This window comes from Leucoraja erinacea, unplaced genomic scaffold (assembly GCF_028641065.1).
Source record: "Leucoraja erinacea ecotype New England unplaced genomic scaffold, Leri_hhj_1 Leri_754S, whole genome shotgun sequence".
Taxonomy (NCBI): domain Eukaryota; kingdom Metazoa; phylum Chordata; class Chondrichthyes; order Rajiformes; family Rajidae; genus Leucoraja; species Leucoraja erinaceus.
This window is the reverse complement of record NW_026576679.1, coordinates 3,655-75,554: the sequence shown is the minus strand read 5'-3', so window position 1 is coordinate 75,554 and position 71,900 is coordinate 3,655. Positions and strand designations below refer to the sequence as shown.

At 50.3% G+C, this 71,900-nt stretch overlaps 1 protein-coding gene across 3 annotated transcripts; it reads right to left on the bottom strand.

The window, feature by feature from the left end:
- Positions 1 to 13,237: 13,237 nt before the first annotated feature.
- On the bottom strand, positions 13,238 to 59,148 carry LOC129694684 (retinoic acid receptor RXR-alpha-B-like). Of its 3 annotated transcripts, none has more exons than XM_055631417.1 (11): positions 58,495 to 59,148; positions 45,621 to 45,847; positions 41,333 to 41,489; positions 35,467 to 35,646; positions 33,429 to 33,589; positions 26,575 to 26,652; positions 24,050 to 24,179; positions 21,067 to 21,199; positions 18,824 to 18,915; positions 15,733 to 15,838; positions 13,238 to 15,276 (listed from the first exon to the last, which is right to left on the bottom strand). In XM_055631417.1, the coding sequence occupies exons 1-11, from the start codon at positions 58,511 to 58,513 to the stop codon at positions 15,129 to 15,131; spliced, it is 1,431 nt and encodes a 476-aa protein (XP_055487392.1). In that variant the 5' UTR covers positions 58,514 to 59,148; the 3' UTR covers positions 13,238 to 15,128. The 3 variants fall into 3 exon arrangements, with proteins under 3 accessions (XP_055487392.1, XP_055487391.1, XP_055487393.1); XM_055631416.1 differs by having other exon boundaries at positions 33,429 to 33,592; positions 58,495 to 59,147; XM_055631418.1 differs by lacking the exon at positions 26,575 to 26,652 and having other exon boundaries at positions 33,429 to 33,592; positions 58,495 to 59,147.
- Between the last annotated feature and the right edge of the window lie 12,752 nt (positions 59,149 to 71,900).

The window sequence follows — 71,900 nt, the reverse complement described above, 5'->3', positions numbered from 1 at the left end:
GCGGGGGTGAGGGAGCGCCGCGCTGTGGGAGGGGCGGGGGTGAGGGAGCGCCGCACTGTGGGAGGGGCGGCAGTGAGGGAGCGCCGCACTGTGGGAGGGGCGGCAGTGAGGGAGCCGCACACACAGACAACTCTGTCGGGGAGAGTATGTAACTGGTCTTTGTGAATTGTACTAACGTTACTGTGGCCCCAGATGAACAGAGATACTTCACTCCTGTTTGGCAAAACCCCAACACGCACCGTGACTTCATGTCTAATAAACCAGCTTCAGTCAACTGCACCGAACGGCGTTTTTTAAAAAACTCTTTGGGGAATTAAATTGATAAAACAGTTGTTGCTGTTACGTTCCAGCGAAGTTGCTCAGAACTGGCTGCCATTAATCATTCGCTGGTACAGTCCCTGTAGCCGGGAGCTGCTCTGCGCTGGCTCTCTATCATTCACACTGGCTGCCTGCATAGGAACATAGAAATTAGGTGCAGGAGTAGGCCATTCGGCCCTTCGAGCCTGCACCGCCATTCAATATGATCATGGTGATCATCCAACTCAGTATCCCGTACCTGCCTTCTCTCCATACCCCCTGATCCCCTTAGCCACAAGGGCCACATCTAACTCCCTCTTAAATATAGCCAATGAACTGTGGCCTCGAACTACCCTCTGCGGCAGAGAGTTCCAGAGATTCACCACTCTCTGTGTGAAAAAAAGTTTTTCTCATCTCGGTTTTAAAGGATTTCCCCATTATCCTTAAGCTGTGACCCCTTGTCCTGGACTTCCCCAACATCGGGAGCAATCTTCTTGCATGTGCCACATTCCCCATTACTTCTCCACAGACGCTGCCCGACCCGCTCAGTTCCTCCGGCGCTTTGTACTTTGTTTGACATTTCAGCACCTGCAGTTCCTTGTGTGTGTGTGTGAGGGAGCGCCGCACTTTACAAGATACAAGATTCAAGATACAATTTAATTGTCATTTGGACCCCTTGAGGTCCAAACGAAATGACGTGTCTGCAGCCATACATTACAAAAAAATAGACCCAAGACACAACATAATTTACATAAACATCCATCACGTCGCTGTGATGGAAGGCCAAAAAAAATTATCTCTCCACTGCACTCTCCCCCCCCGATGACAGAGTCAAAGTCAAAGCCCCCGGCTGGCGATGGCGATTGTCCCGCGGCCATTAAAGCCACGCTGGGTGATGCAAGGTCGCACACCGGGTCTTGGTGTTAGAGCCCCCGGCGTGCGCTCGCAGAGTCCCGCGGCCATTCCAAGCCGCGCGGGGCGGTGATGTCAGGCCCCGCTCCAGGAGCTCTTCGACCCCGCAACTCGGGCGGGAGAAGTCGCCGTTGCGGGAGCCCTGAAAAGCGGTCTCCCTCCAGGGACCCGCGGGCTCCCGGTGCCGCCGTCCGCCAGACCCGCAGTTGCAGCCTCCGAATCTCCGGAGGTCGGGCCACAGCAGCAGCAGCAGCGCTCCACCACCGCTCCACCCGCTCCGGACTCGGCCAGCTCCGCGACGGTGAGGTGAGTCGTCGGCACCAGAGCCCCCGGTCTTCTCCTGTTGGAGGCCGCTCCTCGTTGCAGCCCCAACGACAACGGAGACCCGACAAAGAAAAGGTCGGGTCTCCCGTGCAGCGAGAGATTTAAAAGTTACCCCCTCCCTCCCTCCCCCCACCCCCCCCCCCCCCCCCCCCCCCACCCCACACACCCAACAAAAAATAACAAAAACTACATAGAAACATAGACAAAAAATAATAAAAACGCAGACGGGCTGCAGAGGCCGCTGCTGACGAGAGTCGCGCCGCCCACCGACTTTGGGCCTGTTCCTGTGGTCCAATGTTCCATGTGCAGGAAGGAACTGCAGATGCTGGTTTACACCGAAGATAGACACAAAATGTTGGAGTAACTCAGCGGCTCAGACAGGCAGCATTTCTGGAGACTGAAGAAGGGTCTCAACCCGACAAGTCACCCATTCCTTCTCTCCAGAGATGCTGCCTGTCTGAGCCGCTGAGCCACTCCAGAATTTTGTGTCTCTCTTTGGTTTAAACCAGCATCTGCAGTTGCTTCCTACACACCAGTCTGTCCAGTCGCTCCTAATAACCCGAGCCACCCAGCCCTGGCAACAACCTGGCGAGTCATCTCTGCACCCTGTCCACTTCAAAGACGTTATTTCTAAGACTGTTCTGGTTGCGATTTTGCTCATTTGTAACTTATTACAAAAACATGCTCAGTTTGGATTTGAACTGGATGTTAAGTGCACGGCCTCGGGGAACAACTCCAGTAGCGACAGGCGATGGAGATACTACCGTTTGTGTGTAAACCTCCTTTCCCACCCTGAGCTCATAGAAACATAGAAACATAGAAATTAGGTGCAGGAGTAGGCCATTCAGCCCTTCGAGCCTGCACCATTCGCCATTTAATATGATCATGGCTGATCATCCAACTCAGTATCCCATCCCTGCCTTCTCTCCATACCCCCTGATCCCCTTAGCCACAAGGCCCACATCTAACTCCCTCTTAAATATAGCCAATGAACTGTGGCCTCAACTACCCTCTGCGGCAGAGAGTTCCAGAGATTCACCACTCTCTGTGTGAAAAAAGTTCTTCTCATCTCGGTTTTAAAGGATTTCCCCCTTATCCTTAAGCTGTGACCCCTTGTCCTGGACTTCCCCAACATTGGGAACAATCTTCCTGCATCTCTAGCCTGTCCAACCCCTTAAGAATTTTGTATGTTTCTATAAGATCCCCTCTCAATCTCCTAAATTCTAGAGAGTATAAACCAAGTCTATCCAGTCTTTCTTCATAAGACAGTCCTGACATCCCAGGAATCAGTCTAGTGAACCTTCTCTGCACTCCCACTATGGCAATAATGTCCTTACTCAGATTTGTAGACCAAAACTGTACGCAATACTCCAGGTGTGGTCTCACCAAGACCCTGTACAACTGCAGTAGAACCTCGCTGCTCCTATACTCAAATCCTTTTGCAATGAAAGCTAACATACCATTCGCTTTCTTTACTGCCTGCTGCACCTGCATGCCTACCTTCAATGACTGGTGTACCATGACACCCAGGTCTCGCTGCATCTCCCCCTTTCCCAATCGGCCACCATTTAGATAATAGTCTGCTTTCCCGTTTTTGCCACCAAAATGGATAACCTCACATTTATCCACATTATACTGCATCTGCCAAACATTTGCCCACTCACCCAGCCTATCCAAGTCACCTTGCAGCCTCCTAGCATCCCCCTCACAGCTAACACTGCCCCCCAGCTTAGTGTCATCCGCAAACTTGGAGATATTGCCTTCAATTCCCTCATCCAGATCAGTGAAAGCACTTCAGGGAATAAAGTCGTAGAGAGTCGTAGAGTGATACAGTGTGGAAACTGGCCCTTCAGCCCAACTTGCCCATGCTGGCCAACATGTCCCATCCACACTAGTCCCACCTGCCTACGCTTGGCCACAGTGAGATTCCTGACGGGCACCTGAAAAAGGGACCACATCACCCCGATCCTGGCCTCTCTCCACTGGCTCCCTGTGCGGTTCCGTATAAACTTCAAGATTCTCCTCCGTCTACAAAGCCCTCAACGGGCTTGCCCCCACCTACATAAAAAGTCTTCTCACCGACCACTCCACTCCCAGGCCCCTCAGATCGGCCGACTTGGGGTTGCTGAATATCCCGCGGTCTAGGCATAAGCTCAGGGGCAACCGTGCCTTTACGGCTGCAGCTCTAAGTCTGTGGAACAGCATCCCCCTTCCCATCAGAACGAACTGCCCCCTCCATCGACTCCTTTAAGTCAAGACTAAAGACTTATCTATATTCCCAAGCCTTTCCTGACGTCCACTGAGCGAGGGATATATGTATATATAACCAGATAACAATTACAGCACGGAAACAGGCCATCTCGACCCTTCTAGTCCGTGCCGAACACATAATCTCCCCTAGTCCCATCTACCTGCGCTCAGACCATAACCCTCCATTCCCTTCCCGTCCATATAACTATCCAAATGTATTTTTAAATAATAAAAACGAACCTGCCTCCACCACATTCACTGGAAGCTCGTTCCACACAGCCACCACTCTCTGAGTAAAGAGGTCCCCCCTCGTGTTACCCCTAAACTTCAATCCTTTAATTCTCAAGTCATGTCCCTTGTTTGAATCTTCCCTACTCTCAGTGGGAAAAGCTTTTCCACGTCAACTTTGTCTATCCCTCTCATCATTTTAAAAACCCTCTATCAAGTCCCCCCTTAACCTTCTGCGCTCTAAAGAATAAAGCCCTAACTTGTTCAACCTTTCCCTGTAACTTAGTTGCTGAAACCCAGGCAACATTCTAGTAAATCTCCTCTGTACTCTCTCTCTATGTATGTAGTTTGTTTTGTTGTACTATTCATATAACAAATGTAAAGCACTTTGGCCAACGAGAGTTGTTTTTTAAATGTGCTATATAATAAATGTGACTTGACTTGTTCCATATCCCTCCAAACTTGTCTATCTATGTACCTGTCTAACTGTTTCATAAACTGGTGGATAGTCCCAGCCTCAACTACCTACTCCGACAGCTTGTTCCATACACCCACCACCCTTTGTGTGAAAATGTTACTCCTCAGATTCCTATTCAATCTCTCCCCCTTCACTTTAACCCAATGTGTGTGCAGGAAGGAACTGTACACGCTGGTTTACACCAAGACAGACACAAGATTCCTGGGATGTCAGGACTGTCTTATGAAGAAAGACTGGATAGACTTGGTTTATACTCTCTAGAATTTAGGAGATTGAGAGGGGATCTTATAGAAACTTACAAAATTCTTAAGGAGTTGGACAGGCTTGATGCAGGAAGATTGTTCCCGATGTTGGGGAAGTCCAGTACAAGGGGTCACAGCTTAAGGATAAGGGGGAAATCCTTTAAAACCGAGATGAGAAGAACGTTTTTCACACAGAGAGTGGTGAATCTCTGGAACTCTCTGCCACAGAGGGTAGTCGAGGCCACAGTTCATTGGCTATATTTAAGAGGGAGTTAGATGTGGCCCTTGTGGCTAAGGGGATCAGGGGGTATGGAGAGAAGGCAGGTACGGGATACTGAGTTGGATGATCAGCCATGATCATATTGAATGGCGGTGCAGGCTCGAAGGGCCGAATGGCCTCTACTCCTGCACCTAATTTCTATGTTTCTATGTTTCAGATTCAGATTCAATTTTAATTGTCATTGTCAGTGTACAGTACAGAGACAACAAAATGCATTTAGCATCTCCCTGGAATAGCGACATAGCAAATGATTTCTAAGATGCTGGAGTAACTCAGCGGGACAGGCAGCATCTCAGGAGCAAAGGAATGGGTGACGGGTATAAGGTGAACGCAGAGGCAGTGGGCTGCAGCAGATACCTCGCTCCCCCTACCTTCCCCGGCACGCTGTCCGCTCACCCACCCTTGTTGGGGTGAGAGACGAGGATGAGGCCAGTGAAGTCGGCTCCGCTCGCTGCTCAGCTCAGCTCAGCTCAGCTCAGCTCCATTCCTGGGCGTCTGCTGCCCTCTTCTGTCCAGGTGTACACCTGCGGGCTGCTTTCCACCGGGCCGATGACCCTGGGGTCCAGGCGGACTGGTACCCGCAGCTGGAAGGGGAGGAGAGTGGACGGAGTTTGCATGTTCTCCCCGTGACCAGCGTGGGTTTGCTCCGGGATCTCCGGTTTCCTCCCACACTCCAAAGACGTGCTGGTTTGTAGGTTAACCCAAACCCTAAATGTAAAATGTCCCTAGTGTGTGTAGGAGTTACATAGAAACATAGAAAATAGGTGCAGGAGTAGGCCATTCGGCCCTTTCCACCCAGCACCGCCATTCAATGTGATCATAGCTGATCGTTCCCAATTAATAACCCGTGCCTGCCTTCTCCCCATATCTCTTGACTCCACTAGCCCCTAGATCTCTATCTAACTCTCTTAAATCCATCCAGTGACTTAGAAACATAGAAATTAGGTGCAGGAGTAGGCCATTCGGCCCTTCGAGCCTGCACTGCCATTCAATATGATCATGGCTGATCATCCAACTCAGTATCCCATACCTGCCTTCTCTCCATACCCCCTGATCCCCTTAGCCACAAGGGCCACATCTAACTCCCTCTTAAATATAGCCAATGAACTGGCCTCAACTACCCTCTGTGGCAGAGTTCCAGAGATTCACCACTCTGTGTGAAAAAAGTTCTTCTCATCTCGGTTTTAAAGGATTTCCCCCTTACCTTTCTTCATAAGACAGTCCTGACTTGGCCTCCACTGCCCTCTGTGGCAGGGAATTCCACAAATTCACAACTATCTTTACTCAGAGAGTGGTAGCGGTGTGGAATGAGCTTCCAGTGGAAGTGGTGTCGGCAGGTTCATTGGTATCATTTAAAAATAAATTGGATAGGCATATGGATGAGAAGGGAATGAAGGGTTATGTTATGAGTGCAGGCAGGTGGGACTAAGGGAAAAAAGTTGTTCAGCACGGACTTGTAGGGCCGAGATGGCCTGTTTCCGTGCTGTAATTGTTATATGGTTATATGGAAAAAGTGTTTTCTCACCTGTCTTAACCACCCGGACCAGGATGACTCATCCCCATCAGTGATATGTACCACAGCAGTGGTGTCGTCAGCGAACTTGATGATGGAGTTCGCACTGTGACTGGCTACGCAGTCATGAGTATAGAGTGAGTACAGCAGGGGGCTGAGCACTCATGAGTATAGAGTGAGTACAGCAGGGGGCTGAGCACTCATGAGTATAGAGTGAGTACAGCAGGGGGCTGAGCACTCATGAGTATAGAGTGAGTACAGCAGGGGGCTGAGCACGCAGCCTTGAGGTGCTCCCGTGCTGATTGTTATCGAGGCTGACACATTTCCACTAATACGAACAGACTGTGGTCTGTGAATGAGGAAGTCGAGGATCCAATTGCAGAGGGATGCGCAGAGACCCAGTTCTGCTAGTTTGGTAACCAGCTTGGAGGGGATGATTGTGCTAAATGCCGAGCTGTAATCGATGAATAACAGCCTGACATATGAGTTTTTGTTGTCCAAGTGATCCAGAGCGGAGTGGAGGGCCAGCGAGATCGCATCCACCGTTGATCGGTTGTGGCGGTAAGCGAACTGCAGTGGGTCCAGGTTTTTGTTGAGGTAGGAGTTGATTTGCTCCATGATCAACCTCTCAAAGCACTTCATCACCACCGGCGTTAGTGCCACTGGTTGATAGTCATTGAGGCACGTCACCTTATTATTCTTGGGGCATTAGAACAGCATCATTAACAAAACTGATTAATTAATTAATTGATTCATTGTTTTTTGGTTGTAATTTTACTATCCTAATTGCCTCAACTACTTACTCTAGTAGCTGTCTGTGAACGAACAAATGATGGATGACTTTGCACAGATACACGGATGGGAGTGGTTTAAAATAAGTCTGTGTGTGTCTAATACTGTCAACATGCATCTTAAACATGTATTCTGCAGGAATGAATGGCAGATGTGCAGGAATGAATGGCAGATGTGCAGGAATGAATGGCAGATGTGCAGCAATGAATGGCAGATGTGTAGCAAGGAACTGCAGATGTGCAGGAATGAATGGCAGATGTGTAGCAAGGAAGTGCAGATGTGCATGGAAGGAATTACAGATGTATATGAAGGAACTGCAGATGCTGGTTTAAACGGAAGATAGTAACAAAAATGGCCTTACAGGGATGGAATGGCTAAACAGCAGCTTACAGCCCAGTGGTATGTAAGCTCTTGAGGTCTTTAAAATGATGAGGGGGATAGACAGAGTTGATGTGGACCAGCTTTTCCCTTTGAGAATAGGGAAGATTCAAACAAGAGTACATGACTTCAGAATTAAGGGACAGAAGTTTAGGGTTAACATATAACCATATAACAATTACAGCACGGAAACAGGCCATCTCGGCCCTACAAGTCCGTGCCAAACAACTTTTTTTCCCTTAGTCCCACCTGCCTGCACTCATACCATAACCCTCCATTCCCTTCTCATCCATATGCCTATCCAATTTATTTTTAAATGATACCAACGAACCTGCCTCCACCACTTCCACTGGAAGCTCATTCCACACCGCTACCACTCTCTGAGTAAAGAAGTTCCCCGTCATATTACCCCTAAACTCTGTCCCTTAATTCTGAAGTCATGTCCTCTGGTTTGAATCTTCCCTATTCTCAAAGGGAAAAGCTTGTCCACATCAACTCTGTCTATCCCTCTCATCATTTTTAAAGACCTCTATCAAGTCCCCCCTTAACCTTCTGCGCTCCAGAGAATAAAGACCTAACTTATTCAACCTATCTCTGTAACTTAGTTGCTGAAACCCAGGCAACATTCTAGTAAATCTCCTCTGTACTCTCTCTATTTTGTTGACATCCTTCCTATAATTGGGCAACCAAAATTGTACACCATACTCCAGATTTGGTCTCACCAATGCCTTGTACAATTTTAACATTACATCCCAGATTCTATACTCAATGCTCTGATTTATAAAGGCTAGCATACCAAAAGCTTTCTTTACCACCCTATCTATATGAGATTCCACCTTCAAGGAACTATGCACGGTTATTCCCAGATCCCTCTGTTCAACTGTATTCTTCAATTCCCTACCATTTACCATGTACGTCCTATTTTGATTTGTCCTGCCAAGGTGTAGCACCTCACATTTATCAGCATTAAACTCCATCTGCTATCTTTCAGCCCATTTTTCCAAAAGGCCTAAATCACTCTGTAGATTTATAAGTTAATTGGCTTAGTGTAAATGTGAAATTGTCCCTAGTGTGTCGATTAATGTGCGGGGATCGCTGGTCGATGCGGGCTCGGACAGCTGAAGGGCCTGTTTCCGTGCTGTATGTCTAAACTAAATTATAACTGGGAAAGGAGTGCCCCGATTATCACTACTCCACCCATCTTACAGAAAGCCTATCAAAGCCTCTACTTCCTTAGACGATTCAGTATGTCGACAAAAACTCTTTGGAACCTCTACAGGTAGAGCACATATTCACAGGTCACATCACGGCCTGGTTTGACAACAAAGATTAGACAGTGGTGAACACTGCCCAATCCATCCCCACCATCAAAGGGATCTACAGAAGTAGCTCCCTAAAAAAGGCAGCCAGCAACACTGGAGACCCACACCACCATGGCCACACGGGCATTTCACTCCAACCTTCGGGAAGAAGTATGGCCACAAGGTTCAAGAACAGCTTCTTCCAAACAACTGGGTGGCTTAGTAGCACAGCGCCAGAGATGCGGGTTCAATCCAGACCACGGGTGCTGCCTGTACAGTTTGCACATGCTTCCTGTAAGTGAGTGTGTGAGATTTCTCCGGTTTCCACCCACTTTCCAAAGACGTGTGGGTTTTAATTGGCTTTGGTAAAATTGTCAAATGAGTGTGTAGGATAGTACAAGTGTACAGGGTGATCACTGGTTGGCACAGACCCGGTGGGCTGAAGGGCCTGTTTCCACACTGTACATCTAAAGTCTAAAAACCATCAGGCTCTTGAACACGCCACACTTACCTCAAATATGAACAATGGACTGCTGCAGGTTGCACAAATAACTTCAGAGGGTATTGTGATATTAATTCATTGAATCATTGTTTATTATATATTATGAGTACTGTGTTTACAGGCCTGCTTTGCTGCTGCAAGTAAAAATGGCATTGTTCTGTTGTCAGTATGTATAACATTTAATCATTCCGTTGAACATCAGTCTAACGCTGCCTTGGAGGGTGAGAGAGAGAATACTCCAGCCATGGGCACAGATGGTCAACCCTTGCATACACGCACTGCATACACTGTGCTGCAAACGAGTTTTATAACAAACCTGTAGCCCAGTGCTGGCCAGATGACAGCCGATATGTAACAAACGGTGACACACCACAAACCACACCGGCAGCTCTGGGTGTGGACAAGACAATGAGATGTCACCTGTTGCCTCTCAGCACCATTGGAGAAGTCACACTGCAGAAAAAATTTACAAGGACATCGCCAGGACTTGAGCTATAGGGAGAGGTTGAGCAGGCTGGGATTTTTAACGAGGATGGTGTGAGGACTCGAGGGTCTGAGCTATAGAGAGAGATTTGCGGGCTTGAACTCTATTCCTTGGAGCGCAGCAGGATGAGGGATGATCTCATTGTGGTGTACAAAATCATGAGAGAAATACATTGGGTAGACGCTGTTTCTTGCCCAGAGTAGGGGAATAAAGCTTTAAGGTGAGAGAGGGAGGGGTGGGAGATTGCAACCTTCACGTGGTCCACCCTGTTTCGACGAATGCAATCAACATGCTGTGCACAATCAAGTAAGATCAAATAGAACAAGTTGTCCTACAACTTTAGGCTGTGCACGCCATATGCAATAAGAAGTGAGGGGGAAAGATTTTATAGGAATCTGAGGGGTCATATTTCACGCAAAGGGTGGTGGGTGTATGGACCGAGCTGCCACAGGAGAAAGTTAGACAGATACATGGAGAGATATGGGCCAAATGCAGGCAGGTGGGATGAGTGTGGGTGGGGCAGGTTGGGCCGAAGGGGCTGTTTCCACATTGTATCACTCTATGACCCGATGCCTCTTAGCACCTTGAGAGCATTGGAGAAATCACCTGTTGTAAACAAACCTTGTTCCATGTACCCATGTTGGAACAGTTGGCCCTCGAATCCCCTTTAAATCTCTTCCCTCCACTTCTAGTCTCTCCTATCGGAGAATTAAGGGACAGAAGTCTAGGGGTAATATGAGGGGGAACTTCTTTACTCAGTGGTAGCGGTGTGGAATGAGCTTCCAGTGGAAGTGGTGGAGGCAGGTTCATTGGTATCATTTAAAAATAAATTGGATAGACATATGGATGAGAAGGGATTGGAGGGTTATGGTATGAGTGCAGGCAGGTGGGACTAAGGGAAAAAAAGTTGTTCGGCACGGACTTGTAGGGCCGAGATGGCCTGTTTCCGTGCTGTAATTGTTATATGGTTATCGAGAGAAAATGTCACCCAATGATTTTACACACCTCTATAAGATCACCTGTGACTCAGGGTTCAGTGCTGGGCCTGTTACTGTTTGTCATCTACATCAATGATTTGGATGCGAACATACAGGATTAGCAAGTTTGCTGATTATACAAAAGTGGGGGAGTTTTGCAGATAGTTGTGAATAATTACAACAGGATCTTGATTGGTTTGGTCATGTGAGCTGACGGTATTTAATACATAGAAATGTGAGGGGTTTTGCATTTGGAGAAGTCTAACATGGGCTGGACCTACACAGCCTGAAGGGTCTCAACCTGAAACATCACCCATTCCTCTCTCCAGAGATGCTGCCTGTGTTACTCCAGCTGTGTGTGTTTAACTACAAAGTGCATGGTAGGGCCCTGGGGAGTGTTGTTGAGCAAGTCCTGGTGACATAGTCGTATATCCTAACTGATCTCCCTGCAGTTTAATGACGTCCTTCCTACAACAAGGCCAGCAGAAATGCACACTGTACTCCAGGTGTGGTCACATCTACAGGAGGCACACCATTACCTCCACATTCAGGGACAGTTTCTTCCCAGCTGTTATCAGGCAACTGAACCATCCCACCACAACCAGAGAGCAGTGGCTGAACCCACCACTTTGGTTACCCTCAGACTATCCTTGATCGGACTTTGCTGGCTTTACCTTGCACTAAACAATACACTATATACCTCGATTGTAATCATGCATTGATTTTTCATGCATTGATTTTCCAGACTGGTTAGCACGTAACAAAAGCTTTTCACCGTACCTCGGTACACGTGACAATAAACTAAACTGATTCAGTCTCAGGGTCATTCACCTCCATGACACAGAAGTGTGACTGGCCTCTCACCCCTGACCCTGGACCTTGTAGCACCATGGATGTACCTGCAGCACAACACACACCACCACCACCACCAGACCCTGACCCCCATCATTCTTTTTGCTTTAAGACAGCCTTGTGTTGAAGCCACAACCATCTACTGTCTGGGAAGTTTAAAGAGATTGACAGGTCACCAAAGACTGATTGGTAGCGGACCTTGGTGGCACGATGGTGCAGCGGTAGTTTGCTGCCTCACAGCGCCAGAGACCCGGGTTCGATCCTGACTTCGGGTGCTGTCTGCACGGAGTTTGTACATTCTCCCTGTGACCTGCGTGGATTTTCTACAGGAGACCCGGTTTCCTCCCACACCCCAAGGACGTACAGGTTTGTAGGCTAATTGGCTTGGGTATAATTGTAAATTGTCCCGAGCGTGTGTAGGATAGTGTTAGTGCGTGGGGATCGCTGGTCGGTGCAGACACGGTGGGCCTTAGGGCTTTTTTCTGCACTGTATCTCTAAACTATTCTTGGTGCAGTACAGGTCAGGTACGGCGATTCCAATGCACAGGAACACAGGAGGCTGCAGGGAGTGGTGGACTCAGCCCGGTCTATCATGGGCACAGCCCTCCCCACCATCGAGAGCATCTCCACCAGTCGCTGCCTCATCTATCATCAAGGATCCTCACCATCCCAGCCGTGCCCTCTTCCCACTGCTACCGTCGAGCAGGAGGTACAGAATCCTGAAGTCCCACACCACCACCTTCAGGAACAGCTTCTTTCCAGCAACCAACAGGTTCTTGAAACGACCCACACAACCCTAATCCCACCCCAGCAACAGACAACCGTGTCTTGCTGCGGTTTTTTGTGCTGAACCTTTTTTCTTTTTGTTTCCTTGCAGAATCGATGTGACATTTATAATTCTGCGTGTTGTCTCTGTCTCTGTGCCTGCGATGGTGTTGTTCATTGCTGCTGTACTTCATCGGACCTGTGCCAAGGGGAATAAACTCGACTGCACTGGTACTTGCACGGGTGGGGTCAGAGCAATCTCTCTTTGTTCTCCGGTGTCTGTAGCAGCTCCACAATGCTGGGGTTACCTCGTTAAACGTGCAGCATTACCAACCCGGCAGAAAGCTGGTGCTGCTATTCCATGGAGCCAAAAGCACGGCCATTCCCCCACGGAGATGGCCACAAAGTACTGGAGTAACTCAGTGGGACAGGCAGCATCTCTGGAGAGTAGGAATGGGCAATGTTTCGATTTGAGACCCTTCTTCAGATTGTCTCACCCATTCCTTCTCTCCAGAGATACTGCCTGTCCCGCTGAGTTACTCCAGCATTGTGTGTCTATCTGCGGTGTAAACCAGCATCTGCAGTTCCTTCCCAATCATTCCCCCGGTTTCTTCTGCACGATTTACCCTGGCTGGTACGAGCAGGCAGGCAGCTTGTTGTGAAGCGATCGTGTGGCTGGTACGAGCAGGCAGCTTGTGAAGCGATCGTGTGGCTGCATGAATTCACGCACTGTAATTCCATATTAGTGGTGTCAGTGTTTGACACTACTCAGTTCACCAGCATCTAGCACCTCTTGCTGCAGAAACCATGGCAGGAAGCCTGGTCAACACTCTTCATTAAATACTTCCTGACCACATACGGGTCAGGGTAGATACAGTGAATCTGCCTCTCTCTACACTGCCATCCGTCACACACTCACTTCCACACCAGGAGTGGGTCAGGTTATATACAGAGTGAAGCTGCCTCTCTCTACACTGCCGTACCATCACACACTCACTTCCACACCAGGAGTGGGTCAGGTTATATACAGAGTGAAGCTGCCTCTACACCATCCCATCACACACTCACTCCCACACCAGGAGTGGGTCAGGTTATATACAGAGTGAATCTGCCCCAACACCATCCCATTACACATTGAGGGCAGCGAGTTCACTGTCGCCACAGAATAAAGCACCTTCTATACACAGTCCCATTAAACATCACCAGCGCAGGGACAACATTTAGATACTGATTAAGCTTACCTCTACACTGCCCCAATACACTCCCAGCGCACACAGAGTAAAGATTCTATAGAGTGACGCTCCCTCTACACCACACCGCCACACACTCCCAGGCAAGGAGTAAACACTCAATACAGAGTGACACTTCCCTCTAGCCCGCACCATCACACACTCCCGGAGAGGGAAACACTGAGTGAAGCTTCCTGTACACAGTCCCATCCCACACACACACACGCACGCAAACACACTCCCAGGGAAGATGGAGTACATGTTCGATAATAGTGTAAAGGGCCTGTTCCACATCCACAAACTAATTCACCACCTCTGCCGAGTTTGCCCTTGACTCGTACTCGCAGCATGGTCGTCACGAGGTCGTAGGTAGGTCGTAGCGGGCCGTGATGTTGGTCGTAGGTAGGTTGTAGCAGGCCGTGATGCTGGTCGTATGTAGGTCGTAGCAGGCCGTGATGTTGGTCGTAGTACTCGTGGCATCAAGTAGGTCGGGGCGTTTTCTAGCCTGATGAAAAATGCCCACGAGTAAAAAAGGTTGTGAAAGTGGGACAGCCCCGGCTCCATCTCACACACACTGAGGGGGGGTGAGAGAGAAAGTTACACTGGGTCCCCCCTCACAGTGCCCCAGTGGGGCTGCCCACAGTTAACGAGGCTGCACAGTGTGTGTGAGAGGAGGCAGCGTGGAGTTAGAGCAGAGACGGGGTGGGGGGGGGGGGGGGGGGGGTTAATGTTCCAGCAGTGTGTGTCCCGGACACAGGGGTATCTGCAAGAGAGGGCCGGCCCAGACTGGGCAATAATCCGGTGAGTGTCTCGGCAGCCGAGGGTAGAGGCTGTGGATTGCTGGTCCCCGCGTGGCAGTGGCGTCAGCTGTGGCAAGTCCCGACGGTCGGTTACTGGATGGCGGGGGAACCGCTCCAGCCCACCGTTCTTCTCAAAGCCGGGGAGGGCAGCGGCCCGTGGAGCTGGAGCGAGCGCAGGTGGTTGCTGAGGGCCTTGCACATGGTGCCCCCTCCAGCCTCAGTACCCACGACAGTCCCAGTGCTACACAGCTCCACGATGCCAACCTTACGACAACTGGTGGGAGGCCTCCAGCACCCGGCAGCCTTGCCCCGTGCCTGGTACCCGCTCCAGGGTCTGCACTTCGTACCAGGCCCAGCCCATGCCCAACATGACAAATGGACGGGAGCCTGTAGCACCCAGAGCCCTTGCCCAATGCCCGCTCCAGCCCCAGAATCACACAGCCCCACCATGTCAGTCTCCAGCACTGGACACCCTTACCCTGCCCACTCCAGTCCCAGTGCCCACAAGGGTCCCGATGCCCAACTCAAGACAGCTGGTGAGGAGCCTCCAGCATCTCCATGAGGAAGGTGTCGATGGGGGTGTCTCCGATGAGCTTGAAGAAGAAGAGGTGTTCCAGGCACTTGAGGCCGATGGAGCGTAGAGCCGGCAGCCTCAGCAACAGCTTGGCAAACCTGGTACATGGGGAGGGAGGGAGGGAACATCAGTGGAAGATACATACACTCTCCCTCCAAACTACCGCCCTGTCCTTGTCACCCACCCACCTGTCCCTCTCACCCACCGCCCCATCCCCCAACACCCCCTCCACCACCCACCGCCCCTCCCCCACCCACCGACCCATCCCCCCCGCCCCCTCCCACTCCCACTCTGACCGATCACCCCGTCTCCCCGACCCCACCCACCCCATCTCTCTCTCTCTCCCATCTTCCCCACCCCCGTCCAACGGAGGGAGATTTGAAGGAGGGGATGAGTGAGGGAGTGAGGGAGGGAGGGAGGGAGGGAGTGAAGGAGTGAGTGAGGGAGGTTTGAAGGAGGGGGTGAGTGAGGGAGTGAGTGAGGGAGATTTGAAGGAGGGGAGTGAGGGAGTGAGGGGAGTGAGGGAGGGCAGGGACCAGCGCTCACACACTCACCTGCCCAGCTGGTCAGGGTACTTCTGTTTGCAGTACGACTCCAATGAGGCGTACACCTTCTCCCGCAACACCTCCACATCTGCTGCATTCGACAGGCCCTTGGCATCTGTGGGCCAGAGTGACCAGAGAGATGTCATATCAGTCCCAGCCCCCACTAGCTCATTCCACCAAAAACCCCAGCCCACACAACAGCCCCCGCCCCCATCAACCCCCCCCCCCCCCCCGAGGATGAGAGGGGGAGATATGAAGCTGAGAATTCTATTCTCCACTTCGTATCTTCCCCTTTGCTCTATCAATTGTACAAGTTTAAACTGATTGTATCCATGCATGGTATATCTGATCTGTTTGGATAGCATTAAAAGAGAACTTTTCACTGTACCTTGGAACACGTGACAATAATCTAAACAAGTTTAGTGCAAGATAATGTCCAGTAAAGTCCGATTAAAGATAGTCCGTGGGTTTCCAATGAGGTACAGTGCCCTCCATATGTTTGGAACAAAGACCCATCATTTATTTATTTGCCTCTCTACTCCACAATTTGAGATTTGGAATATTAAAAAAAATCACGTAGTTAAAGTGCACATTGTCAGATTTTATTAAAGAGTATTTTTATACATTTTGGTTTCACCATGTAGAAATTACAGCTGAGTTTATACAGAGTCCACCCCATTTCAGGGCACCATAATGTTTGGAACACGTGGCTTCACGTGCCTGTAATTGCTCAGGTGTGTTTAATTGCCTCTTTAAGAGAGAGTACAGAGGAGATTTACTAGAATGTTGCCTGGGTTTCAGCAACTAAGTTACAGAGAAAGGTTGAACACGTTAGGGCTTTATTCTTTGGAGCGCAGATTAAGGGGGGACTTGATAGAGGTTTTTTAAATGATGAGAGGGATAGACAGAGTTGATGTGGACAAGCTTTTCCCACTGAGAGTAGGGAAGATTCAAACAAGAGGACATGACTTGAGAATTAAGGGACTGAAGTTTAGGGGTAACATGAGGGGGAACTTCTTTACTCAGAGAGTGGTGGCTGTGTGGAATGAGCTTCCAGTGAAGGTGGTGGAGGCAGGTTCGTTTTTATCATTTAACAATAAATTGGATAGTTATATGGACGGGAAGGCAATGGAGGGTTATGGTCTGAGCGCAGGTATATGGGACTAGGGGAGATTATGTGTTCGGCACGGACTAGAAGGGTCGAGATGGCCTGTTTCCGTGCTGTAATTGTTATATGGTTATTGTATGGTTAATTGCTGATGGTAGTAGCATAATGAATTCTGAAGTGTATAGACACATCCTATCTGTTCAAGTTCAAACAAATCCTCAAAACTCATTGGCCGGTGGTTCATTCTACAGCAAGACAATGATCCCAAACATACTGCTAAAGCAACAAATAAGTTTTTCAAAGCTAGAAAATGGTCAATTCTTGAATGGCCAATCACCCAATTGAGCATGCCTTTTATATGCTGAAGAGAAAAGTAAAGGTGAACTAGCCCCCAAAACAAGCATAAGCTAAAGATGGCTGCAATACAGGCCTGGCAGAGCATCACCAGAGAAGACACCCAGCAACTGGTGATGTCCATGAATCACAGACTTCAAGCAGTCATTGCATGCAAAGGATATGCAACAAAATACTAAACATGACTACTTTCATTGACATGACATTGCTGTGTCCCAAACATTATGGTGCCCTGAAATGGGGGGGACTATGTATAAACACTGCTGTCATTTCTACATGGTGAAACTGTATAAAAATGGTCTTTATTAAAATCTGACAATATGAACTTTAACCACATATGATTTTTTCTATCACAAATCTCAAATTGTGCCGTACAGACGCAAAATAAATAAATGATGGGTCTTTGTCCCAAACATTATGGAGGTTACTGTACCTGGCAGTTCAGGACTGCTCTAGTTATTAACACACTAGGATGGTTCAGTTGCCTGATAACAGCTGGGAAGAAACTGTCCCTGAATCTGGGGGTGTGTGTTTTCACACTTCTGTACCTCTTGCCTGATGGGAGTGGGGAGAAGAGGGAGTGACCAGGGTGCCATTGGTCCTTGATTGTGCTGCTGGCCTTGTCGAGGCAGCGCGAGGTGTAGATGGAATCAAAGGAAGGGAGGTTGGTTTGTGTGATGGTCACACAACTCTCTGCAATTTCTTGTAGGCTTGGATTTTTACCACAAAAATACTAAAAACTAAAAGAGATGTCCTACTGCGGCAACCTTATCCGTAAGTTCAGAAATATAGAAACATAGAAATTAGGTGCAGGAGTAGAGGCCATTCGGCCCTTCGAGCCTACACCGCCATTCAATATGATCATGGCTGATCATCCAACTCAGTATCCCGTACCTGCCTTCTCTCCATACCCTCTGATCCCCTTCAGCCACAAGGGCCACATCTAACTCCCTCTTAAATATAGCCAATGAACTGGCCTCAACTACCCTCTGTGGCAGAGAGTTCCAGAGATTCACCACACTCTGTGTGAAAAAAGTTCTTCTCATCTCGGTTTTAAAGGATTTCCCCCTTATCCTTAAACTGTGACCCCTTGTTCTGGACTTCCCCAACATCGGGAACAATCCTCCATCATCTAGCCTCTCCAACCCCTTAAGAATTTTGTAAGTTTCTATAAGATCCCCCCTCAATCTTCTAAATTCTAGCGAGTACAAGCCAAGTCTATCCAGTCTTTCTTCATATGAAAGTCCTGACATCCCAGGAATCAGTCTGGTGAACCGTCTCTGCACTCCCTCTATGGCAAGAATGTCTTTCCTCAGATTTGGAGACCAAAACTGTACGCAATACTCCAGGTGTGGTCTCACCAAGACCCTGTACAACTGCAGTAGAACCTCCCTGCTCCTATACTCAAATCCTTTTGCTATGAATGCTAACATACCATTCGCTTTCTTCACTGCCTGCTGCACCTGCATGCCTACTTTTAATGACTGGTGTACCATGACACCCAGGTCTTGCTGCATCTCCCCCTTTCCTAATCGGCCACCATGTACAGTGCACAAGAGAAAGATTTTCACCGTGACCGGTCACGTGATAATAATGTCATATTCCCACCCGGAGCGCTGGTCCCAGTGTTCCACCTACCGGGGTTGAAGAGGATGATGGCTCGCAGGCAGCCCAGTTCCGACTTGTCCATCTGCATATCCCTCATCTTGGACACCAGCTCAGTCAGAACCCTGGAGGCAGTGGAGAAAGGATTGCATTACAGGGGGGGGGTGTCACCTCCTTCCCCTCCCACAATAGAACATTGTGGGCTCCACCAGAGTCATCGATGCAGGCTCGGTCGGCAATGTTCCGTACCTTCTCATACACTGTCGAGCCGAAACGTCACCCATTCCTTCTCTCCTGAGATCCTGCCTGGCCCGCTAGGTTCAGCTCCAATTCAATAATTAAGTTTGCTGATGACACTGTGGTGGTGGGCCTGATCTCAGACAACGATGAGAAGGCCTACCGGGAGGAGGTGGCTGATCTAGCACTCTGGTGCCAGGATAACAGCCACCTCTTGAACATCAAAAAAACAAAGGAGCTGATCATGGACTTTAGGAGGGCACATCATCCGAGGACGTACACTCCATTGAGGATAAATGGGGATCCTGTGGATAGGGTGAACTGTTTTAAATATCTGGGAGTCCACATCTCTGAGGATATGACATGGGCATCACACGCCTCAGCACTCGTGAGTAAGGCAAGGCAGCGCCTTTACCACCTCAGGCAATTGAGGAAATTCAGAGTGTCTCCGAGGATCCTCCAGTGCTTCTACGCAGCGGCGGTGCAAAGCATCTTGTCCGGGAACATTACCATCTGGTTTGGGAATTACTCTGCCAAGGACAAGAAGGCTCTGCAGAGAGTAGTGCGTTCGGCCGAACGCACTATGGGAACTTCACTCACCCCCCTGCAGGAACTATACAACAGGAGGTGCAACTCCAGAGCAAATAAAATGATGGGAGACCCCTTCCACCCCTGCAACGGACTGTTCCAGCTGCTACGGTCAGGCAAACGCCTCCGTTGCCATGCGGTGAGAACGGAGAGGTTGAGAAGGAGTTTCTTCCCAGAGGCAATTCGGACTGTAAACACCTATCTCACCAGGGACTAACTCTACTGAATGTTTTTCCTTCCATTATTTATTATGTAAAAGAATATGTGTGTTATGATCGTGTTTATAATTTGTTTGGTTGTTTTGTTGTTTGTCTTTTGCACAAAAGTCCGCGAGCATTGCCACTTTAATTTCACTGCACATCTCGTATGTGTATGTGACAAATAAACTTGACTTGAGACCAATGCAATTCAATCATGGCCAATCCCTGCCTCCTAATCCCATTTTCCTGCCTTCTCAACATAACCCTTGACACCCGTTCTAATCAAGAATTTGTCTATCTTTACCTTAAAATTATCCACTGACTTGGCCTGTACAGCCCTCTGTGGAAATGAGTTCCACAGATCAACACTATGAATAAATGTTCCTCCTCAATAAGGGAGGGGGAATTTGGGCTTCTGGGAAAGCTCTGAGGGCTAGCATAGACTTGAAAGGCCAAATAGTCTGCTATTATGTCAGGTGGGAATTTGAGAATTTTTCATTGGGATTCAGGATCTTGTGGTCAATTATGACAAAGGTTTTGTGTTCGATGATGTCAAGTCCGGCCCCACTGTGGGCCAGGAACCATCTCTGTAAAGGCCTAGTCCTGGCCACATTACAGCTCGGATATAGCAAGAGTTGGCATCACAGCTCTGATGTCGCAAGACTGTGTGCACCACATCACAACCTAGTCCCAGAGGCACGGGTCAGCAATGGTCTGCACACATAGAAACATAGAAATTAGGTGCAGGAGTAGAGGCCATTCGGCCCTTCGAGCCTGCACCATTCGCCATGCAATATGATCATGGCTGATCATCCAACTCAGTATCCCGTACCTGCCTTCTCTCCATACCCTCTGATCCCCATTAGCCACAAGGGCCACATCTAACTCCCTCTTAAATATAGCCAATGAACTGTGGCCTCAACTACCCTCTGCGGCAGAGAGTTCCAGAGATTCACCACTCTCTGTGTGAAAAAAGTTCTTCTCATCTCGGTTTTAAAGGATTTCCCCCTTATCCTTAAGCTGTGTCCCCTTGTCCTGGACTTCCCTAACATCGGGAACAATCTTCCTGCATCTAGCCTGTCCAACCCCTTAAGAATTTTGTAAGTTTCTATAAGATCCCCTCTCAATCTCCTAAATTCTAGAGAGTATAAACCAAGTCTATCCAGTCTTTCTTCCTCCATTCTCCCCCACGTGCTCCCTCTTGCCCCTCGCTCCCCCCCCCCCGACGCTCCGAGCTCCCCCAGTCCTCACCTGTCAAAGATGGCCCCCACGCCGGCGCTATGGGCGCTGTTGCGGTGCACGTGGAGGCCGGTGGCGAGGAGGATTCCGTCCTGCACCGTGATCGAGCGATGGGAGAACGAGGCGATCAGCAGCTCGTTCCAACCTGTGCGAACGAGAGACCAGGTCACCCCAGGGGCAGAGTCTTGGGCAGAGCCGTGATGCAACCGGGTAGATGTTGCCCGTGGGGGGGGGGGGGGGGGGGGCATGGTGGCGCAGCGGTAGAGTTGCTGCCTCACAGCTCCCCGGACCCAGCTCCCATCCTGACTGTACTGGAGACGGAGACGGGGGGGGGGGGGGCGGGGGGGGAGTAGGGGGGGGGGGGGGGAGAAGGGTGGGGGGGGGGGGTGGGAAAGGGGGGGGGGGGGAGGGGGGGGGGGAGGGGAAGGGGCGACAGAACGATGACGGGAAGAGAGGGGGAGGCAGGAGGGGAAGAGATGCAGAGCTGCCAAGTTTTATCAGAGCATTTCAGTATTTTGCTGAGGAAATCAGTATTTTTACGCGGTGACCATTTTGCTGAAAAAATATCTATTTTTGTATGTAGTCATATGTACTAGTACAAGAATGCACATGTCCTCTACGCACCTTACTTGACAGTGCATTCATTGCCATCTCTTTGTATATTGGTACATTTTACATGGTAAATGGTAGGGAATTGAAGAATACAGTTGAACAGAGGGATCTGGGTATAACCGTGCATAGTTCCTTGAAGGTGGAATCTCATATAGATAGGGTGGTATCGAAAGCTTTTGGTATGCTAGCCTTTATAAATCAGAGCATTGAGTATAGAAGCTGGGATGTAATGTTAAAATTGTACAAGGCATTGGTGAGACCAAATCTGGAGTATGGTGTACAATTTTGGTCGCCCAATTATAGGAAGGATGTCAACAAAATAGAGAGAGTATAGTTGTTGCCTGGGTTTCAACAACTAAGTTACAGAGATAGGTTGAATAAGTTAGGTCTTTATTCTCTGGAGCGCAGAAGGTTAAGGGGGGACTTGATAGAGGTCTTTAAAAATGATGAGAGGGATAGACAGAGTTGATGTGGACAAGCTTTTCCCTTTGAGAATAGGGAAGATTCAAACAAGAGGACATGACTTCAGAATTAAGGGACAGAAGTTTAGGGGTAATATGAGGGGGAACTTCTTTACTCCGAGAGTGGTAGCGGTGTGGAATGAGCTTCCAGTGGAAGTGGTGGACGCAGGTTCATTGGTATAATTTAAAAATAAATTGGATAGGCATATGGATGAGAAGGGAATGGAGGGTTATGGTATGAGTGCAGGCAGGTGGGACTAAGGGAAAAAAAGTTGTTCGGCACGGACTTGTAGGGCCGAGATGGCCTGTTTCCGTGCTGTAATTGTTATATGGTTATATGGTTATATGGTTAGATTGTAGGATAGTGTTAGTGTACAGGGATTGCTGGCTGGCCTGTTTCCGCGCTGTATCTCTGAACTAAACTAAACAAAGCACTATATGTGGTTTCACTTTCCCGAGGCAGCGTGAAGTGTGCAGCTCCCACAGGGTACGCGTGAGGCGTTGGTCAGGCCACATTTGGAGTATTGCGAGCAATTTTGGGCCAGATAGCTGAGGAAGGATGTGCTGGCTCTGCAGAGGGTCCAGAGGAGGTTGACAAGAATGATCCCAGGAATGAGTGGGTTAACATATGATGAGCGTTTGTCGGCGCTGAGCTTGTACTCGCTGGAGTTTAGAAGGATGAGGGGGTAACCTCAAACTTACCGAACAATGAAAGACTTGGATAGAGTGGATGTGAAGAGGATGTTTCTACTAGTGGGAGAGTCTAGGACTAGAGGACATAGGCTCAAAATTAAAGAACGTTCCTTTAGGAAGGAGACGATGAGGAATTTCTTTAGTCAGAGGGTGGTGAATCATTGCCACACACGGCTGTGGAGGCCAAGTCAGTGGATATTTTTAAGGCAGAGATTGATAGATTCTTGATTAGTTCGGGTGCCAGGGGTTATGGGGAGAAGGCAGGAGAATGGGGTGAGGAGAGAGCGAGATAGATCAGCCATGATTGAATGGCGTTGCGGACTTGATGGGCCGAACGGCCTAATTCTGCTCCTATCACTTATGAACATGGAGTTGGTGAGCAGAGAGCCTTCGCTCTGTGTAACTCAGTGTCCTGGTGTATATAGTGCGGAGTAACTCAGTGTCCTGGTGTGTGTGTGTGTGTGGAGTAACTCAGTGCCCTGGTGTGTGGAGTGTGGAGTAACTCAGTGCCCTGGTGTGTGTGTGTGTGTGTGTGGGGGGAGTGTCTCAGTGCCCTGGTGTGTGTGTGTGTGCGTGGAGTGTGGAGTGTGGAGTAACTCAGTGCCCTGGTGTGTGGAGTGTAGAGTAACTCAGTGCCCTGGTGTGTGTGGTGAGTGCGGAGTAACTCAGTGCCCTGGAGTGCGGAGCAACTCAGTGCCCTGGTGTGTGTGGTGAGTGCAGAGTAACTCAGTGCCCTGGTGTGTGTGGGTGAGTGTGGAGTAACTCGGTGTCCTGGTGCGGGGAGTGGGGAATAACTCAGTGTCATGGTGTGTGTGGTGAGTGTGGAGTAACTTAGTGTCCTGGTGTGCGTGGGGAGTGGGGAATAACTCAGTGTCCTGGTGCGGGGAGTGGGGAATAACTCAGTGCCCTGGTGTGTGGAGTAACTCAGTGCCCTGGTGTGTGTGGTGAGTGCGGAGTAACTCAGTGCCCTGGTGTGTGGAGTAACTCAGTGTCCTGGTGTGTGTGGTGAGTGCGGTGTAACTCAGTGTCCTGGTGCCGGGAGTGGGGAGTAACTCAGTGCCCTGGTGTGTGTGGTGAGTGTGGAGTAACTCAGTGTCTCAGTGCGGGGAGTGGGGAATAACTCAGCGGGTCAGGCAGCATCACAGGAGATCATGGATAGGTGACGAAATGCAGGTTGAGGCAAACCACCCCCACCCGCCCCACCTGCCCCACAAGACAAGGCTCCTCACCTGCCCTCAGGAGGATGACCTGGTCATCCAGCAGAAGGTCAGAGAAGTGTGGGATGCGCTTGGCCCACTCCACCAGGGTAAAGAGCTGCTTGTCTGCTGCCTGGCAAATGTTGGTCACCGGGTCGTTGGGCTGTGGGAGGAGAGAGAATCACCGGTTACATATCGTCTCCGAGCACGAGCAACATCTCCGGACATCCCAGCTCACTTTACACCCAATAAACCTCTTCTCCCCATCAAGAACCCAGTTTCAAAGAAGGGTCTCGACCTGAAACGGCACCTCTTCCTTCTCTCCACCGATGCTGCCTGACCCGCTGAGTTACTCCAGCATTTTGTGTTCTTCTTTGTAAAGCAGCTTCTGCAGTTCCTTGTATTATTGACAATAGACAATAGGTGCAGCAGGAGGCCATTCGGCCCTTCGAGCCAGCACCATTCAATGTGATCATGGCTGATCATCCCCAATCAGTTCCCCGTTCCTGCATTCTCCCCATATCCCCTGACTCTGCTATTTTTAAGAGCCCTATCTAGCTCTCTCTTGAAAGCATCCAGAGAACCTGCCTCCACCGCCCTCTGAGGCAGAGAATTCCAGTCACCACTCTCTGTGAGAAAAAGCGTTTCCTCGTCTCCATTCTAAATTGCTTACTCCTTATTCTTAAACTGTGGCTCCTAGTTCCGGACTCCCCTAAATGTAATTTAGCCCCTGGACCCTGCCCTGCATTCCATCTGTTCATGGCCAGATCTGCCCAGACCAAAAAGTCTCTCTTTTGTGCACAAAAACGTGTCTATCTCCCCCGTAAATACTTCTCATTGCAAAGCTGGATCAGAAGTGAATGGAGCAAAATTAGGCCATTTGGCCCATCAAATCTACACTGCCATTCAATCATGGCTGATCGATCTCTCCCTCCTAACCACATTCTCCTGCCTTCTTCCCGTAACCTTCGACACCCGTATTAATCAAGAATCTATCTTCCTCCACCTTTAAAATATCCACTGACTTGGCCTCCACAGGCTTCTGTGGCAAAGAATCCCACAGATTCACTAAAGAAATTCCTCCTCACCCAGATACTGATCATAAACAAGACTGCCCAGTGCTTGCTGCACCTTAGTTTAGTTTAGAGACAGAGCGGAAACAGGCCCTTCGGCCCACCGGGTCTGTGCCGACCAGCGATCCCCGCACATTAACACTCTCCTACACCCAGGGGGGGACAATTTTTACATTTACCAAGTAAATTAACCTACAAACCTGCACGTCTTTGGAGTGTGGGAGGAAACCGGAGATCTCGGAGCAAAACCCACGCAGGTCACGGGGAGAACGTACAAACTCCGTACGGACAGTACCTGTAGTCGGGATGGAACCCGGGTCTCCGGCTCTGCATTCGCTGTAAGGCAGCAACTCTATCGCTGCACCACCGTGACTGCCGGGGGGGGGGGGGGAGGATATCCCGCACGGTTGATGAGCAGGGGGTTGGGGGGGAACACACATGACAGGCGGGGGGGGGGGGGGGGGGGGGGGGGAAGGGAAGGGGGCATCTTCACTGGCGGGGGAGCTGGGTGGAAATGAATGAAAGGGAGGGGTGGGGGGGGTGGCGGGGGGATACGACTAGTGAAGGAGGGGAGGGGGTTAACCTGAATGGCAGGGGTGGGGGCAACTTTACTTGTGAGAATAAGTGGCAACATTACTGACGGAGGGGGCTCCTTGACTTGGTAGGGATGGGGAAACAAAAATGGTGAGGGAGGGGGCCAATTGGCTGGTACGGGAGGGGATGGGGCAACTTTTCGGGCAGGGGGTTAATGGCAGGATAGGGGAGGGGAGCGGGGTAACAGGAATGGCAGGGAGGGGGATTAAATTAACTGGTGAGAGCGACAGGACTGATGTTGAAGGGGAGGGGGCAACTTTTCGGGCAGGGGGAGGCGGTGTTACTGGCAGGATAGGGGAGGGGAGATGGGTAACAGGAATGGCAGGGCAGGGGGATTAAATTAACTGGTGAAGAGAGGGTAGCGCAACTTGACTGATGTTGAAGGGGAGGGGGCAACTTCACCGGCAGGGCAGGGCAGGGGGCGTGGGAAGGGAGAGGGGCAGCGTGAGTGGTGTTGGAGGGGATGGGGCAACTTCACTGGCAGGGCAGGGGGCGTGGGAAGGGAGAGGGGCAACGTGAGTGGTGTTGGAGGGGAGGGGACAACTTTACTGGCAGGGCAGGGCAGGGCAGGGGGCGTGGGAAGGGAGAAGGTCAACGTGTGTGGTGTTGGAGGGGAGGGGGCAACTTCACCGGCAGGGCAGGGGGCGTGGGAACGGAGAGGGGCAGCGTGAGTGGTGTTGGAGGGGAGGGGAGGGGGGGAAGCAGGGGCCATCTCAGACCCCCAACACCCTGCCCGGGACCCTGGCATTAACCGCGGGCACAGCTCCGTCAGTAACGGGGTGGGTCTGTAACCCCCCCGCCCCTCACCCTCTGCTGCCCCCCCCCCCCCCCTCCCCCCCACACTGCCCCGACCCCGCTCGCTGGAAAGACCCCGCAAAGAAAGGGAGTTACTTTGACGGCCGTGATCACGCGGCGAATGACGGTGGCTTGGGGTTCAACGTCGGCGAGTACTCGGGATATGGCATCCATCTGATGGCAGAGAGACGCAAGTTAGGAGCAGAACGGACACAGGGGGTGAACACGCGAGCCGGTCGGGACCGGGACCCCGCGCGCTGGCAGCGGCAGCTGGGGAGGGGAGGAGGGCACGGGACAGGAACGTGGCAACTTCTCCTTGGACACCCGGGGTGAACACACGAGCCGTTCGGGACTGGGACCCCGCGCGCTGGCAGCGGGCAGCTGGGGAGGGAGGGAGGAGGGCACGGGACAGGAACATGGCAACTTCTCCTTGGGCACCCGGCCACCCAGTTCCCCACACCCTAACTTTAGAAAAGAGATGGGGACCAGAGGCCGCAGCCCCAGAATTAAAGGATGAAGCTTTAGGAAGGAGATGAAGTGGGATTTCTCGAGTCAGAGGGTGGTGAATGTGGAATTTGATTGCCACACATGGCTGTCGGGGCCAAGTCAGTGGATATTTTTAAGGAGGAGATTGACAGATTGTTGATTAGTACGGGTGTCAGGAGTTATGGGGGGGGGGAAGGCAGGAGAATGGGGTTGAGAGGGAGAGATAGGTCAGCCATGATTGAATGTGGCAGTGGGCTTGATGGGCCGAATGGCCTAATTCTGCTCTGAGAACGTATGGAGATGAACAATGTTGTCTGCTCAGGGTGAGCTGGCGGGAGGAGTGGGGTGCAACTGGCATACTTCACTTCAACATGAAACTGCATTTGTACAGCGCCCGGCCCAGCCAATGCCTCCGTCAGAGCTATGGGCAGCGCTGCAGGGTGGGAACGCTGGCTAGGGAAGCTGCCGCGGTGAGGTGGAAGTGAGAATAGTCAGCGGCTACATGCTGAAGCTTGGTGCAGGCAGCACCGTGGCCCTGTGGGGGAGGACCACAGCCTCGGGTCCTTCCGCTGCTGGACATTGGGGGGGGGGGGGGGGGGGGGTGTGGTGGAGACGTCCTTCAAACAAAGGAAGAAAAATCCCCCAACCCCACGGTGTACAAAACGGTGGAGTTGCTGCCTCACAGCGCCAGAGACCCAGGTTCAATCCTGACTGCGTCAACTTCACAGAACAGAATTTGTACGTACAGGATTGTAGGGTGCATGGCTTGGTATAAATGTAACTTGTTCCTAGAGTGTGGCAGATAGTATTAGTGTATGGAGGTCGCTAGTAGATGCGGACTCGGTGGGCCGAAGGGCCTGTTTCCGCACTGTGTCTCTAAACTAAACCCCAGGAGGCCACATTAGTGGCAAGGCAACTTGGCATAAGGATAGTTTGTGAACACTTCTGAATATCACACAAATTAATGTTTATATGCTGAGAATGTTACAAGAGTACGCGGGGAGCAATGTGTTGTGAATGCGGGCGTATGGGGTGCGTGCAGTGTACCAGCGTGGATATGGGTGTGCAGTGTGTCAGCAGGCGTGTGGGTGTGCAAGTGGGTGTGCAGTGTGTCAGCCGGCATGTGGGTGTGCAGTGTCAGCAGGCGTGTGGGTGTGCAAGTGGGTGTGCAGTGTGCCAGCGGGTGTGTGGGTGTGCAGTGTGTCAGCAGGCGTGTGGGTGTGCAAATGGGTGTGCAGTGTGTCAGCCGGCGTGTGGGTGTGCAGTGTGTCAGCAGGCGTGTGGGTGTGCAAGTGGGTGTGCAGTGTGCCAGCGGGGGTGTGGGTGTGTGTGTGTGTGTGCAAGTGTGTGCAAGTGTGCAATGCTGAGTTACCCCAGCATTTTGTGTCCATCTTTGGTTTAAACTACCACCTGCAGTTCCTTCCCACACAAGTGTAATATGGCTGTTTCACCATCTATTAGTACACTGCCAGTTCCATATAACCAAATAACAATTACAGCACGGAAACAGGCCATCTCGACCCTTCTAGTCCGTGCCAAACACATATTCTCCCCTAGTCCCATATACCTGCGCTCAGACCATAACCCTCCATTCCCTTCCCGTCCATTTAACTATCTAATTTATTTTTAAATGATAAAAACGAGCCTGCCTCCACCACCTTCACTGGAAGCTCATTCCACACAGCTACCACTCTCTGAGTAAAGAAGTTCCCCCTCATGTTACCCCTAAACTTGTGTCCCTTAATTCTGAAGTCATGTCCTCTTGTTTTGAATCTTCCCTACTCTCAGTGGGAAAAGCTTGTTCCACGTCAACTCTGTCTATCCCTCTCATCATTTTAAAGACCTCTATCAAGTCCCCCCTTAACCTTCTGCGCTCCAAAGAATAAAGCCCTAACTTGTTCAACCTTTCTCTGTAACTTAGTTGCTGAAACCCAGGCAACATTCTAGTAAATCTCCTCTGTACTCTCTCTATTTTGTTGACATCCTTCCTATAATTGGGCGACCAAAATTGTACACCATACTCCAGAATTGGCCTCACCAATGCCTTGTACAATTTTAACATTACATCCCAACTTCTATACTCATTCCACACGGTCTTGGATCTTTCGGGCTAGCACCTCCTTGATTCCATCTCCTCTCCCCTTTCAATCTTTGCCTCTTGCAAAATCCCACCTTATTCCCAATGTTCTCACTTCCCAACCTTTACTCCATTCCATCCCCAATTCGCTGCCCGATTCCCTCCCTTCCCTGGCCTCTGTAACTCACTGGAAACCCCCAACTAACACCCTGTTTAAGCTCAACTGGGACTCAAATCTCACGCTCTCATTAACTAACTGGGTTCGCTGGAAAATGCGTTTCATTTTGTAATGTCGAAGAAATGGAATTCAAAGTGTTAATGAGAGTAACAACCAGCCATGTGGAAAACATGTCACACCCCTGTCCTTCTGTGAGGGAGAAGGTACAAACTCCGTACAGACAGTCAGGATGGAACCCAGATCTCTGGCTCTGTAAAGCAGCACCTCTACTGCTGCACCACCGTGCCGGGATGTCCAAATTGACTACCGTATGTTGAATGTACAATATACGTGGAAAGTCTTGGCAATTCAATTGGTTTTAATTCATTGCCTGGTAAATGGTAGGGAATTGAAGAATACAGTTGAACAGAGGGATCTGAGTATAACTGTGCATAGTTAATTGAAGGTGGAATCTCATATAGATAGGGTGGTAAAGAAAGCTTTTGGTATGCTAGCCTTTATAAATCAGAGCATTGAGTATAGAAGCTGGGATGTAATGTTAAAATTGTACAAGGCATTGGTGAGACCAAATCTGTAGTATGGTGTACAATTTTGGTCGCCCAATTATAGGAAGGATGTCAACAAAATAGAGAGAGTACAGAGGAGATTTACTAGAATGTTGCCTGGGTTTCAACAACTAAGTTACAGAGATAGGTTGAATAAGTTAGGGCTTTATTCTCTGGAGCGCAGAAGGTTAAGGGGGACTTGATAGAGGTCTTTAAAATGATGAGAGGGATAGACAGAGTTGATGTGGACAAGCTTTTCCCTTTGAGAATAGGGAAGATTCAAACAAGAGGACATGACTTGAGAATTAAGGGACAGAAGTTTAGGGGTAACATGAGGGGGAACTTCTTTACTCAGAGAGTGGTAGCGGTGTGGAATGAGCTTCCAGTGGAAGTGGTGGAGGCAGGTTCATTGGTATCATTTAAAAATAAATTGGATAGGCATATGGATGAGAAGGGAATGGAGGGTTATGGTACGAGTGCAGGCAGGTGGGACTAAGGGGAAAAAAGTTGTTCGGCATGGACTTGTAGGGCCGAGATGGCCTGTTTCCATGCTGTAATTGTTATATGGTTACTTCAGAGACAGTAATCAACTGGTCAATTATGATTTGTTAGGGAACCCAGGCAGCAACGAGAGCTGCAACAGGGGTAACAGTCCCCTCCATGTCCAGTCTGAAGAAGGGTCTCGACCGTAACGTCACCCATTCCTTCTCTTCAGAGATGCTGCCTGTTCCACTGCCATACTCCAGCATCCCGTGTCTACCCTCGATGTAAACCAGCATCTGCAGTTTATTCCACACCCTCTATGTATCTCCCCACCCCAGGTTAACGGAATCAAGGGATTATGGGGAACGGGGAACTGATTTTGGATGATCAGCCATGATCATATTGAATGGCGGTGCTGGCTCGAAGGGCCGAATGGCCTACTCCTGCAGCCATTTTCTATGTTTTCCCTCATTACCACTGGCTCCCAGGAAACACAGACAGGGAACTGGGGCAGTTCAAAGTAACCTCCAGCTTTTTGTGTCTATCTTCTTTTCCTGATAGTTACTCTAAAAATGCTTGGGATTGATACAGGAAGGGACTCGATAGTCGTCAAGGACAGGGTGGGCTGGAGGGATCGTTTCTGAGCTGAACAAGTCTCAGAAGTCCTGTTTTCTGTGGCTGCGTTTGTCGGCACTGGGCCTGTACTCGCTGGAGTTTAGAAGGGGGGGGGGGGGGGGGGGGGGGGGGGGGAAAACCTGAAACTTACCGAACAGTGAAAGGCCTGGATAGAGTAGATGTGGAGAGGATGTTTCCACTAGTGGGAGAGTTTAAGACCAGAGGTCATAGCCTCAGAATTAAAGGATATTAGGAGCTAGATAGGGCTCTTAAAAATAGCAGAGTCAGGGGATAGAAACATAGAAACATAGAAATTAGGTGCAGGAGTAGGTAATTCGGCCCGTCGAGCCTGCACCGCCATTCAATATGATCATGGCTGATCATCCAACTCAGTATCCCGTACCTGCCTTCTCTCCATACCCTCTGATCCCCTTAGCCACAAGGGCCACATCTAACTCCCTCTTAAATATAGCCAATGAACTGGCCTCGACTACCCTCTGCGGCAGAGAGTTCCAGAGATTCACCACTCTCTGTGTGAAAAAAGTTCTTCTCATCTCGGTTTTAAAGGATTTCCCCCCTTATCCTTAAGCTGTGACCCCTTGTCCTGGACTTCCCCAACATCGGGAGCAATCTTTCTGCATCTAGCCTGTCCAACCCCTTAAGAATTTTGTAAGTTTCTATAAGATCCCCTCTCAATCTCCTAAATTCTAGAGAGTATAAACCGAGTCTATCCAGTCTTTCTTCATAAGACAGTCCTGACATCCCAGGAATCAGTCTGGTGAACCTTCTCTGCACTCCCTCTATGGCAATAATGTCCTTCCTCAGATTTGGAGACCAAAACTGTACGCAATACTCCAGGTGTGGTCTCACCAAGACCCTGTACAACTGCAGTAGAACCTCCCTGCTCCCATACTCAAATCCTTTTGCTATGAAAGCTAACATAATATGGGGGATATGGGGAGAAGGCAGGAACGGGGTACTGATTGGGGATGATCAGCCCTGATCACATTGAATGGCGGTGCTGAATTGCCTGCTCCTGCACCTGTTGTCTATTGAATCTCTTTAGTCAGAGGGTGATGAATCCATGTAATTCTTTGCCATAGAAGGCCGTGGTGGCCATGTCAGTGGATATTTTTACAACAGAGATCAATAGATTCTTGATTAGTACGGGTGTCGGTGGTTATGGGGAGAAGGCAAGAAAATGGGGTTAGTAGAGATAGATCAGCCATGATTGAATGGCAGAGTAGACTTGATGGGCCGAATGGCCCAATTCTGCAATGAACCTTATGAAATGAACTTACCAGTATTATTCCTGCATCAAGGAACCAGCAGGATGGGAGGAGAAGCAGAAGTGCCCAGACTACACAAGTTTTCAGTCAACTCAGCAGCTGGGGTGGGTGTGACCTAGTTACCCCAGGAAGGCACGAGATGTCACAGGAGTGACACCAGTGCAGGACTTCACACCTCGGCCGAGGTCTCAGGGCGGCACAGCGGTAGAGTTGCTGCCGCGTCGCGCCAGAGACCCCGGTTCAATCCCGACTACGGGTGCTGTCTGTGTGGAGTTTGTACGTTCTCCCCGTGACCTGCGTGGGTTTTCACCAGGTGCTCCATTTTCCTTCCACACTTGAAAGAGGTGCATGTTCGCAGATGAAATGGCCTCTGTAAATTGTCCTTAGTATGTGGGATAGTGCTCGTGCACGGGTGATCGCTGGTCCCTGTGGACACTGTAGGCCCAGGGCCCGTTTCCTGCCTCCGACCACTAACCTCTCCGCAACCCCTCCCTTCCCACAGCCCATTCCCCAGCCCCAACACCTCTCACCCTCACCCCTACAGACCCCCCCTCACACACCACCCACCCAAAGCTCACCCTCACCCCTACAGACCCCCACCCAAAGCTCACCCTCTCCCACCCACACCCCCCCCACCAGAGCTCACCCTCCCCTCACACCCCTCCCACCCTCACACCCCCCCACCCAAAGATCACCCGCACCCCTCCCCACCCTCACACCCACCCACCCAAAGCTCCCCCTTTCCCACACCTACCCCTCCCCTGCTCACACCCACCCCTCCCCTCCCCCCTCACCACTAGACCCCACCAAAAGCTCCCCTCTCCCCTCCCTCACACCCCCCCCCACCCAAAGCTCACCCACACCACTACAGACCCCCGCCCAAAGCTCACCCTCCCCCACCCCTCCCCCCCTCCCCCACCCACACCCCTCCCCCCCTCACACCCACCCGCCCAAAGCTCACCTTCCCCCACCTTCACCCCTCCCCTCCCCCACACCCACCAAAACTAACCCTCCCACCCACACCCCCCCTCCACAGCCATGGCACCTCTCCACACCCCCTCCCCAGTAGACCCCCAACCATGGCTCACCCCCCCCCACCCACACTTCTCCCCACCCCACCCCCCCAAACAAGGCTCACACCTCTCCCCCACCCCACATTTATCCCCCCCCCCCCGATCCTCACACCTACCCCCACCTCCCCTCCCATGCCCCAAAGCCACTCCCCCCCTCCACAGCCCCTACACCGCGCTCCCCCCCCCCCCCCCCCCTCACCGTACCGAGGTGAGGTCCGGTGCGGTGCCGTCAGCCTGCAGCTCGGGTTTCTGCTCCACGGCCATCTCTGCCGCCAGGATCTTGTCGACGGGCATGTCGTCGCTGGCTGGGCTGGTGGACTCCACCTCGTCTCCCCTCTCCCGACCCCGCTGTCGCTCCTCCTGCACTGCTACGGAGAGAGGAGCAGAGCTCACTCCCACCCGGACACAGACACACACACACACACGGACACACACACAGCAGCAGCAGCAGCAACGGCACTGCGGTACCCACCAGCGCGGGGGAGAGGGGGAGCAGTGGGCAAACAGGGACAGGGCACAGAGGATGGTGGGGGCACTGCGGGGGGGGGGGGGGGGGGGGACTGTAGGGACACAGACCCCCGGGGTAGTGACAGACTAACAAAACACAAACCAACCTCCCTTCCATCGACTCCATTGGTGAGCCCAATTCTGGAGTATGGTGTACAATTTTGGTCGCCTAATTATAGGAAGGATGTCAACTAAATAGAGAGAGTACAGAGGAGATTTACTAGAATGTTGCCTGGGTTTCAGCAACTAAGTTACAGAGATAGGTTGAATAAGTTAGGGCTTTATTCTTTGGAGTGCAGAAGGTTAAGGGGGGACTTGATAGAGGTCTTTAAAATGATGAGAGGGATAGACAGAGTTGACTTGGAAAAGCTTTTCCCACTGAGAGCAGGGAAGATTCAAACAAGGGGACATGACTTGAGAATTAAGGGACTGAAGTTTAGGGGTAACATGAGGGGGAACTTCTTTACTCAGAGAGTGGTGGCTGTGTGGAATGAGCTTCCAGTGAAGGTGGTGGAGGCAGGTTCGTTTTTATCATTTAAAAATAAATTGGATAGTTATATGGACGGGAAGGGAATGGAGGGTTATGGTCTGAGCGCAGGTATATGGGACTAGGGGAGATTATGTGTTCGGCACGGACTAGAAGGGTCGAGATGGCCCGTTTCCGTGCTGTAATTGTTATATGGTTATATGGTTACAGGAGGGGGGGGGGGAGGCACAGGGTACGTGGGAGGGGGAGGTACGTGGGAGAGGGAGGTACGTGGGAGAGGGAGGTACGTGGGGAGAGGGAGGGGGGAGGGGGGGTGGGGGGTACGTGGGAGGGGGAGGTACGTGGGAGAGGGAGGTACGTGGGGGCGGGAGGTACATGGGAGAGGGAGGTACGTGGATGCAGGAGGTACGTGGATGCGGGGAGGTACGTGGGAGAGAGGGAGGTACGTGGGAGAGGGAGGTACGTGGATGCGGGAGGTACGTGGATACGTGGATGCGGGAGGTACGTGGATGCGGGAGGTACGTGGGTGCGGGAGGTACGTGGATGCGGGAGGGAGGTACGTGGGAGAGGGAGGTACGTGGGTGCGGGAGGTACGGGGGAGAGGGAGGTACGTGGGAGGGGGAGGTACGTGGGAGGGGGAGGTACGTGGGAGGGGGAGGTACGTGGGAGGGGGAGGTACGTGGGAGGGGGGAGGTACGTGGGAGGGGGAGGTACGTGGGAGGGGGAGGTACGTGGGAGGGGGGGGGTACATGGGAGGGGGATGGGGAGGTACATGGGAGGGGGAGGTACGTGGGAGGGGGAGGTACGTGGAAGCGGGAGGTACGTGGGCGAGGGAGGTACGTGGGTGAGGGAGGTACGTGGGAGGGGGAGGTACGTGGATGCGGGAGGTACGTGGGAGAGGGAGGTACGTGGATGCGGGAGGTACGTGGATGCGGGAGGTACGTGGATGCGGGAGGTACGTGGATGAGGGAGGTACGTGGATGCGGGAGGTACGTGGATGCGGGAGGTACGTGGATGCGGGAGGTACGTGGATGCGGGAGGTACGTGGATGCGGGAGGTACGTGGATGCGGGAGGTACGTGGGATACGCGGGAGGTACGTGGGGAGAGGGAGGTACGTGGATGCGGGAGGTACGTGGGAGAGGGAGGGGGACACGGGAGGGGGACACGGGAGGTACGTGGATGCGGTGGACACGGGAGGGTGTGGGGGTTGCGGTGCCGGCCCAGGCTGGAGCTGGAGAAGGACCTACCTTCCCGCTTCATGCCGGTGGCCAGGCACTTCTGGTAGCGGCAGTATTGGCAGCGGTTACGTTGCCTCTTGTCCACGATGCAGTCCTTGCTGTCGCGGCACGTGTAGCTCAGGTCCTTGCGCACCGTGCGCTTGAAGAAGCCCTTGCAGCCCTCACAGCTGTACACTCCGTAGTGTTTACCTGCGCACAACACACGCCAAAGATCAGCCCCGACATTCCCGGTTCAAGTACACATTCGTTGGATTGGTACAAATGTAAAATTGTCCCTAGTGTGAGTATGGTAGTGTAATGGGCCCGTTCCACGTAGGCGAGTTTAGTGGACTGCCGGCGACTGTCAAAAACCGGCAACTGAAACGGCGACTGTCAGAGTGGACCAAACACACACGTACATCTTCCTTCACCAGCCCGTTATGCAGGCGGGGGAAACGGCACACGGTGCAAAGCCAAGGTGAAACTGACACACACCCGCGATGAACAGGAAGGTTGGACCTAAAGCACAGTGTACGGTAAGTCCTTTAAAAGAAGGGGGAGGGGGGAGATGGAGTGAAGACAACTTTTAAGCAGCCAGAGATACACGGCTGTTAAGCTCGGCGGACATTTAGCATTTAGATTTAGTTGGTCGGTTATCCTTGGTTCTGAAAATTACTGTTTTTTTACCTTTTTTTCCCCCAATGAGCAAATGAAATTCACCGGTCAGCACCGCCTACTACCTACGGGAACCTTTGACTTCCTGGAAACCCATTAGGACATCCTGACGACCCACCTACGGCACGAGAATTCTCGCTACTCTCCACGGCGGCTTCTTTCGAGCCACCGCTAATTTTTCAACATGTTGAAAAATTCACGGCGACCACAATGAGGCCGCGACTAGTTCCCAGAATGCGGGAACTCCTCACGACCATGAAGGCAACTCCCCGGCAACCACCTGTGAACATGTGGCGACTGCATAGTCTCCTGCAGTCGCTTAAAAAGTTGCCTAAGTGGGACAGGTGCGGCGATCGCTAGTCGGCGTGGATCAGTGGGCCGAAGGGCCTGTTTCCGCGCTGTATCTCTAAACTGAACTAAACACTTTGTATGAAGATGGTGAATCAGGGTTTTAGCTCAGTTTAGTTTATTGTCACGTGTACCGAGGTACAGTGACAAACTTTTGTTGCATGCTAACCAGTCAACGGAAAGAGAATACGATTACAATCGAGTCATTTACAGTGTAGATACATGATAAAGGGAATAATGTTCAGCGGAAGATAAAAGTTCAGTAAAGTCCGATTCAAGATAGTCCGTGGGTCTACAACGAGGTAGATAGTAGTTCAAGACTGCTCTCTAGTTATGGTAGGGTGGTTCAATTGCTTGATGCCAGCTAGGAAGAAACTGTCCCTGACTTTAATGGTTTTAGTCTTGGAGATACAACGTGGAAACAGGCCCTGCAGCCCACCATGTCCTTGCCGACCAGCGATCCCTGCACACTCACACTATGCAACAGACACTTACAGTTATACCAAGCCAATTAATCTACAAACCTGTATGTGTTAAGTAAAAACAATGGAGGAACTAAATGGGTCAGGCAGCATCTGTGGAGGCAAATGAACAGAGTCGCGATCCTTTTGGGTCGGGATCCTTCTGCAGACTGCTGAAGAAGCATCTTGATCCAACCCAGATGCTGGGTCAAAATCTAATACAAGGAACTGCAGATGCTAGTTTACACTGAAGAAAAATACAAATACAAAAATACAGTGCTGGGGTAACAAGTTTGCTGATGATACAACAGTGGGTAGTACTTTTCACATCATTGGGGTCTGGAGAGTGTTATACAGCAGATAGTGAAGATGGATGTGAAAATTTGCAACAGAATCTTGAACGATTGGCCAGGTGGGCTGAGGAATGGGTGATGGAATTTAATAGAGAAATGTGAGGTGTTACATTTTGGAAAGTCTAACATGGGCAGGACCCACACAGTGAATGGTACGTCTCCGGGGAGTGTTGTAGAGCAGAGGCATCAAGGAGTGCACATGCATAGTTTACACAAAAAAGCTGGAGAAACTCAGCGGGTGCAGCAGCATCTATGGAGCGAAGGAAATAGGCAACGTTTCGGGCCGAAACCCTTCTTCAGAAGGGCACATGCATAGTTCTTTCAAAGATACATTATAGGTAGATAAGGTGATCAAAAAATGTTGGCACATAGGCCTCATCAGTATTGAGTATAGAAGTTGGGAGGTGATGTTGCAGTTATACAAGATGTCCGTGAGGTCGCATTTAGAGTGTGTTCTGTGCACCATGTTTAGGAAAGATGTTGAAAAGCTGGAAAGGATATAGAGAAGATTTACGAGGATGTTGCCAGGACTAGAGGGTCTGAGCTATAGAGAGAGGTTAAGTAGGCTGGGACTCTATTCCTAGGAGTGCAGGAGGATGAGGGGTGATCATAGAGTTAACCATATAAACCATATAACAATTACAGCACGGAAACAGGCCATCTCGGCCCTACAAGTCCGTGCCGAACAACTTTTTTCCCCTTAGTCCCACCTGCCTGCACTCATACCGTAACCCTCCATTCCCTTCTCATCCATATGCCTATCCAATTTATTTTTAAATGATACCAATGAACCTGCCTCCACCACTTCCACTGGAAGCTCATTTCACACCGCTACCATTCTCTGAGTAAAGAAGTTCCCCCTCATGTTACCCCTAAACTTCTGTCCCTTAATTCTGAAGTCATGTCCTCTTGTTTGAATCTTCCCTATTCTCAAAGGGAAAAGCTTGTCCACATCAACTCTGTCTATCCCTCTCATCATTTTAAAGACCTCTATCAAGTCCCCCCTTAACCTTCTGCGCTCCAGAGAATAAAGACCTAACTTATTCAACCTTTCTCTGTAACTTAGTTGTTGAAACCCAGGCAACATTCTAGTAAATCTCCTCTGTACTCTCTCTAGTTGTATAAAATCATGAGATGACTAGATCAGTTAAATGCACAGTCTCTTGCCCAGAGTAGGGGAATCGAGAACCAGAGCACATAGGGTTAAGGTGAAGGGGGAAAGATTTAATAGGAATCTGAGGGGTAACGTTTTCACACAAAGGGTGGTGGGTGTATGGAACAAGCTGCCAGAGGAGGTGTTCGAGGCAAGGACTATTACTTTGTTGAAGAAATAATTGGACAGGTATATGGATACGACAGAGGCTTAGAGGGATACGGACCAAACGCAGGCAGATGGGACTAGTGTAGATGGGGCATGTTAGTCAGCGTGGGCAAGTTGGGCCAAAGGGCCTGTTTCCACACTGTGTAACTCTATAACTCAATGGGTCAGGCAGCATTAATGGAGAACATGGATGAGTGGTTTAATGTCGGAACCTCTGCCTGGCATGCTGAGACCCCCCAGCTGATTATTTATTTGCTTATTGAGACACGTGACTGATTAACTGAGGAAACTCACTCACATTGTGTCCTTTCTGATGTCTATGAATGCACTGCTCTTTAATATATGACATTTAAGATAACTGCCCCCCACACACAGCATTAAAATATCGAGCTAATTAATGCAGAGATTCCTTTATCACAATCCAAGCTTTCATGCAACAGAGCAGCTGAACAGAAAGGCAGTCTGTTATTCTGACGTTAATAAACTTCAGAAACGATGATAGTGTCATCGAGTAATTCAGTGTGGAAACAGTCCCTCCGGCCCAACTTGCCCACACCGGCCAATATGTCCCATCTATCTTATAACCATCTAACCATATAACAATTACAGCACGGAAACAGGCCATCTCGGCCCTACAAGTCCGTGCCGAACAACTTTTTTCCCCTTAGTCCCACCTGCCTGCACTCATACCATAACCCTCCATTCCCTTCTCATCCATATGCCTATCCAATTTATTTTTAAATGATACCAACGAACCTGCCTCCGCCACTTCCACTGGAAGCTCATTCCACACCGCTACCACTCTCTGAGTAAAGAAGTTCCCCCTCATATTACCCCTAAACTTCTGTCCCTTAATTCTGAAGTCATGTCCTCTTGTTTGAATCTTCCCTATTCTCAAAGGGAAAGCTTGTCCACATCAACTCTGTCTATCCCTCTCATCATTTTAAAAACCTCTATCAAGTCCCCCCTTAACCTTCTGCGCTCCAGAGAATAAAGCCCTAACTTATTCAACCTATCTCTGTAACTTAGTTGTTGAAACCCAGGCAACATTCTAGTAAAAGATCTAGCAGATCTGCAGATGCTGGTTCATACCAAAGATGCTGCTGAGTAACTGAGCAGGTCAGGCAGCAGCTCTGGGGACGTTTTGGATCAGGGCCCTTCTTCAGTCTGTAGAGACGTTTCAGTTTTGTTTTTGTTGAATGCCATCTAGTCAGCAGAAAGACTATACAAGAGGATTTGAGTATTGGAGCAAAGAGGTTAGATCTCCTAATTTGCTGAAGGACATTATTGCTATTGACGGAGTGCAGCGTAGGGTCACCAGGTTATTTCCCTGGATGGCGGGACTGACGTATGATGAAAGAATGGGTCGGCTGGGCTTGAATTCACTGGAATTTAGAAGCATGAGAGGGGATCCTATAGACACATATAAAATTCTTTAGGGATTGGACAGGCTAGATGCAGGAAACGTGTTTCCGATGTTGGGGCAGTCCAGAGTCAGGGGTCACAGTTTAATAATAAGGGGTCGGCCATTTAGGACTGAGACGAGGAAAAACCTTTTCACCCAGAGAGTTGTGAATCTGTGGAATTCTCTGCCACAGAAGGCAGTGGAGGCCAATTCACTAGATGTTTTCAAGAGAGAGTTGGATACAACTCTTAGGGCTTAACGGAATCAATGGATATGGGGAGAAAGCAGGAACGGGGTACCGATTTTAGATGATCAGCCATGATCATATTGAATGGTGGTGCTGGCTCGAAGGGCCGAATGGCCTACTCCTGCACCTATTTTCTATATAATACATGTTTACAATCGAGCCTTTTACTGTTTATAGAGACAGAGCAGTTGCCATACCATTCTGTGATGCAGTTGCCATACCAACTGGCAACTGTATCACAGTATGGTATGGCAACTGCTCTGTCTCCGACCGGAAGGCATTGCAGAGGTTGGTGAAAATTGCCCAACGCATCACCGGTTCCTCGCTCCCCTCCATTGAGTCTGTCCAAAGCAAACGTTGTCTGCGGAGGGCGCTCAGCATCGCCAAGGACTGCTCTCACCCCAACCATGGACTGTTTACCCTCCTACCATCCGGGAGGCGCTACAGGTCTCTCCGTTGCCGAACCAGCAGGTCGTGGAACAGCTTCTTCCCGGCGGCTGTCACTCTACTCAACAACGTACCTCGGTGACTGCCAATCACCACCCCCCCCGGACACTTATTATTATTTATTCAAATCATTTGCTATGTTGCTCTTCCAGGGAGATGCTAAATGCATTTCGTTGTCTCTGTACTGTACACTGACAATGACAATTAAAATTGAATCTGAATCTAAAATTGAATCTGAATCTGAATCTGATCTGAATGACGTTTAGTGCAATGTAAAGCCAGAAAGGTCCGATGAAGGACAGTCCGAAGATCACCAATTAGGTAGATAGTAGTCCAGTACACTGAACAAGCAGTAGTTCAGCACACTGAAGAAGGATCCCGACTTGAAACGTCACCCATCCTTTTCTTCAAGAGATACTGCCAGACCCACTGAGTTACGCCAGCATCCTGTGTCTATCTCAGGTTTGTAGGTTAGTTGGCCTTGTGTGAATTGTCCTTAGTGTGTGGGATAGAACTAGTGAACGGGCGATTGTTGGTCGATGCAAGCTCGATATCTCTAAACTAAATGCAGCACAACAATCAGTACTGGACACCCAGTGAATCTGCATTGAACAGTCAGACCTGGTGGGCAGGTATTACCTGAAGATCTGTCTCCGCAGATGGAGCAGACTCGCCTCAGGGAAGGCGTGGTGGAGCCGGCTGGATAGGAGAGGCCTTGGTTCGAGCCGAGCGAGAGCTGCACGTCGTCAGAGCTGCTCACTGCGTGCATTGCCGACATGCCCACCGTGGAGTTAATCTGTAAACCAAGAAGAACAATTACCACGGTTGCCGACCAAATCTCCGCGCAAACCTCAACATAAGAGAGCACAGAGGAGATTTACTAGAATGTTGCCTGGGAACAACTAAGTTACAGAGAGAGGTTGAATAAGTTAGGTCTTTATTCTCTGGAGCGCAGAAGGTTAAGGGGGGACTTGATAGAGGTCTTTAAAATGATGAGAGGGATAGACAGAGTTGATGTGGACAAGCTTTTCCCTTTGAGAATAGGGAAGATTAAAACAAGAGGACATGACTTCAGAATTAAGGGAGGGGTAACACGAGGGGGAACTTCTTTACTCAGAGAGTGGTAGCGGTGTGGAATGAGCTTCCAGTGGAAGTGGTGGAGGCAGGTTCATTGGTATCATTTAAAATAAATTGGATAGGCATATGGATGAGAAGGGAATGGAGGGTTATGGTATGAGTGCAGGCAGGTGGGACTAAGGGAAAAAAAGTTGTTCGGCACAGACTTGTAGGGCCGAGATGGCCTGTTTCCGTGCTGTAATTGTTATATGGTTATATTCATCGATAGGGAGGGTGGGGGGAGAGCGAGAGGCAGGCGTCTGTGTTTTGTAAACCGCACCGGTGGTTCTGGCACTGGTGTAATTTTATGCACCTCAGGGAGACTATTAGTTCATGTGATAGTGGCAGAATTAGGCCAGTCGGCCCATCACGTTTACTCCGCTATTCAATCATGGCTGATCTACCTCATTCTGCTGCCTTCTCCCCGTAACCCCCGACACCGTAATAATCCTGTCAATCTCCACTTTAAAAATACCCAATGACTTGACCTCCACAGCTGTCTAGTTTAGTTACTCCAGCATTTTGTGTCTATCTTCGATGTAAACCTGCATCTGCAGATCCTTCCTACACATTTAGTTTAGATTAGAGATACAGCGCAGAAACAGGCCCTTCGGCCCACCAAGTTCACGCCAACCAACGATCCCCACACACTAACACCATCCTACACACTAGGGACAATTTACATTTATACCAAGTCAATTAACCTACAGTACAAACCTTCAAGATTCAATTTATTCATCACGTATGTCTTCGAGCTAGCACCACCATTCAATATGATCATGGTTGATCATCTAAAATCGGTACACCCGTTCCTGCTTTCTCCCCATATCCCTTGATTCCGTTAGCCCTAAGAGTTATATCCAACTCTTGAAAACATCCAGTGAATAGGCCTCCACTGCCTTCTGTGGCAGAGAATTGCACAGATTCACAACTCTCTGGGTGAAAATGTTTTTCCTCATCTCAGTCCTAAATGGCCGACCCCTCATTATTAAGACGACGACTCATGGGGTTCGCTGTCTGGAGCCCGGAGTGCTGGACCTGCTGCACCGACATCATGGAGCTGCGGTTTGCGGAGCTCCCAACGCGGGCGGCGCTGATGGACAGCGCAGGGTCCTGCGACTCTGCCCGGCTCAGCCTGTGGACTCAGGAGCTGCAGACTCCGGCAGCGGGAGGCGGCTGATCAGGAGGTCCGGACCACTGAGGAGGAGGATGTTCACCGTCGGGGTTCGGCGTCGGCGTTCCACCAGCCCGGCGTGAGGGCCTGAACATCGGGCCACCCGGGGCGGCGACTGCGGGTGCTCGGAAGGCCCCGACCACGGATGAACACGGAGGGGAGGCTGGCTGGACTATGGTGCCATCCTCACCTTGGTGCCATTTATGTTATGTTGTGTCGTGGACTTTCTGTGTTTGTGCTTTTTTTAAAATTCAATTTCAATTTTATTTTTAATATGTTTTATTATTTATTTATTATTTATTTATTTTTTTAAGATTTTTTTTTTATGATACTGCCTGTAAGGGAAATTCATTTTGTTGTCTCAAATTGAGACAATGACAATAAATTTGAATACAATACAATACAATACTACACAATGTTTCCACTGGTGGGAGAGTCTAAGACCAGAGGCCACAGCCTCAGAATTAAAGGGCGCTCTTTTAGAAAGGAGGCGAGGAGGAACATCTATAGTCAGAGGGTAGTTAAACCCCTGCCTCACAGTGCGAGTCCACCCATGAGTGATCCCGAGTTTAAAACAAATCAAACTGGTGGTAATTGATGAAGCCGAGTTTTAGTTAAAAATATAAGAAGATATTAAATTGGTTTCTGAGCTAGCTTACAGCTTATATTTAGTGTCAAATTAGGCTCGCCTTAGGTTGCGGTATGTGTGAGATAATAAATCCTATAACATTGTCTCCCAAGTGAGGAAGTGACAGAGAGGAAGAGAGACATAGCCAGTCACATCTTTGTAAACAAATGAGCTATGTTTATGAGGGACCAAATGACAGAGGAAGCAGCGAAAAGAGCTAGGGTGATCTATTTGGAGATAAAATGACCTAAAGCAAATGGCCAATGTTTTTAGTATTTCTTGTACCATGTAAACAAAAGGTTTGATGTGATGCATTCTGTGGAAACCTTTTCCTGTACCTCTGACCATGATTAATGTCTGTGGAATGTGCTAAGGGGACAAAAAAACCCTATTTAAGGCAATGTAATTCTGTTGTTCAGAGAAGGTGGCTGAGCACAGTTAAGTGTCTACATTGGTCACTTGACTGGAGTTCTCGCTCCCTTCCATCGGCCGATGTTAAGTAAAGTTTTGAACTGGTCTACCAAACAGTTTGTGTGGTGTCTGTTTATTAAGAAGCGAACCTGGTTTAGTAGTTATAAAAGTAACTTTTTCAGTAATCACGTAGAATTAACGTAGCGGGAACATCGGAACTGGTAACGCTAACGGCAGGTACTCGGGAAACTAGTTAACTCGTGAAAATCTTTCAACATCATTTGTATCCGTGGCAGTTGATTGTCGCTCCCTTCAGTTCCCCAGGGGTTCGGGATGGGACTGGAGTTGGGAGGAGTGAACCCCATGGGCAATCACTACCAAAGTGTCTGCCCACACAGTCAGTACACCTCTCCTATACAGGTTGTCCATTTTGGTGGATAAAACGGGGAAAAGCAGACTATTATCTAAATGGTAGCGGATTGGGAAAGGGGGAGATGCAGCGAGTGTCATGGTACTGGGTGTCATGGGTACACCCAGTCATTGAAGGTAGGCATGCAGGGATGCAGCAGGCAGTGAAGAAAGCGAATGGTATGTTAGCTTTCATTGCAAAAGGATTTGAGTATAGGAGCAGGGAGGTTCTACTGCAGTTGTACAGGGTCTTGTTGAGACCACACCTGGAGTATTGCATACAGTTTTGGTCTCCAAATCTGAGGAAGGACATTATTGCCATAAAGGGAGTGCAGAGAAGGTTCACCAGACTGATGCCTGGGATGTCAGGACTGTCTTATGAAGAAAGACTGGATAGACTTGGTTTATACTCTCTAGAATTTAGGAGATTGAGAGGGGATCTTATAGAAAGCTTACAAAATTCTACAAGGGGTTGGACAGGCTAGATGCAGACGGAGAATTTTGTAAACGTCATTGCTCCTTCGATGTTGGGAAGTCCAGGACAAGGGTAAACTCACGGGCACAGCTTAAGGATAAGGGGGAAAATCTTTTAAAAACCGAGATGAGTTACACAAGTTTCCCGAGAACTTTTTTCACACAGAGAGTGGTGAATCTCTGGAAACTCGGGATGATCACTCTCTGCCACAGAGGGTAGTTGAGGCCACAGTTCATTGGCTATATTTAAAAGGGAGTTAGATGTGGCCCTTGTGGCTAAGGGGATCAGAGCGCAGGTATATGGGACTATGGGAGATTATGTGTTCGGCACGGACTAGAAGGGTCGAGATGGCCTGTTTCCGTGCTGTAATTGTTATATGGTTATATGGTTATATGGTATGGAGAGAAGGCGGGTATGGGATACTGAGTTGGATGTTCAGCCATGATCATATTGAATGGCGGTGCAGGCTCGAAGGGCCGAATGGCCTACTCCTGCACCTAATTTCTATGTTTCTATGATTGAATGGCGGAGTCAACTTGATGGGCCAAATGGCCTAATTCTACTATAACTTGTGAACGTTAAATTGTCCAGAGTGTGTGTGGAATAGTGTTAGTGTACGGGGATTGTTGGTCGGCACGGACACGGTGGGCTGAAGGGCCTGTTTCCGCGCTGTATCTCCACGCTCCCATTCTGCGTGGGTTAGGATGAGACTCACGTGCGGGCTGTTGATGGCCCCGTAGCCCAGTGAGTGGGCGGAGGGGAGAGCTGGTGATCCCAGGGAGGAGCTGATGACGGAGAAGGGGGAGCCGATGCTGCTGGCTGGTGAGGCGACGGACGACGAGATCCCAGAGGCCACGTTGGACAAACGGAGGGGCGGCGAGCAGTTGACCGCCCGCCGGTGCTGCGGAGAGTTCATGGATGAGCTGTCGGGGCTCCTGGAATCTGCGGGGGAATGGAAACACGGGATCAAAGTCCACACACACCATGTCCATACCAACCATCAACTCCCCACTAATACAAGGCTCAGTCTCCAGCATTTTCTCCGCCTCGGTGAGTCAAGGGCTACCACAGTTACCTAAACGTTGTGAGGCACGACTGCACTCACATGGGGGGCATTCATTGCCCTGCAGCCCACCACCCTCCATTACCCCCTCTGGCAGTACGCATGTCATAGAAACATAGAAACATTAGGTGCAGGAGTAGGCCATTCGGCCCTTCGAGCCTGCACCATTCGCCATTCAATATGATCATGGCTGATCATCCAACTCGGTATCCTGCCATGCATCTGCCCACTCCCCCAACCTGTCCAAGTCACCCTACATTCTCATAGCATCCTCCTCACATTTCAAACTGCCACCCAGCTTTGTGTCATCTGCAAATTTGCTAGTGTTACTTTGAATCCCTTCATCCAAATCACTGATGTACAGTGGCTTGCAAACGTTTTCATACCCCTTGAACATTTCCACATTTTGTCACGTTACAACCACAAACGTAAGCTTGGGATATTTTTTTATAACCTAACCCTGCTTTAAACTTCTCCACAACTTTATCCCTGACCTGTCTGGTGTGTTCCTTGGGCTTCATGATGCTGTTTGTTCACTAATATTCTCTAACAAACCTCTGAGGCCTTCACAGAACAGCTGTATTTATACTGAGATTAGATTACACACAAGTGGACTCTATTTACTAATTACGTGACTTCTGAAGGCAATTGGTTGCACTGGATTTTATTTAGGGGTATCAGAGTAGAGGGGACTGAATACTTTTGCACGCCACACTTTTCAGTTTTTTATTTGCAAAAAAAATTGAAAACCATGTATCATTTTCCTTCCACTTCACAATTATGCGCCACTTTGTGTTGGTCTATCACATAAAATCCCAATAAAATACATTTACGTTTGTGGTTGTAACGTGACAAAATGTGGAAAAGTTCAAGGGGTATGAAAACTTTTGCAAGCCACTGTATGTTGTAAATAGCTGCAGTTCCAGCACCGAGCCTTGCGGTACCCCACTAGTCACTGCCTGCCATTCTGAAAGGGACCCGTTAATCCCTACTCTTTGCTTCCTGTCTGCCAACCACTTCTCTATCCATGTCCACGCTCTACCCCCAATACCATGTGCCCTAATTTTGCACACTAATCTCCTATGTGGGACCTTATCAAATGCTTTTTGAAAGTCCACTGGCTCTCCCTTGTCCATTTTCCTAGTTACATCTTCAAAAAATTCCAGAAGATTAGACAAGTATGATTTCTCCTTCGTAAATCGACGTTGACTCGGACTGATCCTGTTACTGCTATCCAAATGTTCGGCTATCTCATCTTTTATAATTGACTCCAGCACCTTCCCCACCACCAATCTCAGGATAACTGGTCCATAATTCCCTGTTTTCTCTCTCCCGCCTTAGTCGGGATTGAACCCGGGTCTCCGGCGCTGCAGGGTAGCAACTCTACCACGCTGCCCTTAATTTCTACACATGTATTGCAGCTTGGTTTAGTAACTGCTCTGCCCAAGACCGCAGGAAATTGCAGAGAGTTGTGAACATACCCCAAACCATCTCAGAAACCAGTCTCCCAACCCCCTCGACACCATTGGGCTGAGAAATGGCACCAAAACCTGGAGACATGCAGACTCAGTGGGCTTTTTCTCTGCATTATGTGCTTAACAGGGGATTCTACTGATATGCGGCAATAATCTTACTGATCTGTGCACAACACAGGGATCTGTGTTGGGTCCACTGTTGTTTGTCATGTACATCAATGATCTGGTTGATGGGTGGTAAATTGGATTAGTAAGTATGCAGATGATACTAAGATAGGAGGTGTTGTGGGTAATGAAGTAGATTTCCAAAGTCTACAGAGAGATTTAGGCCATTTGGAAGAGTGGGCTGAAAGATGGCAGATGGAGTTTAATGCTGATAAGTGTGAGGTGCTACTTGGCAGGACAAATCAAAATAGGACGTACATGGTAAATGGTAGTGAATTGAGGAATGCAGTTGAACAGAGGGATTTAGGAATAACTGTGCACAGTTCCCTGAAGGTGGGATCTCATGTAGATAGGGTGGTAAATGAAGCTTTTGGTGTGCTGGCCTTTATAAATCAGAGCATTGAGTATAGAAGTTGGGATGTAATGTTAAAATTGTACAAGGCATTGGTGAGGCCAATTCTGGAGTACGGTGTACAATTTTGGTCACCTAATTATAGGAAGGATGTCAACAAAATAAAGAGAGTACAGAGGAGATTTACTAGAATGTTGCCTGGGTTTCAACAACTAAGTTACAGAGAAAGGTTGAACAAGTTAGGTCTTTATTCTCTGGAGCGCAGAAGGTTAAGGGGGGACTTGATAGAGGTCTTTAAAATGATGAGAGGGATAGACAGAGTTGACGGGGATAAGCTTTTCCCACTGAGAGTAGGCAAGGTTCAAACAAGAGGACATGACTTGAGAATTAAGGGACAGAAGTTTAGGGGGTAACATGAGGGGGAACTTCTTTACTCAGAGAGTGGTGGCTGTGTGGAATGAGCTTCCAGTAAAGGTGGTGGAGGCAGGTTTGATTTTATCATTTAAAAATAAATTGGATAGTTATATGGACGGGAAAGGAATGGAGGGTTATGGTCCGAGTGCAGGTAGATGGGATTAGGGGAGAATAAGTGTTCGACACGAACTAGAAGGGCGGAGATGGCCTGTTTCCGTGCTGTAATTGTTATATGGTTATATGGTTAATAAAAATGACTTCTATACATGACAATAAAGGAACAATTTAACCATTTATACTTCACATTGCCCAGGTAAAGCGGCCAATATAATCAAGGGCCACTAACATCCCATTCTCTCTTCTCCCCTCTTCATTTCGTAGAAGATACTAAAGATTTAAAGCACCTTCCACCAGATTATCAGACTTTTGAACGGACTGCTCGTATGCTAAGGATGTCTTCCCGATCTCCCAATCTACCTCCTTGCAGCCCTTGTTTTAGCTGCACTTTCTCTATTTCTGTCACAGTATATTCAGCACTCTGCTTACATTATCCGATGAACTCACATCTAGCAGGATTTCTTTGGATAGCATGCAAAAATGTTTCGCACTGTGGCTCAGTGTATAGTAAAGCACACACCTTCAATTGGCTCTGGTGAATGTACACAGAGCTTGCACCTTCCCCCTGTGACTGTGTGCTTTCCCCTGGGAGCTCCGGTTCCCCAAGATGTACGGGTTGACGGGAGAATTGACAAAACACAGAGTTCTGGAGTAACCAAACAGGTCAGGCAGCTTCATCTGGAGGGCACGGAAAGGTGACGTTCATAGCAAAAGGATTTGAGTATAGGAGCAGGGAGGTTCTACTGCAGTTGTACAGGGTCTTGGTGAGACCACACCTGGAGTATTGCGTACAGTTTTGGTCTCCAAATCTGAGGAAGGACATTCTTGCCATAGAGGGAGTGCAGAGAAGGTTCACCAGACTGTTTCCTGGGATGTCAGGACTGTCTTATGAAGAAAGACTGGATAGACTTGGTTTATACTCTCTAGAATTTAGGAGACTGAGAGGGGATCTTATAGAAACTTACAAAATTCTTAAGGGGTTGGACAGGCTAGATGCAGGAAGATTGCTCCCGATGTTGGGGAAGTCCAGGACAAGGGGTCACAGCTTAAGGATCAGGGGGAAATCCTTTAAAACCGAGATGAGAAGAACTTTTTTCTCACAGAGAGTGGTGAATCTCTGGAACTCTCTGCCACAGAGGGTAGTCGAGGCCACAGTTCATTGGCTATATTTAAGAGGGAGTTAGATGTGGCCCTTGTGGCTAAGGGGATCAGGGGGTATGGAGAGAAGGCAGGTACGGGATACTGAGTTGGATGATCAGCCATGATCATATTGAATGGTGGTGCAGGCTCGAAGGGCCGAATGGCCTCTACTCCTGCACCTAATTTCTATGTTTCTATGTTTCTATGTTTCTTCAGACTGAGTTAATTGGCTGCCATAAATTGCTGCTCGTGAGTGGTGCAAACTCCACACAGACAGCACCCGTAGTCAGGATTGAACCCAGGTCTCTGGTGCTGTGAGGCAGCAACTCTGCCACTATAGCACAGGTAATTTTACACAGATTGTGGTGGTGAAGGCAAATACAATAGTGGTGTTACTCATCTCTTCTTAATGGGTCACCTTTTTAAACATAGAAACATAGACAATAGGTGCAGGTGTAGAGGCCATTCGGCCCTTCGAGCCTGCACCATTCGCCATTCAATATGATCATGGCTGATCATCCAACTCAGTATCCTGTACCTGCCTTCTCTCCATACCCCCTGATCCCTTTAGCCACAAGGGCCACATCTAACTCCCTCTTAAATATAGCTAATGAACTGTGGCCTCAACTACCTTCTGCGGGAGAGAATTCCACAGATTTACCACTCTGTGTGAAAAACGTTTTCCTCATCTCGGTCCTAAAAGATTTCCCCCTTATCCTTAACCTGTGACCCCTTGTTCTGGACTTCCCCAACATCGGGAACAATCTTCCTGCATCTAGCCTGTCCAACCCCTTAAGAATTTTGTACGTTTCTATAAGACCCCCCCTCAATCTTCTAAATTCTAGGGAGTACAAGCCGAGTCTATCCAGTCTTTCTTCATATGAAAGTCCTGACATCCCAGGAATCAGTCTGGTGAACCTTCTCTGCACTCCCTCTATGGCAATAATGTCTTTCCTCAGATTAGGAGACCAAAACTGTACGCAATACTCCAGGTGTGGTCTCACCAAGACCCTGTACAACTGCAGTAGAACCTCCCTGCTCCTAGACTCAAATCCTTTTGCTAAGGGTGCTTTTTGTCACCCTTTCTTCTCGCTTTTGTTCCCCCATCTGCCTACAGTCAAGTCTAGAGTTTATTGTCATCTGTCCCAGATAGAACAATGGAATCTTACTTGTAGCAACACAGCCCTGTATCTACCTATCACTTGTTAGGGTTTGACACGCACGCACCTCTTTTCCAGCTCTCTCCCCTTGGTACATCAGAATAAAGAAGGATTCTGACCTGAAATGTCACCTTTCCACGTCCTTGAGATGCTGCCTGTGCCGCTGTTACTCCAGCACTTGATATCCTACACAAGAATGCCCGAACTCTGCCTAGGCAGAGACAAAGGGCTCAGAGGTGGCAGGTCTGCTTCTGAGAAGTAAAGCCACACTTGTCTGTCTCGAGGGTTGGCAGGCCCATGTTACTTCCTTGCTGCTCACCACAAACTGTCTGTGAGCAGGACTGAGACTGCCGGAGCTCTCCGCAGACTTCCGCTCAACAACACTGTGCCCTGTGGCCCACAGCACCAACGGCAGCCGTATGTCAGAGATGTCCGTCCCTGGCAACAGTCCGTGAATCACAGAGTCCTCTGTTAAAGAGCTGTTCGCAATAAACCGTGACTGGGACCCTTGCAAACTTCTCCAGTCTCTCTTTGCAAATCCACCCCCTGCAAAGAGGTGGGCAACCATTTCCTCTCCATAGCAGCCGTCCCGAGGGCAGCGTGCGGTGGTAGTGAGCTTCCGACGCTGCAGGAAGGATCTGACTGGGAGGAGCTCCCCTCACCGCCAGCCAAGCCAGGTCTTGGTGCTTGTTGGTGAGTTCTGGCGATGAGGCATTTCGCCAGACAAACTGGGCAGTCTGCTCTGGGAACCACACCACAGGATCAATGGAGTCATAAGGAGTAACAGTAGAATTAGGCCATTCGGCCCATCAAGTCTACCTCGCCATTCAATCACGGTTGATCTATCTCTCTGTCCTAACCCCATTCTAGTCAAGTCAAGTTTATTTGTCACATACACATACGAGATGTGCAGTGAAATGAAAGTGGCAATGCTCGCGGACTTTTGTGCAAAAGACAAACAAAACAACCAAACAAATTATAAACACAATCATAACACACATATTCTTTTACATAATAAATAATGGAAGGAAAAACGTCCTGTAGAGTTAGTCCCTGGTGAGATAGGCGTCTACAGTCCGAATTGCCTCTGGGAAGAAACTCCTTCGCAACCTCTCCGTTCTCACCGCATGGCAACGGAGGCGTTTGCCTGACCGTAGCAGCTGGAACAGTCCGTTGCAGGGGTGGAAGGGGTCTCCCATGATTTTATTTGCTCTGGAGTTGCACCTCCTGTTGTATAGTTCCTGCAGGGGGGTGAGTGAAGTTCCCATAGTGCGTTCGGCCGAACGCACTACTCTCTGCAGAGCCTTCTTGTCCTTGGCAGAGCAATTCCCAAACCAGATGGAAATGTTCCCGGACAAGATGCTTTCCACCGCCGCTGCGTAGAAGCACTGGAGGATCCTCGGAGACACTCTGAATTTCCTCGTGTGAGGCATCACTATTGTATCTGCCATTTCCCTGCGAGTGCTGCTGGAAGGTCATCAACTTGGTGAAAGACGCTCTTTGGTCTGCCCGAGCTCTGTTGGTCTCCCAGCGGAGCGCGATGTCCGTCGGGGACTGTTGCCGACTGGCCCGCTCCAGACTGCAGGAGTACGTGCTGAGGGACGCACTGAAGCTCGGGTGCAGCCAACGCCAAGGCTCGGAGGGGGAGGGCCTTCCGCTGTTGGATATGGAGGGCAGGGTGTAGTGGAGATGCCCCTCAAACAAGAGAAGGGATATCACCTCAAAGGGTCACACGAGTGACACGGGTGGGGGTAAAATTATGAAAGCATTACGTAACGGCAAATTTAATGTATCCGAGAATGTAGCCTCTGAGACTGTCAGAATAATTTTTTGCAGAGTTCCTGTATTTTATTTTATTTTTTTACTTTGAATAAAGGTTATTTTGATTTTTTTTTAATCTTTGGTTGGACTCCAGCAGAAGCCTGGAGGAGATTTGTTAAGTACAAGTGAAATCACGGAGGTGAAGAATGGTCTCAACCTGTTTTGGGACAAGGGTGAATTGTACAAAAGGGACGGGTTGCACCTTAACAGGTGGGGGACCAGCATTTTGGAAGGCAGGTTTTCCACTGCAACATGGGTGGGTTAAACTAAATAGTGGGGGGGGGGGGGGGGAGATAAATTGGAAATACAAGGATGGAGTTAAAGGGAAAGAGAGTATAAGAAAAGTTAAGATATACACCAGAATTAACAGGGCAGAAAGCTCACAAAGGGATAGGAGAGTATGGCCAAGTGAAATAGGAATCAATGTGAAAGGTGAGGTGAGTAATGGATTCAAAGTATTATTTATATATGAATGCACAATATATAAGTAACGTGGATGAGCTTGAGGCTCAGTTAGAGATTGGTAGATATGACATTGTGGGGATTACAGAGACATGGCTGCAGGAGGATCAGGACTGGGAACTTAATATTCAGGGCTATACATCCTGTAGAAAGCACAGGCTGGTGGGCAGAGGAGGTGGGGTAGCTCTGTTGGTGAGGGATGAAATACATTCCCTTGCGAGGGGTGACATAGGGACTGAACTTGTAGAGTCGCTGTTGATAGAATTGAGGAATTGTATAGGTGAGAAGACGCTAATGGAAGTTATCTACAGGCCCCCAAACAGTAGCCTGGATATGTGGTGCAAGTTGCAGCAGGAGTTAAAACTGGCATGTAACAAAGGTAATGCCACTGTGGTTATGGGAGATTTCAATCAGTAGACTGGGAAAATCAGGTTGGTTCTGGACCCCAAGAAAGGGAGTTTGTCGAATGCCTCCGAGATGGATTCTTACAGCAGCTTGTACTACCAGAGAAAAGGCAACTCTGGATTTAATGTTATCTAATGAACCAGATTTAATAAGGGAACTCAAGGTAAAGGAACTGCCAGAAGGTATCCGAGAATGTAGCCTCCGAGAATGTCAGAATAATTTTTTGCAGAGTTCCTGTATTTTATTTATTTTTTTACTTTGAATAAAGGTTATTTTGATTTTTTTTTAATCTTTGGTTGGACTCCAGCAGAAGCCTGGAGGAGATTTGTTAAATACAAGTGAAATCACCGAGGTGAAGAATGGTCTCGACCTGAAATAATCTATCTATCTCTGTCTTAAAAATATCCACCGACTTGGCCTCCACAGCCGTCTGTGACAAAGATTTCCCCGCAGTGAAACGAACTGGCTGAAAGGGAGATGGAAGGAGATTGGAGACGATGAATGGAGTGACTGGAGACGTCGGGCATGGAAAGCAAGAATTGGTGGGGGGGGGGGTTGCCGGTCAAACACCATTGTTGGTGGACAAATTACAGGTGGTGATGAGTCAGGGTACAGAAGTGAGATCGATCGACTGACCAAATGGTGCCAGCACAACAACCTGGCTATCAACGTCAGTAAGACCAAGGAAGTGATCGTGACTTTGGAAGAGGAAGGATGAGGACTAACCAACCTGTCTATATCGACGGGTCAAAAGTTTCAAATTCCTGAAGATCTTTCCTCAAGCCCAGCACACTGATGCATTTATAAAGAAAGCACATCAATGCTTCTACTTCCTGAAAAGATTGCAGAGATTTGGTATGTCAGAGAGGACTCTCTTGAACTTCTACAGGTGCACAGTAGAGAGCATACTGACTGGTTGCATCACGGCCTGGTTCGGCAACTGGAACGCCCAGGAGCTAAGAAGACTGAAAAAAGTGGTGAACACTGCCCAGTCCATCGTTGGCTCTGACCTCCCCACCATCGAAGGGGATTCACTGGAGTTGCTGCCTCAAAAAGGCATCCAGCATCATCACAGACCCACACCATCGTGGCCACACTCATTTCACCCCTGCCTTCAGGAAGACGGTACAGGAGCCTGAAAACTGTAACAGAGCAGGAACAGCTTCTTCCCCACAGCCATTAGACCATTAAACACTACAACCTCAAATAACCTCTGAACTACATAGACTATTATTGTTATTATTGCATTATTATTGTTTGTTTGTTTTTACATGTACATATGTGTGCGTATATATATATGTGTGTTTGTGCGTGTGTATGTATATAATATATATACACATATGTACACACACACTGAGCTTTATTTGATTGTTAATTATATTATTAACAATGTACTATGTTTACATGTGTAGGAAAGAACTGCAGATACTGGTTTAAACTGAAGATAGACACAAAAAGCTGGAGTAACAGCAGGACAGGAACTGGCCTCGACTACCCTCTGTGGCAGAGAGTTCCAGAGATTCACCACTCTCTGTGTGAAAAAAGTTCTTCTCATCTCGGTTTTAAAGGATTTCCCCCTTATCCTTAAGCTGTGACTCCTTGTCCTGGACTTCCCCAACATCGGGAGCAATCTTCCTGCATCTAGCCTGTCCAACCCCTTAAGAATTTTGTAAGTTTCTATAAGATCCCCTCTCAATCTCCTAAATTCTAGAGAGTATAAACCAAGTCTATCCAGTCTTTCTTCATAAGACAGTTCTGACATCCCAGGAATCAGTCTGGTGAACCGTCTCTGCACTCCCTCTATGGCAATAATGTCCTTCCTATACATACACATTGTGTATGCAAGCAATGAATCCCACTGTGCTTAGTCACATGACAATAAAGTATTCCTATCCCTAATAAACCTAAAGCTGAACTCATGACCAAGCCTCAACCCAGCAGATGGCAACTGTAATTCAGCTGCTTTAAGAAATGTAAAATAAAATCCAGGCAGCAATAAGAGTCAAACAGCATGAAAACTTGCCCTTTGCCACAACTTGCCCATGGCCCACTATGGCCCCTTCAACACGAGTCCACCTGCCTGGCTTTCACTCATATCCCTCTACAAGGTCATACGTGGTAGGTGCAGAAATTAGACCCATCAAGTCTACACCATTTAATCATGGCTGATCTATCTCTCCCTCCGAACCCCATCCTACTGGCTTCTCCCCATAACCCCCCTGACACCCACACTTATCAAGAATCTATCTACCGCTGCCTTAACAATACCCATTGACAGCCTCCACAGCCTGTGGCAATTAATTCCAGATGTTCACCACCGAAAGTCATCCTCGTCTTCCTAAAGGAACGTCCTGTAATTGTGAGGCTATAATCCCTGGTTCTAGATTATCCCACTAGTGGAAACATCCTCTCTACATCCATGCTCATAGAGAATAGCAACTGGACTGCAGAAAAAACATAGGTGATGCACTAATAGTCATCATGCCAGAACTACCCAGGGTGACTAAATCCAACTCTAGACCCACGACTTTACCAATGCTTAATGGCCCACACAATGATCCAGGAAGCCAGTTAATCAAAGGAATTCCACAATGCTACATTCTGGTTAGATCATGGCACAATACAATAATTCCAATGCACAGGAACACAGGAGGCTGCAGGGAGTGGTGGACTCAGCCCGGTCTAGCATGGGCACAGTCAAGAGTCAAGAGTCAATTTAATTGTCATTTGGACCCCTAGAGGTCCAAACGAAATGCCCTCCCCACCATCGAGAGCATCTCCACCAGTCGCTGCCTCATCTATCATCAAGGATCCTCACCATCCCAGCCGTGCCCTCTTCCCACTGCTGCCGTCGAGCAGGAGGTACAGAAGCCTGAAGTCCCACACCACCACCTTCAGGAACAGCATTTTTCCCGCAACCAACAGGTTCTTGAAGCGACCCACACAACCCTAACCTAACCCTACCCGCTCGCAACCAACTACCACGTACCGATCAGCCTGCCCTAATGTGGACTTTTAAAAAAAAAAAGTGTTTTTGTACTTGTGCTTGCCTGCCTTTTTCTTTTTATTTGGGGCTTGGAGAGTTTTGTTGGAAGTAGTGGACACAGGCCACTACAGATCACCGCCTGCACTAATGTGGACTTTAAAAAAAAAAAAGTGTTTTGTACTTGTGCCTGCCTTTTTCTTTTTATTGGCTTGGAGAGTTTGTTTGGAAGTTAGGATTTTGCCTATCTTTGCAAGTCAGATTTCCTTGTCCCTATACCTCACCACACCCGTGGTGCCTCGACAAGGCCACCAGTATAATCAGGGGCAGGTCTCACTCACTCTTCTCTTTCTATCCCTCTCTCTACCCCATCAGCGGTTCTGTACCACATAGAGAGGTACAGAAATTTGACAACGTTGCCCGAAAAGTTGCCCATTTCCTTCGCTCCATAGATGCTGCTGCACCCGCTGAGTTTCTCCAGCTTTTTTGTGAACCTTTATTGTCATCTTGCAAAGCAAAGCAACAATTGTAGAGTGCAAAATGAGAAGACGTTTCCCAGGGAATACCGGAGCATCGCACATTATAACAGTAAAATGTTTCACACATAATAACAGTAAAAAACAATCCAGTCCCCGATGAAACAGTATAAGTAATTAAATAATTTACTGTTTAGTTTGGAGATACAGCATAGAAACAGGCCCTTCTGCCCAGTGAGACCACACCAAGCAATGATCACTTACACACTAGTTCTGTCCAACATGCTAGGAACAATTTACAGGAGCCAATTTATATAATGTGGGAGGAAACCAGAGCACCCAGAGAAAACTCAGTCACAGGGGGAATGTGCAAATTCCGTACAGACAGCACCTGTCGTCAGGATCGAACCAGGAGCTCTTGCACTATATGAACAATGGACAATCCAGCGTGAGGGTGAGTGCCGTGAGGGAGGGAAAAGAACAATGGTGGACCCAGAATGGGGGGGGGGGGGGGGGGGGGGGGGGGACTGTTGTGAGGGGGTGGGGGCAAAAAGCAAAGGGCGAACGGAAATCTGTAACTTAGTATGTGCCCTTTATGGGCAACTAACTGGCATGGTATGCAAGCAAAGAATTTCACTGTAGTTTGTCACATGTGATAATAAAGTATTCTATCTAAAGATTCTGGTAAAGATAGCAACTTTACCACAGTGCCACAACTATCTTGGCGAATTTGTGTTATTTACATTTGTCTCTGTCCCTTGATGCTGCTGCAAGCAAGATATTCATTGTACCTGTATCTCACCAAATTAGTGTATACGCCAATAAATTCAACTGGACTACGGCACTGTGATATCTTTAAAATGTTGTAAGATAGGAAATACAAGAACTAGTATGCACAGAGCACAGTCTCGCTATCAGAAACATGATGACGTCTGCTAAACTGTTGAAAATTGCAGATGCATGAAATCTGAAATTATAGCAGAAAATGTTGACACAATTCAATCGGTCAAGCAGCATCTGTGGAAAGGGAAATTGGTTGTCTTTCTTTTCTCAGATACTGCCTGACCTGCTGGGGTTTCCCCAGCATTTTTTGTTTTTACTTCTGCATGATCTGTCATCGTGATCTGTGTCAAAAGATAAATGTACCAAAAGGGATAAAAGATTCCAGCACCTGCGATCCCCTATGTCTCCACGATGAAACTGGAAGCTGACAGCTCAGCAAGGGAAGGGAAGACCCAAGGCTATGCACCTCAACACACAGCACCCAAAGATCGACAATATGTCAGAGCAACTCAGTGGGACAGGTAGCATCTCTGGAGATAAAGGAATGGATGACGTTTCGGGTCGATACCCTACTTCAGACTTTCTTCTGGGTCTGAAGAAGGGTCTTCGCCAGAAATGGGTCTGAAGAAGGGTCTCAACCCAATATGTTACCCATTCCTTCTCTCCAGGGAGGCTGCCTGCCCCGCTGAGTTACGCCAGCATTTGGTCTACATTCGGTGTAAACCATCACCTGCAGTTCCTTCCTACACATTTGCAGCTCCCTGTGCCCTTACCTCTGTTACTCTCGCACATTCCGTCCTTGACCGGTTCCCAGGCTGCAGAAACGTCACAGTGTCAGATTCTGGCAGCTGTCCTTTGCTCCGATCATCACTGCTGCCTCCTCATCAACTGCTGGTTCTGTGTGGCCTTCTTCCACTCTCCGTCAGTGTCAGCTACTCATCCCAGGCTGCAAATTCAGACCAAGAACCCTTCCCTGTGCAACGGTCTGCCTTTCCTCTCCTCAGACTCAGTTTCTCTCCATCCAGGGGCCAGGATTAGATCTTCTTCCTTCCTACTGCATCAGAGTAAAGCACATTGGTGGCATCGTTGTCCTTCACTTGGGGTTGACGTGGTGACTCCTCAGTGCAGCCTTCCCCCCTCCCTACCCAATCCCTCTCCACACTTCCAGCCGTTTGCCTCGCACAGCTTCACCTTTGGGTCAATGTACTTATTTTCCCCTTAGGATCACACCCAGGGAAATAATCACCTCGTCCCCTGCCCAGGCACAGTGACCCAGACACTCTCCCCGCTCTGGGGCCCAGAGTCAAGTCTCCCTCCACTCCCAGGGGTTCACTGTCCCCCCTCTATCCCTGGGTCCAAGTCCACTAGACCCCCAGGCGGCTGCACCAGGCCTCACCCTGGGCCCCAACCCTCACCCTGGCCCCAACCCCGGCTGGCTGTCACTGGGCCCCAACCCCCTCACCAGAGGCCCCAACCCTCACCCTGGGCCCCAACCCCTTCACTAGAGGCCCCAACCCTCACCCTGGGCCCCAACCCCTTCACCAGAGGGCCCCAACCCTCACTACGGGCCCCAACCCTCACTACGGGCCCCAACCCTCTCACCAGAGGCCCCACCCCCCTCTCACCCTGGGCCCCAACCCCCCTCACCCCAGGCCCCAACCCTCACCCTGGGCCCCAACCCTCACACCAGAGGCCCCAACCCCCCTCACCCTGGGCCCCAACCCTCTCACCAGAGGCCCCAACCCCCTCACCCTGGGCCCCAACCCCTTCACCAGAGGCCCCAACCCTCACTCTGGGCCCCAACCCCTTCACCAGAGGCCCCAACCCTCACCCTGGGCCCCAACCCCCTCACCCTGGGCCCCAACCCCGGGCTGGCTGTCACTGGGCCCGGTGTGTCGTGTCAGGGTCCCGCCAGTCACGCACAGTCCCCGGAGTGTGGGCAGCACTGGTGTTGCCCGCGGTTACTCCCTGGGTCTAGGCCCGGGCTCGCTGTGGGCAGAGTGGGCGTCGGTGTCGCTGTGGGCCCCGGGCTCGCTGCTGTGGGCAGGGGACGCCCCGTTCCGCCGGGACTAGGCCGGACTCCAGGCCGCGATGTGTAGTCAGTCAACACCAGGCTGCACTCTCCCCTCTCACCGGGCCCGGCCTGAGCGTATTATATAACCAGCTGCGGGCCGCGGGCGGTGTTGCCGTGCCAGGGGGCGGGCGGTGTTGCTGGCCCCGGCCTCTGTGTATTATATAACAAGCTGCGGCCCGCGGCCGCTGTTGCTGTTGCTGTGCCCGGGGTGCGCGCGCTCTAGCCGGGCCCCGGCCTCTGTGTATTATATAACCAGCTGCAGACTGCGGGCGCTGTTGCTATTGCTGTTGCTGTGCCCGGGCGCTGTTGCTGGGCCCGGGCCTCTGTGTATGATATAACCAGCCCCGGCCTCTGTGTATGATATAACCAGCTGCAGGCTGCGGGCGCTGTTGCTATTGCTGGTGCTGTGCCCGGGTGCGCGCGCTCTAGTCGGGCCCCGGCCTCTGTGTATGATATAACCAACCGCAGGCTGCGGGCGCTGGTGCTGTTGCTGTTGCTGTGCCCGGGCGCTGTTGCTGGGCCCCGGCCTCTGTGTATGATATAACCAGCCGCGCTCCCCCCCCCCTCCCGCTCCGGCAGCGACCGGCAGCCTCGGCGCCGGGCAGGGCCGCGTCCTCCGATTGGCCGATCGGTGGGGCCGGGCTGTGTATGATTGACAGGGCTGGGAGTCTGGGGGGCGGGGCTGTCCATGAGTGGCAGTCTGGGGGCGGGGCTGTCCATGAGTGGCAGTCTGGGGGCGGGGCTTTCCATGAGTGACAGTCTGGGGGCGGGGCTGTTCATCAGTGGCAGTCTGGGGGCGGGGCTGTTCATGAGTGACAGTCTGGGGGCGGGGCTGTCCATGAGTGACAGTCTGGGGGCGGGGCTGTCCATCACTGACAGTCTGGGGGCGGGGCTGTCCATGAGTGACAGTCTGGGGGCGGGGCTGTTCATGAGTGACAGTCTGGGGGCGGGGCTGTTCATGAGTGACAGTCCGGGGGCGGGGGCTGTCCATGAGTGACAGTCTGGGGGCGGGGCTGTCCATCCATGAGTGACAGTCTGGGGGCGGGGCTGTCCATGAGTGACAGTCTGGGGGCGGGGCTGTCCATGAGTGACAGTCTGGGGGCGTGTTGGGTATCAGGGACAGGGCTGGGACCGGGGGCGGGGCTATGTATTGGGGGCGGGACCACAAGCCTCTACGTCACGCGCTCGATGAATGACGGCGGGTCGGTGGGGTCTCGTGGCTCGAGCCGCCGCGTGACGTGAGGGTGGAGGGGGCAGGTATTGTGTATGATTGACAGCAGGGACTCTGCAGAAGGACCTTGTGGCTTCCCGGCGCCTACAGGCAGAAACCAGTCGTCATGGCCAATAGCGCTGATTACAACCAATGACATGTAACACGGGCTAATACATAGAAACATAGAAATTAGGTGCAGGAGTAGAGGCCATTCGGCCCTTCGAGCCTGCACCGCCATTCAATATGATCATGGCTGATCATCCACCTCAGTATCCTGTACCTGCCTTCTCTCCATACCCCCTGATCCCCTTGGCCACAAGGGCCACATCTAACTCCCTCTTAAATATAGCCAATGAACTGGTCTCAACTACCCTCTGCGGCAGAGAGTTCCAGAGATTCACCACTCTCTGTGTGAAAAAAGTTCTTCTCATCTCGGTTTTAAAGGATTTTCCCCTTTATCCTTAAGCTGTGACCCCCTTGTCCTGGACTTCCCTAACATCGGGAACAATCTTCCTGCATCTAGCCTGTCCAACCCCTTAAGAATTTTGTAAGTTTCTATAAGATCCCCTCTCAATCTCCTAAATTCTAGAGAGTATAAACCAAGTCTATCCAGTCTTTCTTCATAAGACAGTCCTGACATCCCAGGAATCAGTCTGGTGAACCTTCTCTGCACTCCCTCTATGGCAATAATGTCCTCCCTCAGATTTGGAGACCAAAACTGCACGCAATACTCCAGGTGTGGTCTCACCAAGACCCTGTACAACTGCAGTAGAACCTCCCTGCTCCTATACTCAAATCCTCTTGCTATGAAAGCCAACATACCATTCGCTTTATTTACTGCCTGCTGCACCTGCATGCCTACCTTCAATGACTGGTGTACCATGACACCCAGGTCTCGCTGCATCTCCCCCTTTCTCAATCGGCCACCATTTAGATAATAATCTGCATTCCCGTTTTTTGCCACCAAAATGGATAACCTCACATTTATCCACATTATACTGCATCTGCCAAACATTTGCCCACTCACCCCAGCCTATCCAAGTCACCTTGCAGTCTCCTAGCATCCTCCTCACACCTAACACTGCCCCCCAGCTTAGTGTCATCCGCAAACTTGGAGATATTGCCTTCAATTCCCTCATCCAGATCATTAATATATATTGTAAATAGCTGGGGTCCCAGTACTGAGCCTTGCGGTACCCCACTAGTCACTGCCTGCCATTGTGAAAAGGACCCGTTTACTCCTACTCTTTGCTTCCTGTTTGCCCGCCAGTTCTCTATCCACATCAATACTGAACCCCAATGCCATGTGCTTTAAGTTTGTATACTAATCTCTTATGTGGGACCTTGTCGAAAGCCTTCTGGAAGTCCAGATACACCACATCCACTGGTTCTCCCCTATCCACGCTACTAGTTACATCCTCGAAAAATTCTATAAGATTCGTCAGACATGATTTACCTTTCGTAAATCCATGCTGACTTTGTCCAATGATTTCACCACTTTCCAAATGTGCTGCTATCCCCCATCTTTAATAACTGACTCTAGCAGTTTCCCCACTACCGATGTTAGACTAACTGGTCTGTAATTCCCCGTTTTCTCTCTCCCTCCCTTCTTAAAAAGTGGGGTTACGTTTGCTACCCGCCAATCCTCTGGAACTACTCCAGAATCTAAAGAGTTTTGAAAGATTATTACTAATGCATCCACTATTTCTGGAGCAACTTCCTTAAGTACTCTGTGATGCAGCCTATCTGGCCCTGGGGACTTATCGGCCTTTAATCCATTCAATTTACCCAACACCACTTCCTGACTAACCTGGATTTCACTCAATTCCTCCACCTCCTTTGACCCGCGGGCCCCTACTATTTCCGGCAGATCATTTATGTCTTCCTTAGTGAAGACGGAACCAAAGTAGTTATTCAATTGGTCCGTCATATCCTGGTTCCCCATGATCAACTCACCTTTTTCTGACTGCAAGGGACCTACATTTGTTTTAACTAATCTCTTTCTTTTCACATATCTATAAAAACTTTTGCAGTCAGTTTTTATGTTCCCTGCCAGTTTTCTTTCATAATCCATTTTTCCTTTCCTAATTAAGCCCTTCGTCCCCCTCTGCAGGTCTCTGAATTTCTCCCAGTCCTCCGTTATGCTGCTTTTTCTGGCTAGTTTTGTACGCATCATCCTTTGCTTTGATACTATCCCTGATTTCCCTTGTTATCCATGGATGCACTACCTTCCCTGATTTATCCTTTTGCCAAACTGGGATGAACAATTTTTGTAGTTCATCCATGCAGTCTTTAAATGCCTTCCCATTACATATCCACCGTCAACCCTTTTAGAATTAATTGCCAGTCAATCTTGGCCAATTCACGTCTCATACCCTCAAAGTTACCTTTCTTTAAGTTCAAACCCATTGTTTCTGAATTAACAATGTCACTCTCCATCCTAATGAAGAACTCAACCATATTATGGTCACTCTTGCCCAAGGGGCCACGCATAACAAGACTACTAACTAACCCTTCCTCATTACTCAATACCCAGTCTAAAATAGCCAGCTCACTCGTTACAGAGGCCGAGTGGTGCTGGGCTGTTGCATTTCCCTCCTATGATACTGCGAAGCTGGCACAGGAAATAATTCACATGGAAGAAATAGTATGGCAACTGCTCTGTCTCTGACCGGAAGGCATTGCAGAGGGTGGTGAAAACTGCCCAACGCATCACCGGTTCCTCGCTCCCCTCCATTGAGTCTGTCCAAAGCAAGCATTGTCTGCGGAGGGCGCTCAGCATCGCCAAGGACTGCTCTCACCCCAACCATGGACTGTTTACCCTCCTACCATCCGGGAGGCGCTACAGGTCTCTCCGTTGCCGAACCAGCAGGTCGAGGAACAGCTTCTTCCCGGCGGCTGTCACTCTACTAAACAACGTACCTCGGTGACTGCCAATCACCACCCCGCCCCCCCCCCCCCCCACACTTATTATTATTTATTCAAATCGTTTACTGTGTCGCTCTTCCAGGGAGATGCTAAATGCATTTCGTTGTCTCTGTACTGTACACTGACAATGACAATTAAAATTGACTCTGAATCTGAATCTGAAATAGCCAATGAGACGGCAGACACCCTGTGGGGTAAAAGAGGCATCACAGATCTATCAGCTGAAATATTCCCACCGGATCTCCGCTTGGTCTCACCGATATAGATCGGTGGGACACCCCTCCCCTACACCCCGGGAACAATGTGCTATCAGCTGCAGATGGCGAGTAAAGCAATGCACACGGCGCTGCAGACTTGACGCGAAAGGTTGAAACCGAGCGCTGTCAGAATGCGTGGGGTTTTAAACCAAGCGCCACCGGCTGCAGCGCTGTGGTTCTAAATATAGCGCTGTGGGCCACAGGACCACGGGGTTTAAACACGGCCAAGCTGGCCATCCGCGAGTCACGGCGCCTGGCGGAATAGGGCTTTGCCCGAGCCAGATGCTTGCCCCTTTACCGCGGTTGTGTAGTGGTAATTAGAATATTTATAAAATGATTGTTTGATGATTTTGTATCATGGTGTTGGGTAAGTTTTTGTCGTGGGGGGGTTGGAGGGGGGTTAATGGTGTCGTGTTAAAGATAGATCAATTATTTTTTGATACAATTAACTGGGCTTTAAACATAACGTTGTGGCCACAGCGCTATTGGGTCACTAACTGTTCGGGCAAAATTCTTGTATATTATTCACCCACCGGAACAATCTGGTTACCATCACATCCGGTCCGCAGGCTGTAGTAAAGGCCACGGGGTCGTGATGACAATCCACACACACAACGCAGTCATATTACGGCCAACAAGATTGTCCCAATGGTCAGTCCCCAATGCACCACTGTTGTCCTCCAGCCTCCCAACATCCCGAAACGCCACCATGTTCCCGGGGGGTTTTACCGTGGTCCTGTTCTCCAAACCTTCCAATCTACTCCACGGCTTCCTGGATGTGGTCAGCGCGGTTGGTGATGTTCCCGGATTCACCTGGAATATAAGTACAGCGCTCCCGCCCGATCAAAGCACAAGTGCCCCCTTTGTCAGCCAGGGTGAAATCTATGGCCATGCGGTTCTGTCGGGCTACGGTGCGAATACTTCAGCTATTAGTTCTTGGATGACCTCTTTTTCCCCACTCATGGTGTCTGCCGTCTCGTTGGCTATTTCTTCCATGGCTGAAACCATGTTAATCATTTCCCGTGCCAGCATCGCAATATCATAGGAGGGAAATGCAACGGCCCAGAACCACTCTGCCTCCGTAATAGCCCGTTACACATGTCCTTGCCGGGGGTATGTGGGTAAGGATGGCAAGTGTCTCAGGTGGGGTGCAACATATGCCAGGTAACAGCAGCCCGTCCAGGACATTGGTCTCTCCCATGTCCCGAAGTGCACACCGGGCATTCCCGGGAGCCAGGAATATAGAATAGAATATTGTATTGTATTGTATATCTTTATTGTCATTTCTTGAGTATTCACATACCCAGAGGAAACAAAAAAACGTTGCTCAACCAGTGTCCATTCAGTGTGCATTAAAAATAAATAGAAATAAAAATACATATATCATAAACAAATTTAACACTCTACTAAACATTCAACAGGCGTTCCGATCGGCAGCGGCACGACAGTGGCTCTGCTGCAGTGTGTGCAGGTTGGTGGTTGGTGCGCGATACTTTGGCAGGGGGCAAAGTCCGTTTATCAGTCTTATAGCCTGCGGGAAGAAGCTGAGGAGCATCCTGCTGGTTTTGCAGCTAATGCTCCTGTACGTCTTCCCAGATGGCAGGATGGAGAATATGTGATGCGATGGGTGGTAGGGGTCTTTGATGATGGAGATGGCTCTGCTGATACATCTCTTCCTGTATAATTCCAGCAGGAAAGGGAGTGGAGCACCAATAATCCTGCTGGCGGTCTTCACAATCCTGTCTAGTTGGTGCCGTTCGTACGCCTTGCAGCTCCCGAACCAGGAAGTGATGCCGTATGTCAGTGTGCTCTCGATTGTCCCCCTATAAAAAGTCCGTAGGTGTGTAGTGGGGAGACCTGCTTTACGTAGTCTTCGGAGAGGGTGAAGTCGCTGCTGGGCTCTCTTGACCAGTGCTGTGGTGTTGGCCGTGGACGTCAGGTCATCTGACAGGTGGAGTCCTAGGAACTTCACGCTGCTGACCCTTTCCACATCAGCTCCATCGATGTGCAGAGGTGTATGGTGTTGTTTTCCCGCCCTCCTGAAGTCAACCACCATCTCCTTAGTTTTTTCTCACGTTAAGAATGAGGTTGTGGGATTTGCACCAACCTGTGAGCAGCTCCACCTCCATCCTGTACGCCGATTCATCATTGTCACTGATGAGACTCACCACTGTTGTGTCATCAGCGAACTTGTTGATGAAGTTGTTGTTGAATCTAGCAGTACAGTCGTGTGTCAGCAGACTAAACAGAAGGGGGCTTAGGACACAGCCTTGGGGTGAGCCAGTGCTCACGGCTATGGTTTTTGATGTCCTACTGCCCACCCTGACTCTCTGCTGCCGTTGCGACAGAAAGTTCAGGACCCAGTTGCATGTGCCAGCATCAACCCCCAATAGCTCCAACTTCTCCACCAGCTGCTGCGGAATGATTGTATTGAAAGCAGAGCTGAAGTCTATTAAGAGGATCCTGGCATAAGTATTTTTCCGATCAAGGTGTGACAGTATGAGGTTCAGTGTTGTTGAGACTGCGTCCTCTGTGGATTGGTTGGCTCTGTAGGCGAACTGCAGTGGGTCTAGGTCGGCAGGTAGACTATTTTTGATGTGCTGCATAACTAGTCGCTCAAAACACTTCATTACAATGGGTGTTAGGGCCACTGGTCGAAAGTCATTATGGCAGGCTGGGTTTGGTTTCTTCGGGACAGGGACGATGGTGGCACTCTTAAGACAGTTGGGCACTACTGCCTGGCTGAGTGAGATGTTAAAAATGTCTGTGAAGACATCTTTCAGTTGCTCGGCACAGTCTCTTAAAACGCATCCAGGAATGTTGTCCGGCCCTGCAGCTTTGCGTGGATTGACGCTGGCAAAGGCCTTTTTAACTCCGGCTGCGGACAGCCTGAGCGACTGGTCACTGGGAGATGGCAGTAGTGCACGTGTCTGGGTGCTGTTTTTAACCTCAAACCGTGCGTAGAGCTCGTTCAGTTCGTCTGGTAGGGAGGGGTCGTTTTGGCATATCCGCAGCGTGGGGGGGGGGGGGGGGGGGGGGGGGGGGGGGGGGGGGTGGGGGGGGGGGGGGGGTTGTAGTCAGTGATGGTATGAATCCCTGCCACAAGCGACGTGTGTCTTTTTCATTTGCGAAGTGGTTATTAAGTTTTTGTCCATACAGCCTCTTCGCTTCCCTGATCCCCCGGGATAGGTTACCCCTTGCCAGTTTGTATGCTGCGTTGTCCCCAGATTTGAATGCAGCATTCCGGATTCTCAGTAGGGAACACACTTCCCCAGTTAGCCAAGGTTTCTGATTGGCACGCCTCCTGATGGTTTTTACCACCGTTACATCCTCAATACATTTATTGATGTATCCGATGACGGATTCTGTATATTCTTGGAGGTTGATGCCACTGTCATCTGTTGCTGCCTCTCTGAAAATGGCCCACTGTGTGGTTTCAAAACAGTCTTGTAGTGCTGCTGTAGCTCCCTGTGTAGAATAGAATTGAATAGAATAGAATAGAATAGAATAGAATAGAATAGAATAGAACAGTTTCTTTATTGTCATTGTAACATGAACCATGTACAACAAAATTTAAAAATGTCAGCCAGTCAGTGCACCATTCAAACATTTCTAAAAGCTAATGATACATACAAGGTAAAATATTAAAAGATAAACAACTAAAATAAATATCATGAAAATAGCACGCATAAACACCCAACCCTCCATCCTTCTGTCGATTTCACAGTGTACCACAGTCCCTTAGTATGTCTCGCCCCTGCGTTCCTTGGCGGCTACATTTAGTGCTTTTATAGCAGTGGGGTAAAAACTGTTTTTAGTCTGTTCGTCCTTGGATTTTTTGGAATAGCCCCACAGGCCACACACCCAGTAGGTTCCATTAACGGGTGTGGGGGAGCCGCCCTGGTGTATGTCGTACAGATACTGTTACACGGGGAAGGGGAAGGGCCCGGTCCCTCATAGTTACAATGGCAGGGACCATTACTGGACTCGTCGGCACCAGTTAGGCGGAAGCTCGAATGTGGTTGAATGGCGGAATGTACCACCCGTCAATGCAGTGACACTGGCAATCAAGGGTGGTTTGGTGGCAGTTCTTAGCCGCACCACTCCTGGTCTCGCTACAAAAAGACCACACGGACAATTGTTCGCTATGATTTAAGGGGACTTCCCACAATGGGATGTCCCCACTGCGGTACTGGATGCGTGTACACACCCAGCGCGCTGAGACATTGAGCCGTTGGGCGAATTTATAGCTGAGGGTGAGAAACGAGTTTGGAACAGGAGATTCATGAATGTAGGCCGAGGTGTCCACATTCCCCCCGAACACCACAAGCGGGCAAGCAACAGTAAACCAATAATAATTCACCCATGTCCTTCCCGACAATCACAGCGCCCAATACAATAGTGATGGACCCGATGTCCTTGGGTCCAAGGTACTTGGGTCATGGGTGTTCCACTGGTACCTGGTGCCGGGCCGTTCAGTCCTGGTGATACTCGTCACTGGGCACGTGGGCCTGCAGCGTATCGGTCAGTTGCTGCCTTGTAATGGGGGGGGAAGCACACTCACTGTGTTTTAGTTAGTCTCTAGGTGTTTAAACACCAGCTGTTTCCCCGGCAACGTTCCCCATCGCTTATTACCCGGTCCCCGCCCCATAATCTCCCGCATTTTCCGGCGGCATTTGGGAATATTGTACCCAGACCTTTCCTGATTCTTCCTCCACCAATTCCACTTCCTCAGTGTTTGGAGGGTCCGACACTGCCAAATGCCGCCACATTAGCTGTGAGGAGGATGCTAGGAGACTGCAAGGTGACTTGGATAGGCTGGGTGAGTGGGCAAATGTTTGGCAGATGCAGTATAATGTGGATAAATGTGAGGTTATCCATTTTGGTGGCAAAAAGGGGAAAGCAGACTATTATCTAAATGGTGGCCGATTGGGAAAGGGGAGATGCAGCGAGACCTGGGTGTCATGGTACACCAGTCATTGAAGGTAGGCATGCAGGTGCAGCAGGCAGTAAAGAAAGCGAATGGTATGTTAGCTTTCATTGCAAAAGGATTTGAGTATAGGAGCAGGGAGGTTCTACTGCAGTTGTACAGGGTCTTGGTGAGACCACACCTGGAGTATTGCGTACAGTTTTGGTCTCCAAATCTGAGGAAGAACATTATTGCCATAGAGGGAGTGCAGAGAAGGTTCAGCAGACTGATTCCTGGGATGTCAGGACTGTCTTATGAAGAAAGACTGGATATACGTGGTTTATACTCTCTAGAATTTAGGAGATTGAGAGGGGATCTTATAGAAACTTACAAAATTCTTAAGGGGTTGGACAGGCTAGATGCAGGAAGATTGTTCCCGATGTTAGGGAAGTCCAGGACAAGGGGTCACAGCTTAAGGATAAGGGGGAAATCCTTTAAAACCGAGATGAGAAGAACTTTTTTTTTTCACACAGAGAGTGGTGAATCTCTGGAACTCTCTGCCGCAGAGGGTAGTTGAGGCCAGTTCATTGGCTATATTTAAGAGGGAGTTAGATGTGGCCCTTGTGGCTAAGGGGATCAGGGGTATGGAGAGAAGGCAGGTACGGGATACTGAGTTGGATGATCAGCCATGATCATATTGAATGGCGGTGCAGGCTCGAAGGGCCGAATGGCCTAGTTCTGCACCTAATTTCTATGTTCTATGTTTCTATGTTTCTATCCCGCTGCACAGACACCGACGGTCAGCCTCGGCTTCCACCGCTCCCCGCCCGCCCCCGCGCCCGCCCGCGGTTGGACGGCTCACAGACCCCGTCCCGTCGGTCAGTCTGGGGGTAGTTTGCCGCGATTCCCCGCCGCTCTCCAAACCATTTCACCAACGTCAACAATGTCCCGGCGGCTCAGTCCAGTTTGTGCGGCGGACAATCTATCGGGTCCGGGCGCCGGGAGGTTTCCCGGGGTGAACGTGCGCCGGGAGCGTCAATGATCACAGACGTTGATGTGGAAACGCCAACACTGTCTATATTCACTAACACCGCCGTGTGTATAATCCGGGGCACACGGGGCAGCTCAGTGTCACCCACACGGCTGGAGGCGCGTTAACGGAGCACAGACAGCGGGAGCCGGGGGGCGGGGGGGTCTGTGTTCCGTGTAGGTGCCGGGGGGACGGGTGTCCCTTTGCCGGGGGTCAGGGGTCCAGTTGCCGGATGTCTGGGTGTCTGGATTGCCGATTGTCCGGTTGCCGGGTAACTGGGGGGACGGGTGTCCGGTTGCCTGGGGTGGTGCAGCAGCAACAGGACCCTGTCCCCCCCCACAACCACCCACCTCACACCCCCACCCAGCACCCCTCCCACCACCCTACAACCCTCCCACCCCCACCCTCCCCCCTCCCCCCACCCCCTCCACCCCCCACCCCACCCCCCACCCCACCCCCCCCCCCCCCCCCGGCCACACCTCCCCCCCATTCCGCCCCCCCCCCCCCCCCCCCCCACCCCCCGCTCCCCACCCCCACCCCCCCCCCCCCCCCCCCCCCCCCCCCCCCCCCCCCCCCCCCCCCCCCCCCCCCCCCCCCCCCCCCCCCCCCCCCCCCCCACCCCCCCCCCCCCCCTTTCCCCCCCCCCCCCCATCCACCTCCCCACCCCCCCCCCTTGAACCCAATTTACCCTCCCCCCACCTCCCCCCCCCCTCCCCACCCCCTCCCCCTTCACCCCCCCTCCCCACCTACCCCCTCCCACCCTACCCCGCCCCTTCCCCCTCCCCCCCCCACCTCCCCTCCCCACCTACCCCCTCCCCACCCTGTTTGCCCCACAGTACCCCTCCCCACTACCCCCTCCCCCCACCCCCCCCCCCCCCCCTAACCCCCCCCCCCCCCCCCCCCCTCCCTACCTACCCCCTCCCCACCTACCCCCTCCCCCCTCCCCCTCCCCCCACTTGTTTACCCCTCCCCACCTTACCACCCCCACCCCCCTACCCCCTTGTTCCACCTACCCCCTCCCCCCTCCCCTCCCCCCCCTACCCCCTACCCCCCCCCCCCCCCTTGTCCCCCTCCCCACCCCCCTCCCCCCCACCTTGTCCCCCTCCACCACCTACCCCCCCCCCCTACCCCCTGCCCCAGCCGTCCCCTACCACCCCCCCTCCCCCCTTACCCCCCCCCCCTACCCCTACCCCCCCCACCCTACCCCCCCCCCCCTCCCACCTCCCCCCTCCCCTACCCCCTCCCACCTACCCCCCCTCCCCCCCCCCATCCCCCCCCACCCACTCCCCCTCCCACCTACCCCCACCACCTAACCCCTCCCCACCCTACCCCCTGCCCCCCTCCCTACCCCCCCTCCTCTCCCCCTACTTCCCCTCCCCACCCCCCCCTCCCCCTCTCCCCCCTCCCTCCCCCACCACCCCCCCCCCCTGTCCCTTCCACCCCCCCCCTCCCCACCTACCCCCCTCCCCCCTACCCCCTCCCCCCCCCCCCCCCTCACTCCTTCCCTCTCTCCCTCCCCCCCCCCCCCCCCCCCCCCCTCCCCCCCCCCCCCCCCCCCCCCCCCCCCCCCCCCCCCCCCCCCCCCCCCTCCCCCCCCCCCCCTCCCCTCCCCCCCCCCCCCCCCCTCCCCCCCCCCCCCCCCTCCCCCCCCCCCCCACTACCCCCTCCCCACCTACCCCCTCCCCACCTACCCCCCCCCCCCTACCCCCTCCCCACCTACCCCCCTCCCCCTCCCACCCCCCCCCCCCCTACCCCCTCCCCACCTACC

What these genes read in the sequence shown, in the direction of transcription:
- LOC129694684 (XM_055631416.1), bottom strand. An exon ending in GCGTGATCACGGCCGTCAAA is followed by an intron (nt 24,180 to 26,574) that starts GTAACTCCCTTT and finishes CTCCTCCCACAG; the next exon opens with CCCAACGACCCGGTGACCAA. An exon ending in CATCATCCTCTTCAACCCCG is followed by an intron (nt 15,839 to 18,823) that starts GTAGGTGGAACA and finishes TCTGGCCCACAG; the next exon opens with ATGCCAAGGGCCTGTCGAAT.